The 72,089-nt window shown below is 36.4% G+C and overlaps 1 long non-coding RNA gene across 1 annotated transcript; it reads right to left on the bottom strand.

Annotated features, from left to right (window-relative positions):
• Nucleotides 1–62,586: 62,586 nt before the first annotated feature.
• LOC144301806 (uncharacterized) lies at nt 62,587–63,848 on the bottom strand. Its single transcript, XR_013368697.1, has 2 exons — nt 63,215–63,848; nt 62,587–62,814 (listed from the first exon to the last, which is right to left on the bottom strand). It is a non-coding gene; the product is annotated as an uncharacterized LOC144301806 (long non-coding RNA).
• Nucleotides 63,849–72,089: the final 8,241 nt, after the last annotated feature.

The raw sequence follows: 72,089 nt of genomic DNA, 5'->3' as shown, positions 1-72,089 counted from the left end.
TCCTTGTGCGAAGCCTGCTTCTCCCTCTGCCTGTGTCTCTGCCTTGCTCTCTCTCTCTCTCTGTGTGTGTGTCTCTCTCTCTGTCTCTCATGAATGAATAAAGTCTTAAAAAAAACTACATCCATAGAACATTGTCATTTATTTATTCAACCAATCTTTCATTCAGCCAACTTTCATTGAGTATCTACTAAGCACTTGGTTCAGTGCTAGACTTTGGAACTATACTGGAATCATAAATTATAATTTGTAAATTTTTATAAATTATCTAAGAAAAATTGTGATGCTCAAAGGCCTATTGATACAATGCAGTAAATGGATTTCAGTGGTATTAATCTAGAAGACCTAGGAAATACTCTAAACATACACTGACAAACATGTCTCTGGTTCCCTGAATACTTAAGAAGGTACAATGCAAGAATATTAGCAAATGAGACCACACTAATTGAGTCATAGAGAATGTCACATGTAAACTGTTCTAGAAATCAGATTGCAGCATATGACTTAGGCCTAAGAACACAGTATGGGCTCTTTCCCCCTTGTTTATAGTCATAATGCTACCATTTGCAAGCTCCCAAAGATATAGCATGGAGCTTGGAAGTGAGATAAAAGGAGATGGCTTTCTTGGGAAGGAGGTGCTTGCTTTAGACCCCAACCATGTGTCCTGGTGTCTGAACAGGATATCACAATCTCTACCCTGGAGAGGGAGGGCTGAGAAAGCAAAGAGGAGATCAGGAAGGTGTCTTCAGGCTGAGAGTGTTCCTCATAACACCCTATGAGAGCCCATGGGAAGGTTAACCTAATTAGCAGGCTGGAAAGGAAGGTGCAGGTGATGGCTGGTAGAAGTTATAGGAAGAAGTGACATATGAATTGAGTTTTTGATGTAAAAATAAGTAAAAAAGACACTTCTGGGTTGAGAGAAGAAAAATGAAAGGCAAAAGGGGACTTCATTCTCCATGAAAAGGTATGTGTACTTAAAATTAAAGCAGGAGAGGTGAGCTGGGGACAGACAATAAACAACTTTATCCTGCAGGCAATGAACTTTATACATCTGATAGTTTACAGTATAAATTTAAGAATTTAAGAACACGAATAACATGAGTCCAATTACTTTTATTACGTTATACTGTATCTACATATATATTTATTCCAAAAACATTTCTCTACATGAAATTATTTTCTATTTTTTTGAAGTTAGTTTTAAAATATATTCTCAATTATTCTCAATTTATAATAAAGAAATTGCTTTAAAAACTTTATTAGTATCAAAAAAAAGTGCCTCTTCCTACTTTGATTTTTCAACTATCCAGCATGATGAAGAAGTTTACTTACATTTGAAATTCCAATTCCAAATGAGTTTGGCTTTTTCAAAATTCCAATCCACTTAAAAAAAAAAAGAATGTATATCACTATGGAAAATACTTAAACATATTTCTTTCCTTTCCTCCTTTCTACATTCCTTCCACCTGCCCACTTTTATCCATTCATCTTTCAACCAATATTTCTGAACATCTTCATTATAGCAATTTGGAAAGCCCTTGTAACAGACAAGTCCCTGACCTCAGAGTTTACAGAGCTAGGGAAGGTATAGGAAACTAGGAGTTAAACAAATAAACCAGGTCAGTGTGGAATGTGATGAGAAGTATGGAGGTGATAAAAGGAGATAGTAAGCAGGTAACTGGGGAAAGAAGGACGCTGTCCAGGAAGGAAACTGACCAGACAAGCTTCCATAGTAGATGATATTTAAATTGCAACAAGAAGAATGTAATTATGCAGACTGCCAGGGGAAGAGCATCCCAGGTGGAGGGAACAGCAGTTGCAAAAGTCCTGAGGCAGGGATGTTACTGTGTTAGAGCATCATGGGAAACCTGGCATGGCTGGAATTCATGATTGAAAAAGGATGGTGAGAAAGTGATTATGGAAGCAGGAAGTTGCACTGTCATGCTAGTTTTGGAGACCACTTAAAGGAGTGCGAGATTTATTCAAAATGTGATCGGAAGTGACTGCAGTGTTCTGAACTCTAGAGCTAGGTGATATGCAATACATTTTTAAAACAATATTGCACCAGCAGTGCTGACAATATGCTGGCTGAGGGGCAAGAATCAAACCGTGCAAGTCATTTTCGAAGTTGTGGTAATCCAGGTGAAACCTGTTGTTCACTATGACTATGGAGATAACAAGAGATAATAATGGTGAGAACTGCCAAAGTTTGAGATATTTTGAAAGTGGTTCAAATAGGGTATGCTGATGGTGAAGTTAGGGAAAGATAGGATATAATCTTATGGCTTAAATAACAGTGAATAAACAATATAAGTTTTCACTGAAGTGGGAAAGTATGAGAGTCAACAGGTTCGGGAAGGGAAAGAAAGTATTGTCTTTTAAACATGTTAAGCTTAAAATGTGAAACAAAAAAATGTGAAACAAACATAAGTGCATCTCTAAAATACACAGATGTATATGACTTTTGAGATTGTTAGGCTGACAGTAAAAACTTGGTCATCTTTTTTTTAAGATTTATTTATTTTTAGAGAGAGAGAGAGAGAGAGAATGGGGGGAGGGGCAAAAGGACAGGAAAAAAGACAACCTCAGGCAGACTCCCTGCTGTATGGGAAGCCTGTCTTGGGGTTCAATCTCACCACCCTCAGATCATGACCTGAGCTGCAACCAAGATTCAAGCACTTCACCAACGAAGTCACCCAGGTACTCTGAAAGTTGGTCATCTTTATCATGAAACTATAAAATTAGCTAGAGAGAGCTTGTAAATAGGGAATAAAAATGGCCTGGTTCTGTTTCTATGGATTTCCATCTTTTGAGGCTCAGATAAAGGAGAAAAATCTTACAAAAGAACTTGAGAAAGAGAAGCCAATAAGGTAGAAGAAAAGGCAGGAGGCTGAGAACTTTTGAAAGCCAAATACAAGAAGTTTTCAAGAAGGCTTACAAATAGTACTGAGAAGCTGAATGAAATGGGGATTGAGAGTATTGTATTTGGTGGAATGGGAGTTTTTAACAATCTCATTTCAAGTGGCAGAGTAGGAATGGAATCTCTCCCGGAACCTCAGAGAAGATGGAAGTGGGAGCAGTCAAATATTGCTAATTTCTTTTGAAGATCTTTGTTGTGTAAATTGGTCTAAAAATAAGGGAGTAGATGGAGAGAGGTATTGAAAAGAGAATGTTTATTTTGCTTGTTTATTCTTGTTGGGTTTTGTTTTTTGCCTTTATTTATTTATTTTTGGCGGGTTCTTGTTGCTTTTCTTGGTTTATTATTTTTTTTTTTGAGACTAGAGGTAAATTTATTCTTTTGTAAATGAATCACCTCTAATATTTAGAAATTAAATATAACCAGTAGCACATGAAAATGTGAATATCATAGTTTTCAAAGTAAAATAAAACTATAATATCAAACACAAAACCAACAACAGTGCCCAAAACCAGGATTAGATACAGACGCAGAAGCAGAGTTGGGGCACCTAGATTGCTGAGTTGGTTAAGCAACAGACTCTCAGTTTTGGTTCAGGTCAGACCTCAGGGTTGTGTGACTAGGCCCCTGTATCAGGCTCCACACTCAGCTCCAAGTCTGCTTATGATTCTCTTTTCTCTAAAAAGTAACTTCCCTCATTTGCACATCTGCATGCTCTCTCTCTCTCTCTCTCTCTCACACACACACACACACACACGAAACTATAAAACACACACACAGTAAGTAAATAAAAACTTTAACAAAAGAAAGATGATGACAATGACGACACCAAAGCTAAGCTTTGTGGTCAGTCTTTCAGCCCAGCTAAGTATATCCAAATGTTCATAGCCTCAGAAGAACATATGCTAACAGCAGTTAGGGTTGTCTGTTAAAACCTATGACATATCCAAATTCTTTATAATATGTATTCCCTAAATAAATTTAAAAGATATTCCATTGTCAGGTCCTAGACAGGTTTAAATATGGATCTAGTGGATTTAGATAGTGTATCTAGAATTGAGACCCTATTCACAAATTTATTTAAAGAGATAGAAATTTGTATTCAGAGCCCAAAGTCTTGTTTTTAGTATCAGTAAGCTACTGAGAACTCTGTGGCAGTATTTTATTTATTTATTTATTTATTTATTTATTTATTTATTTATTTATTTATTTTTATTGGTGTTCAATTTACCAACATACAGAATAACCCCCAGTGCCCGTCACCCATTCACTCCCACCCCCCACCCTCCTCCCCTTCTACCACCCCTAGTTCGTTTCCCAGAGTTAGGAGTCTTTACGTTCTGTCTCCCTTTCTGATATTTCCCACACATTTCTTCTCCCTTCCCTTATATTCCCTTTCACTATTATTTATATTCCCCAAATGAATGAGAACATATAATGTTTGTCCTTCTCCGACTGGCTTACTTCACTCAGCATAATACCCTCCAGTTCCATCCACGTTGAAGCAAATGGTGGGTATTTGTCGTTTCTAATAGCTGAGTAATATTCCATTGTATACATAGACCACATCTTCTTTATCCATTCATCTTTCGTTGGACACCGAGGCTCCTTCCACAGTTTGGCTATTGTGGCCATTGCTGCTATAAACATCGGGGTGCAGGAAGTGGACCCTGAACTTTATGGTCAACTAATATTCGATAAAGGAGGAAAGACTATCCATTGGAAGAAAGTCTCTTCAATAAATGGTGCTGGGAAAATTGGACATCCACATGCAGAAGAACGAAACTAGACCACTCTCTTGCACTATACACAAAGATAAACTCAAAATGGATGAAAGATCTAAATGTGAGACAAGAGTCCATCAAAATCCTAGAGGAGAACACAGGCAACAACACCCTTTTTGAACTCGGCCACAGTAACTTCTTGCAAGATACATCCACGAAGGCAAAAGAAACAAAAGCAAAAATGAACTATTGGGACTTCATCAAGATAAGAAGCTTTTGCACAGCAAAGGATACAGTCAACAAAACTCAAAGACAACCTACAGAATGGGAGAAGATATTTGCAAATGACCTATCAGATAAAGGGCTAGTTTCCAAGATCTATAAAGAACTTCTTAAACTCAACACCAAAGAAACAAACAATCCAATCATGAAATGGGCAAAAGACATCAAGAGAAATCTCACAGAGGAAGACATAGACATGGCCAACATGCACATGAGAAAATGCTCTGCATCACTGGCCATCAGGGAAATACAAATCAAAACCACAATGAGATACCACCTCACACCAGTGAGAATGGGGAAAATTAACAAGGCAGGAAACAACAAATGTTGGAGAGGATGCGGAGAAAAGGGAACCCTCATGCACTGTTGGTGGGAATGTGAACTGGTGCAGCCACTCTGGAAAACTGTGTGGAGGTTCCTCAAAGAGTTAAAAATAGACCTGCCTTATGACCCAGCAATTGCACTGCTGGGGATTTACCCCAAAGATTCAGATGCAATGAAACGCAGGGACACCTGCACCCCGATGTTTATTTTTATTTTCAAAATGGACATAAGTGAGAACTGGCCGTATGCTGCTTGCAATCATCCAATGGAAGGAAGAACTTGACAATGGAAAGGAGAGGAGACATCATTGAGGGAGTAAAGTTCTTGAGTAGATTGAACGGAAGGAGGGGAGCAGAAAGTTGACTCTGAGATTGGAATAGGAGAGTCCTGTATTTTAAAAAGAGGAAAGGCAATGAATACAGGAACAGAAATGTGTGGATAATGAAAGATGACAACCTAGTTTTCAAAGTTGTGAACAGATAAACAAAGACTGCTCCACAGAGGAAAGAATTAAGCAGAGGTATAGACAGAAAGAGGAATCTGGAGAATCACTGCTGCCGGGTTCCCAGTTCTACTCCATTCCTGAGACCCAGCTATCTCCCAAACCCTGTGTGGCACCATGGTGTTTTATGGCATGTTCCCTTCTGTGGTTGAGCAAGCTATAGGGAATGTCTGTTGGTTGCAACCAAAAAAATCATAGCTAGTACAAATGGAAACTGATGTTTTTATTCTGTGAATCTGATTCTTGAGAATCCAAGTTCTTAACTTCTCTACAAGACCCACAGACTGGGCCCCCACATTATCCCTTCAAGGGAGGCACACATAATTGTGTGTCTAGATTTCCTTCTTTAGAGTGGCTACTTGATATTATTTCCTATTACTTGTCCAATACTGATTTACTTTGTAGTATGAACACTAAAATCATGTGAGTTGGTGTTGCACACAAGCCAATTTGCTTTAAGTCCTTCTTTTATTTCGTTTAACTTGCCTCTTCTTTTTAGAAGTGCATACTGACCTAATTATAGAAATATGACTAGCGGGGGCAATGGCAATCCAGCAGGCCTATAGTTCTTAGACTATTCAGTGATCCTAAGAATTTCCTTTCATTTCTAATCACACCAGGGAGACTTTCTTGGCCTTGAATCTGTGAGAACTGGGTAAAATTTTGGCCACTGTATTGTCAGCACAATACATTTTTGTAAATCATTAAGGTCCTTGAAATTCTTCCACATGACAGCAAAGAGGCTCTGTTTGCATGAACAATGCAAAGTGAATAAATATGGAGCAGGCTTGTGGCACACACTAAATTAAATGGATTTTTTCTGGCCACATTCTTAGGGAAAAGAACAGTGAAATCAGGTAATGTGACTTCTAGCTAATTTACTGGTGGAAACCTGCTTTTGAGTCAGTTTGTTCTGGTATATCAGCCCTTGTTTTGTGTTCCTGGCCAGTTTTCACTGAGAAAGGGACACTGTTTACTTTTTCCACATGTTTGCATCCCCCAAAGAACAGTCTCCAGTTCAACTATCTGGCATGCCTTAAAACACACTGCTTTGGGGCTAGAATGCTGATGACAAAGGAAATCTCAGCTCCTATCTGGACCCTAACTATGCAGCCATTAGGTTAGCACTGGTGACTATTTTTGGCAAGTAATTTGTTATATCTGCCTGGAAAAATGATGGATGTGGAAAGTAAGGGGAAATGAGAGGTCATGTGTAACAAGTTTAAAAAATATGTTTTTTTTCCTCTTCTCCCAAGGGTTCTGGGGGAGGATGAAAGGTCTTCTTTTGGAGCTAGGCTATAGGATGGGAACCTAGGGTCTAGGGAGTGCACCTGACCTTACCTTTGACAGAGTGCTTTGTATTCAAGTCCAAATCAACAACCCATAATCTTGACCCATATTGGTCCTTTCTAATTCTAAGGGCTTCTTCAATTTACAATCTGTTCATTGAAACGTTCTATCAGAAGAATGGCATTGAGTAAGGAATTGATTTAAAGATAGTAAATGTCAGCTTGAATTAATAGGTTTTATTAAAATAGTTTATTGTTGTGTCTAATAAATGTGTTTTGTCATCTGTATTTTCTGTCTGTGGATAGAAATTAACCCAAGCCATGTTGTTCATTCACCATATTTGGGCAAATAATCTGAAACATCAGCAATCAGAGAGAGATAGGAGCTTTTTTTCTCCTTCACCATCATAATGTCAATTACAGGTGATAGATTACAGTGAACAACTTGTGCTCCATCACAGGCATTTATTAGCAAGTTGGTGCAATACGGATCCTGCATCCTTTCCATCCTGCATTCTGACCTTAATTCTCCAATGACAGTTTTCTGTGAAAGACTCCTTCTGTGGTAGATTTAATGCTACTGTAAATGATGGGATGTAGACATCTTGCAATAGTTTAAAGAAAATTATAACAGAGACAACATAATATTGACACCTTGTAGGCTCTGAATAGAGAGTTGTTGAATGAATAATGGAAAGAAACATACAAATTGGTAGAAGATGTAAAGCATTTCGTACAGAATTCCCTAATGATTCTTAAGACAATAAACTTATGGGCAAATGGAATCTGCCTTCATTCATAGGATTTGGTACAAATAACTCAATTCCCCGGTGTACCATAAATATTGTTTGTGGTTTCCTCTATTAAGTTAGTATGAAGTACAAAATAGTGAGTGGAAGAAGATAGGATGAATAAAGATGGCTCTATGACTAGAAATTTAAATGTAAATATATTATATATGATATGCTTATGTGTCATAAGTATACATATTAATACTTAGTGTCATAATATAATGAACTATAACCTAATAATATATATTATGAGAACATATATAACATAATAATATATAATAAACTGCAATATGATAGGCTATAATAAGTATATATATATACTTTTTTGGGTTGGGTTTAGTATTAACCTCATATTTAATAACCAAAGAAAAATTGTGATTGGTTCCCTGATTACAAATAAATAACTGAATACAGGAAATAAATTGAAAGAACAAACATTTTGAAAATCCCAGTGAGTGGTTCAGAAGGTTAAATTTCAGGTATACCTCACAACACAAAGTCACAATACAAAAACAAAGAAATAGCTATCCTAAGTAAAAGATAAGAATGGAAAATTTCTAAAAGATTTCATGTGGAAATGATAAAGATTCAGGAAAAACAAAATGAACAAAGGAATAAAAATTAATAGTCAAATTTATAACTTATGAAGAATTTCCTAAACTGAAGACAGACTTGAGATTTTAGAACAAATGAGCTCATGGGGCCAAGAATAATTAATGAAAAAGACGTGCATTTTTATGTAGCCTAGCAACATTTTTTTACCTCTATGGATTAAGAATACATTTTCAGGTTTTTACTGAAACTTACTTAACAGCTTATTTAATAAAGAAAGAAAATTAGGTTTACAAAAGTTTCCTGTTCTACCAAAGTAGAAATTAAATTCAGTGGCACAACATCTATAGTATTTTGACAGATCAAGGCAGCAAGCCCCAAATTTTTCATATATAAAGACAACAGAAACAAATCATTTCTGAGTATATTATTTGCAGAAGTAACCAAAAGAAACTTAGAGTATCTTGAAGATTTTAAATTAGAGAAAAGTGATTTATAGAAGAAGCAGTCATTGGTAGAATGTACAAATAAGTATACATGAATAATAACAAGGTGATTATAAATTATAAAACAAAGAAGATAACATTCTTAGTACTTAAATACAAGAAGGGGAGGAAGGAATATTTATAGCTTAATCATTGCCTAGAAATAAAATTCTGAATTAATTTTGCAATTATTGAGAATGATGGTAAGAAAAGACAAAGGGAATAGAAAATTACAGTCTATCATATAATACTGGTGAAGAAATATTACATATGACTTAAGTTGTAAAAACCGGTAGAGATGCAAGTTACAGAAAGAGAGGATAGAATTTATTTATTTATTTATTTACTTACTTATTTATTTATTTATTTAATTCATTTATTTATGAGAGTCAGAGAGAGAGGCAGAGACATAGGCAGAGGGAGAAGCAGGCTCCTTTCAAGGAAGCCCAATACGGGACTGGATCCCAGGACTCCAGGATCATGACCTGAGCCAAGGCAGACAGTCAACCACTAAGCCACCCAGGTGTCCCAAGGGGATAATATTTAAATGTTTTATCATCAATGACAAAGAACAGAAGAGTATCTAAAAATATATGTGGACATAATATGAAAGGAATAATTCAGGAAATATTTTCAGCATTAACATGAATGTGTTGGATTCTGTTCTAAGAAATCTGAAATCAGGTTTAAAAAAATCTCATAGAAAGACAATTAGAAGAATACTAAAACAATTGAAAATTGAAAAAAAAATCAGAGCTTTAAAAAGCAAATATAAATGCAAATATAAGAGGTAGAGCAACATTACGTAGCTAAGAAAATTGAAATCAGGATAAAAACTTTACATTAAATACACTGATGGGTAGAAACCATATGGAAGAAATAATGTGCATAAAAAGCAATGATTCAATAGCACAGCTTAGAAATATTTCAAGCCAGAGTAAAATTTAAAAAGTTATATCTCACAAATTCATGATAATAATAGAAGAATTGCCAAAGACCTCTTGGATATCAATAATTGAATTTGATATTATCTAAGTAGAATATAGTTAAACTAGAAGTTGACAACAAATAATGGGAGACAAATGATAGAGATAAATTGGACTGATGGGAATTGATTGATGGATACATGGGTGGATGGACGGCTAAATAGTTAAGAAGATAGTTACCATCTCAATTAGTTTTGAAAAAAACAAGCTCTTCCAAATAACACGAGTTAAAGATAAAATTGCTACTAAAACACTGAAAAAATATTTAGAAATGAATATATTACATCTCAAAGTCTATATAATGTGTCCAAGACAGTTATTAAAATAAAATCAGTTTTCACTGTATTTATACACAACAAACAAAATGGAAAGTAACTTAACGTCAGCATTCTACGCAAAAAAATGTATGGAAGTAAAAAGCCAACATTTTATAAAGCTATAGATAGAAATGGTGATAAACATTTATGTTCAGTCTACCATGTTTCAACAGAAGTCATTTTATTAGATTAAATAAATGATCTTTGCCAAAATTTGCTTAGAAGTATTTTAAAAAGTAACCTGAGGGAACCCTGGGTGGTGCCCGGTTTAGCGCCTGCCTTTGGCCCAGGGCGCGATCCTGGAGACCCGGGATCGAATTTCACGTTGGGCTCCCAGTGTATGGAGCCTGCTTCTCCCTCTGCCTGTGTCTCTGCCTCTCTCTCTCTCTCTGTGTGACTATCATAAATTAAAAAAAAAAAAAAAAAATTAAAAAAAAGTAACCTGAATATCCTGTAATCATGCTAAATACACATAATCTGCTAAACATGCACACATGCAGTTTTCCAAGGACTTATGAAATAAGGATAACATATTTACATTCTGCTGCATTTTTGTTATGTATTTTAAATTTTCTGTAATCTGATATAATACTTTATTTAGAGAGAAATAAATCTTCATTAGAATATTATATTTTTACTGTGGCCAAGATTTTTAAAGGCAAGATGAATTTTCCTAATTAAATGAATATCTATCTCTGATATTGATTGAGGAAAGATGAGATGAACTCAAAAACCATATGGAGTTCACTGCCCACGAGATGCCCTACCAGAGCTGTGTCCACATGTCAGTCTAGTTCTTTTATAACAATAGAAACCGCGTTCTAGACAGAGGGTGGGATATATTCAATTGGGTAAGCTTTTAGAGTGATAGCCCAAGAAGAAGGTGAGCAACTGGCTTTCAGAGAATTTCCACACATTGTATTGGATTCATAGGAATGTTTTATAATGACCCAAATAGTTTTCTCTTTCACCTATAAGTAATATTGGAAAAGAAGACAGCTCTTTTCCCTTCTTTTTAGGTTATTGCATTATTATTTTTTTTATTATTTTTGCTTTTCCCCAGGGGTCACCTAACACTTCCAAGCATCTCTTAGTAAGAATATGAGAGTGAAATGGCTTTTAGCAGAGAGAGTAATCTGGGCAATAATCAATGCCATGCTTTAACTCAAAGCACTCTCCTAATGTTTTTCACCATAACTTTGTGAAAGTTCCATTTGGGAATCCTTTCTGTGTAAACTGGATGTGCTTTTTCAGTGCCAGGGATGACAACGTTTAAATTAATGCACCCAGCTGTTTCCCACATGCTGGGCTTCCAGAGGGCAGGGTCCAGCTTCCTTCCCCAGGCTGAGCAGTCCCAGCATTCTTATCTCCAGCCTCGCCTCCCCCCACTCCCATAAGGACAGGCCCTGGCTTGGTCTCTGTGACCTGGGGCAACTGCCACAAAGCAGGTTTTGATAAGAGACAGGATGTGCGATGGTTCCTATCAAACAAAATTGAATTCCAAATGCCCCATGCTCTCCCACACACCAGGCATAACACTCAGCAATTTCATAATTACATGTTTAGGGAAATACACCAACAAGCAATGAACAAAACTTGGAAAAGATGAAGAGAATCCTCACAATCAGATTATCAGATGGGGTCACATTACTAAACAGCTGGCAGAGGAAGGAATTTTGAAGACAATTTTTTGGGTTTTTTTTTTTTTTGAACCAATGTCTTATCTTCTTTCTACTTCTTAACCCCATGTCTCAGATAGATGATAGATGATAGATAGATGATAGATAGATAGATGATAGATAGATAGATAGATAGATAGATAGATAGATAGATAGATAATAAAGATTTGGATAGTGTGTTAGGTTGAAGAATTGTCTGCCTCTCTCCCCAAATTCATGGCTGAATTTTTAAAACCTGTGAGTAGCTTATGGTACATGGCACAGAGGGGTTTTATGGGTATAATTTAAGGATACAGATGTTAAGATAAGGAAATTATCCTGGATTGTTTTAATAGCCCCAACCTCAGTATATGAACCCTTAAAAACAGAGAATTTTTTCTGCCTGGTGTCAGAGAAATGTGGTAAAAAAGGAAGACAGCAGGGGAGGTCAGAGAGCTTCCAAGTGGAAAAAAAGGATGAACTTCAACATGTCTTCTCTGGTTCTGATATGTAGGTGCTCACAAATAGGAATTGGAAAGAGGACTCTAGGAGATATGGTCAGTCTCCAGCTGACCAAGAACAAGGAAAGGTGAACCTCAGACCTAAATTCAGCCAACAATCTAAATGAACTTGGAAGTGGATTCTTTCCCACTGCCTCGGATAAGGAACCCACGTATCTTGACTCCTTGGTGTTAGCCTGGAGACTGCACCTCCACCAATGGGATAATGATGCAGAACAGTAGTAGTAGCTAATTGACCTTTGTTCCCTTCTCCAAACAGAAACCCTTAAAATCTAAACCTAAATCTTAAAATGAACAAATGTTTTAAGTACATCACTTAATGTTCTGTGTGCTTCCCATTTTCTCTGCATTCACAGAATCCACATTATAATAATCCTTTGGCTGGAAGGGTGGATACTCAGTTAAAGAAGAAATTCAAAAAATTTCTCCTTACTTTTTTTTTTTTTTTTAAGTGGAAGCAAAAAAAATGCAAATAAATAACTTGATAGTGACTTTGAAAATCCTGACACAGGGCATCATTCCTCCTGAAAGCATCAACTAGAGTTATCATGATGTGAAATCGTCTACATGCATTTGGACCTCTTCTGCCTGAATAGATACTGTCCCTTAATCTAGGTAAATCTGGGAACATAGCACATGCAAGGAGAATTTCATCAGGGAAATCAAAGTTCTGAAAATGTACAATGGAAAATAAAATATCTTTGAATTGTTTTATTTAGAGGCTCTGATAACAAAATGTTTCCAGCCACCACATTGATGTTGAGATGAGTGAACTAAGTTGAGACATTCTAGTCAGAGAGTGAGCCCAGCCAGTGTTGTTGGGCCGTGTCTGAGAGTTCACTGTCCCAACATTACATGACCTGAATCAGACTCAAAACATGTTCCAAGCTGTCCCTGCAGTTCAGAGCTCATCAGCTGACCACAGCTGGAATTCGTAGGCTGGTGGAAAGCAGGAAAGACAGAGCACACGCTGGACTGTTTTGCAACTTGGAGGAGGCATGCAGTTGGCATGGCACGTGCTTTGCTACTGGCAATCCCGATCCAGCTTTCTTGCTGTAATTCTGCCAAACTGGGCAAGAGAATTATAAAAAGCACTCACTACTAAGGATAATTAAGACCATGGAGAACAGATTTTTATACGGAGAGATTAAAGGAATTTTACATGTATGACTTGGCAATGTGAACATGAAATGAGAACATGAAAACCATCAATAAATATTTGAAGGGTCTAACTATTGGGAGGGGAATGGGAAGTTTAAGTAATAAACAAAACATGATAATATGGCACCATACACCCAACAGAAGTTAAGACAAATAAATATAAAAAGCTAAGTCATTCCAAAGTTAAAATTACCACAAAAAGTTATGCAGAGCATTAGTACTTTATTCTTGTATGAAGAGAAGGGTATAATCAGACTGTTCTAACTCTTTGTGTCTCTGAGACTCCAAAGGATGTAAATACAATGCCACTTTTGAGAGTGACAGACTCTCTGTGTATGTGCATATGTACCATGGGTAAGCCAGATTGCATTTTGAGGTAACACTGATTCATTGGGTCCACAGACACAAAAAGAACACTCTCTTGGTATTTCCAGGCAAGCTGAAAGCTGACCCTGTTGATTGGCGTCAACATCTTTAGCAAGCTACTGCTGAGAAAAGGATCATGTATCCCTCAAAAGCCTGTGCTTCAATTCTCCCGAAACTGGATGACAGAGCAGATTGTTTTCCTCCTTCTCATCTTGCTCCAGTGCAAAGGTCCTCATCCTTAAGACAGTGTAGAGAATTTGCTGAGGTTAAAAAAAAAAAAAAAAAAAAAAAAGCCCAAATTTCTAAAATCTCCTCAGTGTTTAAGAGAATAGACATAGTAAGGCAGGATAACCAAACCCAAGAGTGGGTCCCCACAACAAACAAACAAGTTTTAGCCTCTTTGCCCTCCTCCCAAGAGTACAATTCCATGGGTTATGTCATAAACCACTAAGGAACATGGTTGTTGTTTTCTTAGGTAATCTGTTCTCAAGAACTTGCAAAATGGTTCTCAAATTAGCATGCCACACATGATTTAAAATCCAAGAAAAATTTATTTGGCTTCCAAGTAAAAATAGGAGATGTAAAAGAAATTGACTTTATGTGAATGTTTACCTGAGTGTCCATAAAAATGTTTGACACTTGGCACTTTGGTGTTCCTGATGGCTTTGAGTTCCTTAAAATGGACACTTTACACTTTGTAGTAAATATCCTACTTATGTAACAGTCATCTGCCAAGGGGACTCTGGGCTGCATGGCCAGTACCTAAGAATGTTATGTTAAGTTTAGAGTGGTATTAACCCAGTGGCTGCACATCCTTCTTCAGTGCATCACTGTTCTGTCCAAAAGAAGACTATTAGATCAATAAAACATGGGCAACCCCAAGCAGTGAAAACATGAGTGAGCCATCTAATATAGCACTGACCTTAATTTAACACTTAAAAATGGTAAGTGAATTGTTTTAACCAAGAAAGAAAATTTTGATAAATGGAAAATTGACCTAATAATCTTCCCAGTTCAATTTTCCTTGTTTGATAAAGTTGCTGCAAATCCATAACCTTTTTTTGAAGATTTTTACTTCTGACTCTTCATTCAGAGAGAAAGAGAGAATATTTCAGTGCTTCAGTGAGGGGAACCTAAAACATATCCCTCTTCAGAGAGGTAAAAGACATTTCCTTTGAAAAGGATTTCCAGGGGCACCTGGTTCAGTGGCTCAATCAGGTAAGTAGTTAAGCCTCTGCCTTCTACTCAGGTCATGAACTCAGTGTCATGGGAGAGCTCAGCATCAGGCTCCCTGCTCAGTGGGGAGTTTACTTTTCCCTTTCCCTCTACCCACCGCCTTCCCCTCCCTACTTGTGCCCTGTCTCAAATAAATAAATAAAATCTTTGGGAATTAAAAAAGGATCTCCAACATAGCATGGATTATTATGTTCCCAGGTTATTTGTATGTGAAAGAGATGACCTCACACTTCACAAATTAATATCCATATTATTTATAACAACCTTCCCTAAAAATTGTCTTTTATCATTAAACTGCCACTGGAAAATCAATATACTGGGCTTTGTTTATTTAAAGGTGTGACTGCACAAGTCCTCATGACCTGCAATCTCGTGCAATCTTTCCAAAGCCAGTTAAATTTTTTTTTTTGATACCAGAAATACATGCCATGATATGGTCAGATTTTTATTATTATGTCAAAATATTCTTATTCTGAAAGAGAAAAGAATGGGACACATTTCAAAATCTCCAGTTGCTCTGAACTATGAACCTTACTCTATGATTGCTCCACAAAGTTATTAATCTCCTTGAAGGCAGCAACTCTTTTTTTATCCCTTCACATTGTACCTGGCTGGGAATTGGTCAATGGCTACACTTTAAAAGATTTGGAAGTTATCACATAATTAAAATTCCTGTAATAAAATTTTTTTGGACTTTTCGGTTATGTTTTCAGTTCTATTCCAAAAATATTAAACTGGAAAAAAAGTGCAGTGCTCTACTAAAATATGTCTCAAGGCTTGTTTAGCAGGCTTTCCTTCCTGTTACTTGATATTAATTTTGTCATTGTGGCTCATTTCACCTGCATGTGTTTTGTCTTTCACAGCATAAATATGCTACTGCCCAACTTAATGCTTCTTCTCTACTGCCTTTGGAGAATTCTGAATATGTTATATATTTAGACATGTTAGTTGCCACGATTACCCAAGAAACACATAGATTAATAGATTTATACCCAAGAAACACATAACCAAGCTATAGTTCTTCAAATAAAAATTAAAGTTCTAATATTAGAACTCATTTTCTTCATATAGTAAAATTTCAGAAAAAAAGAAAAATTTGAGTACATCATTATTCCAAATGTTTACTATTTTCCAAAGCTGCTTCTTAGAAGACATGCCAAAGATGTTTGGCATCAAAGTTTGATAAATTATGTTTGAGGGTTGGGTCAGTTTAGAAAAACTTGAATAATACCAAACAATACCATGTTTGCTGAACCCAGGCAAGTCACTTAACCAATTTAGATATCCATTTTCTCTTTGGTAAAATAAGGGATGGGACTCTTGACCTGATTTTGAAATCTTTTACTAAAAAATAAAATAGATTCGCAGAGTTATCAGAGTAAGGCTATAGTCTTTTAAAAAAATATTTATTTTGAGAGAGAGAGAGAGAGAAAGGAAGACAGCTAGAGAGGAGTGAGAGGAAGAAAGGAAGGGGGGAGAGAGAAAGAGAGAGAATGAGAGAGAGAACCTCAAGCAGGCTCCCCTCTGAGCAGGGAGCCCAATGCAGGGCTGGCTCCTACAACCCATGAGATCACCACCTAAGCTAAAAACAAGAGTCAGATGCTCAATAGACTGAGCCACTAGGTGCCCCAGGCCATAATCGTAAAAGTATTTTCTCTTTGGAAGTTATCTTAAATTAATTTCAATAGGAAATATAATAAATAATATCATTACTTTTTATATTAATCATAATAATGGACAATTATTTAATTATAAAATTTCATGTGTAGAGATTGAATAAAGCTTAACACATTCTTAAAGCAGGTACCTTGATAATTCAAGGGGAAGTCTAATAAAAAATCCTACCTAGGTAAAGAAAGCCTCAAATATAGTTTGAGTTTACATATAGTTACAACTATAGTTTACATAGTTCATCCAGAAATCCTACAATTATGATATCTTCATCATAATAAAGGTTCAATATATTTTAACTTTCCCTACAATCCTTTTGAAGTGTTTAGAATCACCATACACTTACCCAAAGATCAATTTTACCAAAAAATCTATATTAGTGTCTTGGGCCAGTTTCATAAGAAGTAGTTTGTAAGATGAAGACTCTTATGCAAGAAAGTTATTAGGGAAGTGATACCAAGTGAAACTGGAAGGGAATAGAGGAAACAGTACAAGAGAACAAAAGAAGTCCCAGCCAGTGTATGTTTTCAGGTAATATCTTATCTCCACCTGATCCTACAGCGGAGCTCTGGAGGATAGAGTATGCCTCAGGTTTGTCCTGATGCAAGAAAGTGGACTTTGGCTTCCTCGGAGACTAGGTCTTGATTGCCTAAGAATCATCCCAGAGGGAAGTAAATTCCCAGGCTCCTCTAAATCCCTCTGCCTGGGGTAGATGGCTCCAGTAACCCAAGAAGTATGAGGATAGTCTGGAGCAAAAGCCATTAGGAGCAAAATATATGAAAGAGCCATGGGGCAAACATAAGAGGATTCAGAGAATAAGTGTGGAGCATCAGCCATGTTTGTTACAAATAGTAACTAGCAATTACTATTAGATTTATTACTGTTATCAGACATGATAAATAACCAAAAACTGATTAACTAAATTAAATAAAAAGGTACATTCTTCAAGTAAGTACAATTCAAGTATTGAAATGATAATGGGAAATTATTTGTATTGACATGGAAATATCTTCATGATATAGTATGTGTGAAAATGCAGGTTATAAAACAATATGCATAATAAGTACAATCACATGAAATCTTAAGGGCTTGACAGGAGAAATAGAAAAATATCATCAATGGTGGGATGACTTGTGCTTCTCATGATTTTATTATTTTATGTTGGGAATTTTGTAGATAAGATGTATTAGTGTTGCAATATTTTTTATAATTTGATTTTGAAATCCATTGTGATTCATAAAGAGAGATGAACAAAATTTCCACAGGAGATTAAATCTTTAAAGGCAGACAACACAGAAGGAAGTCATCCAAGCATGGCAAATTCTAAGAAATTGTGACAAAAAATAGGTTTCCATTGCATTATTAGTAAATACATTGGCATGAAGCAGATACAATAAATGTCATTGGCTTGATCGATCAGTTAAAAGCCTACAGGCTGAATATGAATCCTTTCTCTATAGTAAAGGTATCTGTTCCAGGGATGGAGTCTATCAAGTCCCTAGTGGGACTTCTGTTCAAGAATTTATGACACTGTTTTCAGTCTTAAAGAGGGTTAAACATTTTTAGAAAATACCAGCTGATAGTTTGGAGAAGGGTCTGATTATAGACCCAGGCTACAAAATAAGTGAATACGCGGTGGAGAAAACTGTCACTCTGGAGGAACCAGGGTCATATCTAAGGGCATCAGACCTTTTGGCATGAATTAGACTTGGGCTAATACTGCCATGTTTTCTACTCTCATCAGGACAAACGATTCCAAATTTATTCAAGTTGAATTAACGTGATATGTTAGGCCTGCTTCCATTACTAGTAATAGAGAATTCAATGCAAATCACCTTTAAGAAGAAATAAAAACAAAAGGTAGAGTTTATCAGGATAACTGGAGGAAGGTGGGTAAGGAAGGTTTTCAAGGTTCAGTTTCAATCTTCTACCCTGGGCACATTTTCTGTTTGCTCTGTGTTCAAGTACTTCTTTTTTACTTCTGGTGACAAGACACATGCGAAAGGATCCAGAAATATGCCCTATCTTTTTAGCAGAAAGGATAATTTCCTTCTGCAACAGTTCTCTAAAGTCTAGCATTTGAGTCTCATTGCATTGTGTTGTGTAACATGTCATTCCCAGAACAATCATTGGTCTCAAAGGGGTGCAAAGTTCTGATGTCAGTGTTAGGGTCACATAATCTCAAATGAATGCTCTTTGGAATCTGCTGTGTCCAAACCCTGTGGACGAAGGACATGCAGGGCTGGTGAGTGCTGGAGGAAAATCAGAGCTCTGGATTCTTAGGGAGAATTAAACCAGATGAGCATTCATTTTACAAATATGCTTCCTCTCTCAGAGAAAACTGGAATAGCAACTGGAAGGATGCTAAACTTCCTAGTGAGGAACTTCAGAGTCAAGTTGATGAGGGAAAAAAAAGGGCAATAAACCATTGTTGACAATAGCTTATGCTATTTATAAATTTCAGAAACTATATTAGCTATTTTGGGATTAGGTAGACAAATATATCTTTTATTTTTTATTTGTTTTCAGTTTCCTATAGTATGAGTCACCTAGGATGCTTTTATTAGTAAATGTAAAGCAAGTTTCTTTTATCAAACCTAACAATGTTTACTTCAAAGATCTGCACTTAATTTAGGAAGTACTATTTTTGAGCTCCTAGATACTAATTGTAAGGAATAGATGAAGCCTACTTAGCACAGGCCCATTTTTCTTTTCTTTTTTCTTTTTTAAAAAGATTTTATTTATTTATTCATGAGAAACCAGAGAGAGAGAGAGGCAGAGACATAGGCAGAGGGAGAAGCAGGCTCCCTCCAGGGAGCCTGATGTGAGATGGATCCGGGGACTTTAGGATCATGCCCTGAGCAGAAGGCAGACTCTCAACCGCTGAGCCATCCAGGTGTCCCAAGACCATTTTTAAAGAAATTGGGATTTCTAACTGCTATTTTTATCAACATAATATTTAAAAATACATATATACACCTTGCTCCCATAATTTTTTTTTCATGATTATAATTGTACTCTTCAATCTTCATCACCTGGTTCACCCATCCCCCCATACATGTCCATCTGGTTAAGAGTCTGTTCCTTAATTTAGATTCTCTTTTTATTTCTGTCTTTCCTTTGATCATTTATTTTTATTCTTAAATTCCATCTATGAATGATATCATAGGGTATTTGCCTTTCTCTGACTGAATTATTTCATTTAGCATTATACTCTCTAGCTCCATTTGTTGTCCCCAAGATTGAGAATCCGAGAAACCACCAAGGAGCTGAGGCCAATGCAAACACACAAGGGTTTATTAGCAAGCTCAAGCTTGGGTCCAAGTATACTCCACATAGCAGTGCAGGGGCTAGGACCCCAAGGTTAAGAGATGTAGCAGTTTTATAGGGGCCAGTGGCCAACGAGATTGTAACACACAAAGTTGCATAGTCATGTCAGTCCGCATGCAGGTGGCCAATTGAATTACAATTTACCCTATAGTGACTGTTTGAACTAGCCTATCACTCTGGTCAGAATTGGCACGCAGGTTTGGTGGGCAAAAGGCAGGGTTTACATTCTTTGGCGGTTAGGGGTTCCGCATTCCTATATGAGCGGGTTTCTGATAAGGGTGTGCTCAGTGGCTTGACTAAGATGGGGCAGCGCCTTAAGCAATAAGCAGGTCATGTGGGGGTGATACATGAGATGGCAGGTGTAGCACAAAATGGAGTTAGTCCTGCTCTGTTTGTCCAGGGGTAGGGGATTTTTGTTAAATTCCTTGGGTCCCACACCATTAATATTGTTGCAAACCACAAAAGATCTCAAATAGCCAAAGCAATCCTGAAAGGCAAAAAAACAAAACTGGGTATTACAATTCCAGGCTTTAAGTTATGTTACAAAGCTGTAGAAATCAAAACAATATGGTACTGACACAAAAATTGACACATAGATCAATGGAATAGTATAAAAAGCCCAGAAATGACCCACAATAACTATATGGTCAATTAATCAACAAAGCAGGAAAGAATATCCAATGGGGAAAAAAAAAGTCTCTTCAACAAATGGTGTGGAAAACTGGACAGCTACATGCCAGAGAATGTAACTGGACAATTTCTTTACACCATACACACACACACACACACACACACACACACAAAAAAAAAACCTCAAAATGGATTGAAATTCTTAATGTGAGTCAGGAAACTATAAAAATCCAGAAGAGAACACAGGCTATAATTTCTCTGGTATCAGCTGTAGCAAGATTTTTCTAGATCTGTATCCTGAGGCAAGTGAAATAAAAGAAAAAATAAACTATCGGGACTACATCAAAATAAAGTGCTCCCCACAGTGAAGGAAACAATCAACAAAACTAAAAAAAAAAAAGTACTGAAGGGAAGAAGATATTTGCAAATGACATATTTCATAAAGAGTTAATATTCAAAATATCTAAAGAACTAATACAACTCAATAGCCAGAAACAAATATTCCAATTAAAATATGGGCAGAAGATGTGAACAGACATTTCTCAGAAGAAGACATACATTTGGCCAACAGTCACGTGCAGAGGTGCTCAATATCACTCAATGTCACTCATCATCAGGGAAATATAAATCAAAACTACAATGAGATTTCACCTTATTCCTGTTAGAATGGCTAAAGTCAACAACACAAGAAATCAGCATAATGTTTTTTAATTTTTTATTTCTTATACTTAGTTATACTAATACATTGTTAGAGACTTAATGTTTAGATTTTAAAATAAATTATTGTAATCTATAATAATTTAGCATATGTATTGATTATAAATGTGAACTCCTTTCAATATCATGCTTATTGTCATAACCCAAACAGGTCATGATTAATGATTCCTACCTTCTTCAGACCCAGGTAGGGTTCATATTAATAGAAAAGTAGAGTCAGATGAGTTGCTATTTTGCAGTATTGAATGCAGATGTATATAAGATTATATAACTACCTTTTGCCTTCATCCCTAATCAATTTCTTAGTGGGTTAACTGTCAATATCAAACTAAGGAAAGGGAATAGTTTCTCACTGACTAAAGAAAGATAACTGATACCTAATAAGAATATAACATATTTTACTGTATGCAGTGATAAAATATGTATATATTTATACATTTAATTAACTGGTTTAAATAGACCATCCTATTAACCCAGACACTATTTCAATTACATGATCAACCAATCTATTTAGAGCTAGGTGTAGATCCAGTACTTGGGTTTGTTTGTTTGTTTAATATTTATTTATTTATTCATGAGAGAGACACAGAGAGGGGTAGAGACATAGAGGAGAAGCAGGCTCCCTACCAGGAGCCAGATGTGGGACATGATCCTGGAACTCTGGGATCATGACCTGAGCCAAAGGCAGATGCTCAAACGCTGAACCCACCCAGGCATCTCCAGTACTTGGGTTTGATAAGGAAGTTATATAATGTAATTCCAGTGTGTTCTTCCATGAAAACTGGTGGGGTTTTTTAGGTGTTGAAAATTCAATGTAAGGTGAAATGTCTAATAAATCATAAATGAATAGAAATGTTATATCCAGAAATTCAGAGTGATAAAAATGGATGCTTAGGCGGTGGGGGTGGGGTGGCATTGAGTCATTTACCTGATTGTGTCCAACAGGGTAAGACTGCACAGTTAAAATGTGTAGGAAATGTATCAACTGAACAATGGTTAAAGAAACTGAGAAAACATAGCCTGAAATTTAACATTTATTTGACCATCTTCAAATAATCTCTACCGACCTACAGGTATAGGCAGGCACTACTTCTGGGAAGCTCAAGCCACAACTGAAAAGTACAGATGAGAAAAAAGAGAAAAGCAGATTATATTGTAAGAACTTTCTAATAATTATACCAATTCAACAATGGAACAGGCTGCTCTGGAAGTTGATGGGCTTTCCAAAAGAGGAAGGAATGGACAAAGAAATGTGTATTTATTAAACAAGCATTGTGCTAGTCTCTAAAATCACAATATTGTGTATATTACCTCATCAAATTCCCACACACCCATGAAGTGGCTAATATTACCCTCATTTAGATGAGGAAAACAGACTCAGGGTAATGTTCCAGACCCCAAAGCTGGAGAGAAGTACAGCCAAGATGTAATCCCAAGTCTATTTGACTCCAAAAACTGTAACAAGAAGGGATGGGATGAGCACCTGTTAAAAACATCATAAAGGAGATTATTTCCACAGTTGATGACAAGTAGACTAGATGATTATTTAAAGTCTTTCAGGGATGGGATGATTAGGTGATGGGTATTAAGGAGGGCACTTGATGTAATGAGCACTGGGTGTTATATGCAACTTATGGATCACTACCTCTGAAACTAATAATACATTAACATTAACAAAACTGAATTTAAATTAAAAAAAAAAGTCTTTTCAAAGTCTAAAATAGTATGACTTCATTAGGGGCAGATGTTTAACTACAGGCTAAGCCTCAAACTTTTCCAAGGCTACCATTAACCAATCCCCAGGACTGGTTAATCATATCACTGGTGTTATATATAGAATATATACCGAACATATTACCAGTATATATCAAATATAGTACCACCTGTATTGTAGAATACCAGTAAGAAAGATACATCTATATAAATAGATACAGAGATAAATCTATAGATGTATAAGTATATACACCCAGGCCTACCCTGTCTAACGTGGACAGGAGAGCTAAGATAGAGATTGTCATTTTTTGAAGGAAATTTTCCAAAACTGGAAAAGTCAGCTGAGCTTTACTTTCCTGGCATCATTGTTTATAGCTTTGACATCTTCCTGTGTAATGACCCCTCTGCTGAAAAAAAAAAAAAAAAAAAAAGGTCACAATCAATAGGCTGTTCTTTGCCTAGACATTGACAAAAGGGCATAATATTCACCCATGCTAATTACGGATACATCACTCAGCCATCCAATGGTTCCTGGCAAGTCTCCATGCAAACTGCCCATTGCATAGATAAAAAATTGTTGTTCTGGCCTTTTTGCTTTCATTTAAAGATGGAAACTTCCCATATTTAAGCATAAAGTTACATCATAGACAGTGTTTAGAATAATGGACTGTTGCATATGCATATGTAAAATTATTTTTTCTTACTAGCCGCTGAAATCAAACTATTTTTGGTGTTAAGGTTTTGAAATTCAATGAAGTATTTCTGTAAAAGGCCTAATTGAAATTTAAATGTACTTCCCATAATGTCTTGAGCAGGGTTAACTTCCTGACCAGGAATTTGGCTCTAAGCCTGAATAATGTGCATATATGGGCAGCTGAAGGGGCCATGAAGAGACTTAACTAGAAAGCATGGTAAACGTTTTAATAATAGTTATTCAAAACTGTTAAATAGAAACTGATTTTTATTTTTCTTCCTGTACTATTTTCTCAACTTAAGCAACATGTAGTTGGAAGTATGGAGAAACAAAGAAAAGAAAGAGATAAAGAATCAACAGGGCTATTTTCTCTTTGTATCTCATTTGGTGGGAAGGCAGGAAAAAATCAGAAATAGGAAGAGAGAGCCTCAGGAACATAAAAATGAACAAAGAAGGGAGGCCAGGATGACTCATTGAAAGGGGAATGGTACTTACAACCCTTCTCTGTACTATTCTGATTTGAACCCTCCTTAATGCATAAAATATGATAATTTATTTTCTAAATGACCCTGCTACATTTATTTCAATTTATGATGTAATCTTTGTTTATTTTTCAGCTGCATTTGCAGTGGGGAGAGTCAAAAGACATCTCAGAATTCTAATATTTTTCGTATTTTCTTTCTCAACGAAGATATTAGAAATGGCCGTGCCCATAGGTCTACGTGTATCTTTCAGATATGGACCTCTCATCCCCACTTTCTCTCTTAAAGGCCAAAGTCTCAGCTTTCCTTTGCCAGGGAATAACCCTGCCCTTGGCTAAGTCAGAACATCTGGAGCCTGAGCTCATGGTCCTTGGAAGATAAGCAAAAAATATAGTTGTGCTGAATTCCCATTGTCTTCTCTAATAAGCATTTTATAAGAGAATAATAAGCTCCTTGGGAATTGGAAAAATGATTGAAATAATCACTTTCAGTTCTGGACCAAGTCTGTAATTAGATAGTACCTGAGAAAGCAGAGCAAGGTTACAAACTGTGCCTGGACCCTCACATTCTTGCCTGAATGGCAGGAGTGACAAGAGGAATCAGCCCCAGAGACACTGAAACTTCTGGCATTCAGAGAAATATTTCTTCTGGCAAATTTGCAAAGTTTAGTCAAATCACTGAAACAAGTCTATTTGGAGAACATGAAATGCTGGATTATAAAATTTTAACAGACCCATTTTACATGCAAACAAGAAAACATCTGCTTAACAGAAATAAGTCACAATGTATCCTGAAGTCTTGAAAACATGGCCACATAAAGTTGGTATTTTTCCATTTAGAAGAAAAGTAGCAAAGTCTTATAGTAACTAGGTAATGTAAATGTCTAAGTTAACCTAGCTGACCCAAACCAAGTATATCCCACCCAGCCCTCTTCTCACAGTAGCAAACCAGGGAAATTCTGAAAGAGTAGCTACCTGATGCAAAATGTTGAAGGATGTGTGCTTGCTGCTGGGCTTTTCCCTCATTTCTACATTTCCTTTCAGATAATCTATTTAGATGACACCGCAATGAAAAGTGGAGTAGTCTTTATACATATGGGTAGATGTCTGCTTCCACATGCTACTTCCATTGTTTCATATTATTTTCATATATTGAGAACTAAGTAGCACAGTTGAAAGAGCAATATAAAAAAAAATCTCCTTTATTTTTTGACACAGACTTTCCAATTAAGATTTTTACCATCTTTCCTAAACCACCAAACCATTCTCTCTCTCTCCAAATCTCTCTCTCTCTCTCTCTCTCTCTCTCACTCTACTTCATTCTCCCATTCCCTCTACTTCATTTTCTTTCTCCCCTGATTGGAACAGAAGATGGCAACAGAATATTTCTAGAAAAACAGAATCTTAAGAATGGCTTTCCTTAATGGGTTCTAGATTTTCTGGATTTGGTTCTCTTATCTGATTAAATGTAGAGCATTAATGACTTTTGACTATAGGAAAAACTGAGGGTTGCTGGAGGGGAGATGGGAGGGGGATGGGGTAACTGGGTGATGGGCATTTGATGTCATGAGTATGGGGTGTTATATGTAATAGATGGATAACTGAATACCTCTAAAACTAATAATACATTATATGCTAATTAATTGATTTTTATTTAAAGCATTAATGACTTTGTTTTCAATGATGAAAAGGGGACTGGTAGTCCATGACATATAGTGATAAAAGTTTACTCAAAATATCATTTGTACATACCTGTAACCAAGTACCTATTGAAATCATGGCTCTGGGTAATAAAATAGTGCTACACTAGAAAGTTTAGTCAAAATTGGTAGTGTAATAGAGTTAGTGGGGATATTAGTTTTCTAGGGCTGTGATAACAAAGTATAAAAATCTAGTGTGAAAAGAATGACATCTGACCTATGTGCCTCCCAGGAGGTAGAAACTCCCCAGGACATTAGAATCAGTGGGTATGAGTTACAAGGACAAAATTTGAGCCAAAATAATAAGAAATATTTTTAACACACAGAGCAACCCAAGGATATATAAGCTATCTTGAAACAAAATGAGTTTTCTTATTGAAGGTCCCCACATGCTGGCTCAACCATTTGGGGGTGGAGGAGCACACTGCAATGGAGCATATACAAGTATCAGATTGTTAATAAAACTCTGTAACTTTTAACATCGGCTATCACTGACTGTAACTGCTAGTTAGTAGGACAGAGATTTTATACTTTGCATCGAAATCACCTACAACACCTAGAAAACAATCTTTTCAATATATTATAACAGAGTTCATATGTATGATAAGCCGGAGCTTATAATATATCAGGAGATGTTGTATAGATATTGTTTTATCCTTTGTGCATGTCTATAGTCAAAATATACCATACTTGCAAAAATGAAAAAGACTCAAATGTTTCAATTATGATATTTGCTTTACCATAAACATTGTTATATGTATTAATTATCTATTATCAGTATGTTATTGAGTAACAAGCTGGCCCAAACTTAGTGGCTTAAATCAACAACAATTTATTGTTTCATACTTATATATGGGTTTGCTAAACAGTTCCTCTGATGTGAGCCAGGCTCAGCAGCTATTAAGTGAGGTTGCTCAAGTATCTGTGCCAGGTGATGAGTTAGCTGAAAACGAGCTGTCTAGGATAATGGGGACCAGAAAGTTCTGTCTATGTCTCATCCTACAGCAAAGTAACTGGGATTTTTCTCAGGTCTTAGTAGAGTTTCAAGAGACCAACCAGAGATATGCAAGGCTTACTGTGGCCTAGGCTTAGAACTGGCATGACAACACTCCCATCCTATTCTATGGTGACTTGCTAGGGACCAAAGCAATTCACAAGGCCAGAACAGTAAACAGTCTTTACCCATGGGAAAAGAAACAACATTGCCAAGGACACATATACAAAGAGAGTGGATAAAGGAAAACTTTAGCAATGGACCTATCACATAGTAAAAGTTTATGTTTTGGCAGTCCCTATTATGTTTATGGCAAGAGCTAGACCAATATTAACTATTATTAAGAAGTAAAAAGGGTTAATTTTGAATGATTTCTGTTTGTATTATTTTACTGTTAAAAGGTTATGCTTTGGCTATATTTGCAAACTCAGTAAAAGAACTGTATTCATTTTCAATTGCTGTGTGAAAGATTACACAAATTTAGTAGATTAAACAACATATATTTATTTCATAATTGCTATGGGCCACTAAACTAGACTTAGCTGGGTCCTCTGCCCAGGGTCTCATGAGACTAAAATCAAGGTGTCACCTGGAGCTAGCGTCTTATCTGAAGTCTGGGATACCCTTCCCAACTCATGCAGTGTTGGCATAGTTTATTTCCTTGAGGCTACAGAACTTATTTTCTTTAAGACCAGAGAGAGAGAGAGTCTCTGGCCTCTAGACCCACTCTTATTTTATATCTATCTATCTATTATCTATCTATCTATCTATCTATCTATCTATCTATCTATCTATCTATCATCTATCTATGATTTTTAATTTATTTGTTCATGAGAGACACAGAGAGAGATGCAGGGACATAGGCAGAGGAAGAAGCAGGATCCCTGTGGGGAGCCTGAGGTGGGACTTGATCCCAGGACCCCAGAACCATGACCTGAGCCAAAGGCAGATGCTCAACCACTGAGCCACTCAGGTGCCCCTAGACTCACTTTTAAAGTTTTATCTTGATTAGATCACACCTACCCAAGGAGGATGATCTTTTGATTACCTCAAACCTGATTTGGGATCTTAGTAGTTGTGCAAAACCCCTCCATTTTGGTCATATAACCTAAACATGGTGGTGATATCCATCCTACTCATAGGTCATAATTAAATGGGGAAGATTATTGTGTACACTACGCTTACTCTTATACTGGTATCTTAGAATTCTACATACTACACAAACCATTCTAAAACACCTTAAAATGTTCATCACAATTTTACTGATAGGATTTTTCTTGTCTATACAGTGCAGAACAAAGTCAATGAGGTCTTCCATAAAATTAACCTCTTCACAAAGTTTTCTAACATCAATGCACTAATGGGCTCTATAATCTGATGGCTACTAAAATTCGTTTCTTTGCCTAGTAAAAATTACTAAAACTCTGAATCTAAACCTAAACCCTATTCTTAGCATTTAGATGTCTTGGATGTTTGCTAAAGCTATATAACTTTCATAACTAATTGAATAACAGGGGAAATTAATGTATCTAATCTCTATATTTGGGCCACCACTGCCAAGGATCAGAAAGGAAACCTGTGTCTTCCTTCTTTTGAAGGAGACTTCTACATAAAAAAAAGATGCATGCCACTAAAAGTGGACAGGGAAATAAGAACTAAAGATGAAATCTATCCAACTGAGCTCTAATAATCAGGAAGATGTGGGACCATTCATTTCTCATGAATTCTAGTTTAAAGACAGTTCCAAAAGTGGAAGCTTTTGTTTTTTGAGTTGCAGGTAAAGTCAAAATGAGGTACAGAGAATTCAGGACACATTACCAGGACTAGTAACATGGAATGAAATTTGGTTGACTCTAATCCATGATAGAACAAACTCTGACCCACCTGCTGGAGAGTCCAAGATACTCTTTCACAGGAGTCTACACACCTTTAAGAAGGCCTGACAGATGACTCAAAGGTGTTTCAGTATTTTGTTGTGTGTATATGTATCTGTATATTAATGTGTGTATGTGTACCTGTATGTTTATATACTTATATGCGTTTGCATGTGGGTGTATTTGAATGTGCATGTACATTTGTATGTTTATGGGTTTGCTTTTTTTTTTTTTTTTTTTAAAGATTTTATTATTTAAGTAATCTCCAAACCCAACATGAGGCTGAAACTCACAACCCTGTGATCAAGAGTTGTATCTTCTGGGCACCTGGGTGGCTCAGTGCATTAAACATCTGCATTCAGCTCAGGTCAAGATCTCAGCCAATGTCAGGCCCCTTGTTTGGTGGGTGGTGGGGAGAGGGAATGTCTGCTTCTCCTTCTGCTCCTCCCCACCCCGTGTCTCTCTTATGCATGTTCTCTCTGTCTCTCTCTCAAATAACTAAATAAAATCTTAAAAAAAAAAAAAAGTTTCATGTTCCACCAACTGAGCCAGGTAGATGCTCCTGTATGTGTATGTTTACTTGTATGTTTGCTTTTATTTGTATATCTGTATGTGCATGTGTGTGTATGTTTGCGGGTTTGTGTGTGAGTTTTGCGTATTCATGTGTGTTTGTGTTTGTGTGTTTAACCTACAAGTATAGTACTCCAGTCCTCAGTACTTATTTTGATAAAGCCACAGGAAAGTGGCTATCATTGTTATGAGTTTCCTCTCCAAGTAGTGACAGATCAAATGCAGCAGAAAATCAGCACAAAGTATTTAAAAACAGAAAAAAAAAAAAAAAAAACATTAGAAATTGAAGTTTGAAATCCCTAAGTATAGGAAAATACATATTTCCTTAAATCCAAGCATTGGTTAGTTGGGTATTTTTATTTTAATGTGGTTTTCCCCACTCTCTAGGGTCCCAAGGGCCCCTAGGTTAGGACATGTTGCTGCCCAGGGATTTAAGACCTTTGAGGCTGATGCTGGAAGACTGAGTGAGCTCTTTGTGGTCCACAGATCTACTTCTTTGGTTTATAAAGTAACTTAAGAAAATGGAATTCATTTTTTTTTTAAAGCTGGGCATGTACTCTAAAGCTTATCAGACTCTCCATCTCTCTATCATATTACAACTAAGGGTGAGAGCCACCCTTTACTCCGTTTCTCTGGCGGTGGCAGGAGGCGTGGGGTTTGTGATCCCTGTCCTTGGGGACTGAGAGCCCTGTGCGGGAGGCAGGTTTCAGGTCAACCTCTTTAGGGAAGGTTTGTTTTTAAATTTTTATTTCTCATGAAAACAAAATTATACAGACTACATAGTAAATGCAAAGAATATAAATATTATTTTATGCATCGTACATAGGCAATAATATCCTATGATTAACTTAAATTCACCGTTTTTCCTTCTGTGGTTAAAAGGAGATGTTTGTGGGGGAACCTGGCTGACTCAGTGGTTGAGTGTCTGCCTTTGGTTCAGGTCATGATCCTGGGGTCCTGAGATCGAGTCCTACATCGGGCTCCCTGCATGGAGCTTGCTTCTCCCTCTGCCTGTGTCTCTGCCTCTCTCTATGTGTCTCTCATGAATAAATAAATAGAATCTTAAAAAATAATCAGGAGATGCTTGTGAATGCTGCTCTGCTCTAGACAGTGTGCATGAAAAGCTAAGGAGCACTTCTTTCCAAATATTTAGTGTCTTTCTGATTACAACTTAGGCTTTTGGTTCTATAAGAGACGTAATGCCATTTGAAGACTGAAGATGGAAAAACAAGTTTTCCGTAACCATATTTAATCCTTTCAGTCTGTCACAGGGAAGGAGGTATTTGTCAACCCTTCTTGACTAATAGCAGGGATCCATGGTCTTAGCTTTCCATTCTAAGGTACCTTGTGTGTGACCTGGTACCATGCATCCCTTTTACTGCCTGCCTGGGAGAGGACTCTGAGCACAGGGCTTCCTTTATCTCACTGTAGCTACTTTGGCAAAAGCCTTCCTCCTGCTGTTTTGACTCCCTTTCCCCTCCCCACCTCCTGCTTCCATCTTTTTCTAATTATCCTCAACTGGAATGACTCAAAATCCACATACACTCAAAATGAAATTCTTGTGGTTGGGGACAAGAATTCAGAAGTAAATGTGCATGTACTAAAATGTCATGTAAGGGGAACTTAAGGGTGGGGAAGTGTTGCTGAACTAAAACATGCCTGATAACACAGCCAGCCCAGCAAACATGGAATGAAGGCATTTTAATTCACTTGACACCTCCAAACTTGCCTGTGAACTAATGCGTCACTTTGTCCTGTGATTGTTTATCCTTTATAATATTTCTCACGCCCGTTGGCAAACACACGAATTGCCCACCCCTCAGCTCTTCCCTCATTCCCCAAGGTTCCCTCCCCACACTTCTCTATGGTTTTGAATCTATTAAAGTGTGTATTCACCAAAGTGCCCTCCAAGTGTGAAACTCACACTTCTTCCTGTCTCTTGTTTCTTCTCCATTAAGTGTTACGCTTAACTGTTCAGGGTTTCTTTTTTTCTTTTTAGTAAAATTGGTAAACAAATCCCTGTGGCATTGCTAATTCTGAATACTGTTCACTTCCACATAACTTCTTTCTTTGAGTTTGCTGTACATGCATAGATGTGTGTGTTGGGGGGGTGTCCCTGTGTGTGTAAAATCCATTTATTAAAAGAATGCAATTGACTGGTGGCATTTTCAAGTAAAAGAACATATTGTTGGAGAAGCTCCTTAAGGACTTTTTGACCTTCCTCAAATATAAATAATAAAAACAAAGCTTTTCTTTGCTTCCTATGCAGAAGTTTAGGAGCAGTAATTATATCTCTTAGGTGAAAAATAGAAGATGTATATTTGCCCCTATGCTTCTGAATTCTCTGTTCCTACAACATTATTGTTTTTCTAGCATATAGCTATACAATATAAGTTTCAGCTTGAACATTAACCTCCACGTCAACTTTTACCCAGGCTACTCTTCTTCCCATAGTGTGAATACCATTGGTATTTGTGTTGGAAATAAACCAGACAGGGTGTGTGTATGTTTGTAGAGGCCAACCACATGTGGGTGGGATAATAAAAACAAAACCTTAGCATAGCATACCTTGAGAAAAAGGTGGATCAAGAGAGATAATGTGTGGTATAAATTAAAAATGACCTCATATGGAAATTTTGTGGATATTATAAAAACACAAAAATAATCTGTCAGCAGAGAGTTTACTATAATGGTGAACCTCTCATTCTTCACATCTTAAACTGGTATCTTCCTATCATTCTGGAGCACAACTCACACTTGTGATATTCCTTATTTTCTGTGGGGCCGTGGGCATCATCAAGAGAAGGGATATTAATCATGTTTATCTTTGCCAATTTTATAACATGGAAAAAAAATTTTAAAGATTTTATTTATTTATTCATGAGAGACACAGAGAGAGAGAGAGAGAGAGAAAGAAAGAGAGAGAGAGTAGAGAGAGAGAGAGGCAGAGACACGGGCAGAGGGAGAAGCAGGCTCCATGCAAGGAGCCCGACATGGGACTTGATCCTGGGACCCCAGGATCACACCCTGGGCAGAAGGCAAACACTAAACCGCCAAGTCACCCAGGGATCCCCTGGACAACTTTTTATAACATGGACAACCATCAAAGTGCTTAATATTTAAGATCAGTTCTCCAACATTTTAGGCTAATTAAAAAAAAAAAAAACAGTTAAAAGGGAATTATACACAATCCTTTATTAGTGTAAATCATGTATCTTTTATTTCTATGTTTAGGAGCAGAGAGGTGGATAACGAAATCCTGCAGAAGGCAGTGTGGAACAGCGGGAAAGAGGAATGCTACGGGACTACGCAGCTCTGGTCTGCAAGCCTGTTTCTGGCACTACAGCTGGGTGAACTGGGCCAATTATTTCAACAGTCCAGATCTCAATTTTTTAACTATAAAATCATGTAATAAGATCTATCTTAAAGGATTGTTATAAGCATCAGGGCTAATATAATCCTTTGGTTATTGTAAGTCTCAATGCATGATAGATGATTATTATTCTTAGTATTATTTATTTTATGGAAAAATCCATATAATCAATTTATCGATTCTATGAAAAGCACCATAGAACATTTATGAATAGAATTACATGTGTAATTGTATTCATAAATCATCTGTAATCTCTTAAACAGTCTTAGTAATACCATGTCCATTTCAGTAGAAAGTCATCATTTTTCCACATGAGTTCTTTGGGCTTTTTGGCTCTTGCCCTAATTGAACAGCAGAGAAGCTTTCAAGCTGCCTTTCTTGAAGTAATGCTCCTCCATAGCAGGCTTTCCAGCTTGCTGTACCCAGCTCAGCCAGACCTTAGGAATTTTCTTAACCCATATCTTGTCTTAGTAGATTTGACCATAACCTTCATGAAAATCTGTTCTCTCTCCATAACTAAGATAGCTGCTTTTACACTTTACTGGATACTACCAAATTTATGTCTTTGTCTCTAGGATGCTGTTATGAGCATTGATTGTAAAACTCTTACCACAGCTCCTGGCTCAGAATAACTGCTCAATAACTGACATGTATTATAGTTATTAAATCATCATCATCATCATCATCATCATCATCATCATCATCCTAGAATTCTTTGTTAGTTTTTCTCCTTCCTGAGCTCTGGTAGTAATGGCCTCCCAATTATCAGTTCTTGGTCTATTCACTTGGTCTTTGTTCACTAGGTTTTTCTTAAGAAAATCACCCACTCACTTAGCTGTCTTACATAATGATATTCAGATGTAACTCTCTAGCCCAACTACTTGCTAAGGCTTCGGTTTTATATTTCCATCTGCTCCTATGATCTTTACTCGAGTAGAATACCCTGCCATCATTGCCAGCTGGACATGCACACTGACCTAGATTCTCCTCCAAACTATGCTGTTTACTTTCTTTACCACCCCTCCCTAACCTGGCTATCTTCACCTCACCCCTATTCTTTCTCTAGCAAGAGACAGGAGTCCTTGTTTTTCTTAAATTCATCCCTTCATCTTTGCTATGGTCATTCTTCTTGTTCAAATATTCATTGCTTTACCATTAAATCAATTCAATTGCCTTTTAGTGGAACATTGGCTTTCTGTTACATCCAACCTGAATTCGACAGGTTACATTGCTATAGGAATTATTTTGAATGTCTTTTTTTTTTTTTTGCTTGCTTATTCCAGAGCCTACAGATACCTTAATGCCATCTATATTACATTGAAGTTTATCTATAGTTTTTATGTCACTAATGTCTGAAACGTTTATCTATCCCAACTTTTTTTTTTTAATTACTCTGTATAAACATTTAGTTTCAGTAAGTCTTGGCCCTCCTGGATCACTCCAAAATCATGCTGGTTGACTATTAATTCTAGACTGGTTCATGATTCAACTTGTTATTTGAAAATTCTCCCACATATTCTCTTAATCTATCTATTTTTTGTGTTCATTCAAGACTCATCTTAATTTCCATTGTTTTGCATAGCTTTTCCTTGATAGTCTGGCTATTTTTACCTCTGTTTTTTTTATTATCATATCTTTTTCTGTACTACATATGTTCTTTTATATGTTCTCTATTATAGTATCCTCTAGGCCAAGTTCCTTTTTTATTCTAGGCCAAGTCCTTATATGACCTTTATAAGGTATATTTTTTATTACCTGAAAACATTATCAATTATCATTCCTTCTCTGTAATTCCCACTGCCAATACCAGAATTTATGTCCTTCTCATGATTTATCTTTGGACAATAATGTCCAGGATGGATCAGAGGGGAAATAGATACTATGTCATTGTTAAAAACTGTCCATAGCAACAGTGTCCTTCACAGTGGCCTTTAATTGGTTTAGTAAAGATCTCTTGTGGTTGTGAACCCTAGATCTTTATTTATTGTCCTCCAAGAACTTAAAATAACCTTCCCAACATACTCAAGTCTGAAGATTCTGTTCTTCAAAATTATCTGTCAGCAGGATTTTCTAGGTATTTTTGTTTAATCCTTAGTCTCTACTTATGGGATATTGGTCTTTCATGATTTTCTTAGTTACACTTGCTTAGGGTCTCAAGCTCTTGACTCAGGATTAATATAATTGCCTCATAATTAATACATTGCCTGATTTCCTGTAATATCCCACCCCAGGTCTTCTTGAGTGGAACTGTAGTGTAGTAAAGCACATTTTTGGGTTGTCTTGAAGCATTTCCAATTCTTCCTGGTTTCATAACTGTTTGATTATCTGCCTTTGGCTTCCTATTATATCATGAACAACTCGGAGGCTGTGCATGCATCATCCCTGTATCTCCACAGAAGATAGTGATGTATTGTTCAAATGACAAACACTGAATATTTTCTACAAATTAATTAGATAAGCTTTTATTTAGATGCAGTATTCAGCTAAAATTGTATTGTTCCATCATTGGAAAGCATATAATAGCTCAACCTACCATTCACAGTTGCAATAATACCATCTCTTTACAGATGGCCAGGCACTGTATTCAGAACACAATGATAAACATGACAAATTTCCTACTGTTGGAGAGCTCAACATAGTGAAGGAGACAAAGAGGACCACAAGATGATGTTGGAATACATACAAAGATAGATACAAAAAAAAGGGCAGAGAAAAGAGAGACAAGAGAGGAGAGAGGGGGGACAGGTACAATATTATTTTATGATGAATGAGGTCTTAAAAGGAACTCTCCTGCACTATTATGACATATTAGGACATATTAGGAAGGATGATCTAATAATTATTTTTAAAAATCTTCCAAATATCAATTTCATGTTCTCTTTTTTTCTAGCATTAATTTCTCTATGCTTCTATGCCTGTCTCCCCAGGTACATTTTGAAGAAAGAATACTAACTTCTCTCATTTCAATTAGATTTGCTTTTTTTGAACATACAAGAAGCTTTAATTTCATAGTTCACTTGTAATTTCCTTCGTCAACTTCTGAAATTGAAAACATACATGATTACAAGCTTACTTTGTGGCTGCAATTGCAAGGGTGCACATTTTTCAAAAAAAAAAATCATCTGCCTGGATATGTGTCAAACTTAGAATTAAATCTCTAAATTATAGGCTGCCTATAAATTCCTGTGCTTGTTCATCTCTCTAACTAACACCTTTTGTGTATGGCATTTTTTTTTTTTCTCTGAATAGAAAGAAAACAGAGTAGATGTGTGAACCTGCTGAATGGAACTGAAGTTCTAAAACTTGCATTTTAAGTTTTATGGATCAGGACCACCAAAATATTTTAGATGTTCATATGAGATCCTTGTTTCCTTCTAGAATGGGTAAGTACATAACAAAGTGAAGTTTTGAGAGATGTGTCTAAGAAGCCAGGTGGCCTGGATTTGTATACCAACTCTGCCTCTTGACAATTATGTGATTCTGTGCAAAACACTTGACCTCTCTGTTTCACCATATAGCTTGCCTGTTTAATAGATTTTTGGAATTAAATAGACAAACAACACTACACCCTCACTCATAGTAATCATTTAATACATTTAAACTATTGTTACTGTGTTCCTATTTCAAGTTCCTCTTTACTAGACTTATTATCCATATTTTTGTTATTCAATATATAAATAAGGTAAGCTATAAATAGTTCTATGGGACTTTGTTCTTTCTTCTTGAGAATTAGCTGACTCATTTATAGCAATGACTAAATATTCCACATTTCTCTGAGTAAAATTAGTTTGTTCTTATCTTCCAGAAACTATATTTTGGCCTATTTCCTTTCATTCAATTGGTTAAATAGAATGTGCTTAAAATCTATTAGCTTATATATATTGGAAATTATTATTTATACATTTACACACATTTATTTATTTATTTTTCCTTGTTTGTCCTTCTTGCTGAATTTAAATGAATCACTTGAATAGTTGTAGATGGTCTTCTCTGCATGGTTCATGTAGATCATAATAACCTTTGAATAAATTTAGAAGCGGAAACTAAGTCATACTTAGTCTTGCATAGCAAAGGACAAGCCATGGTTTTGCAAGGCAGAAGCCCTTTGGCACAGACCTGTTAATTCACCAAAGGAAAAAAATTAATGTTCACATTTTCCTTGGTTAGCTCAAAAGTATTTTTTTGAAGTATTGAATTTCTGCCATCACATAAACCTAGACATACATGAAAAAATTTACATTTAATTTAGAATATAATTTGTGAACATGTAAAAAGAATATTTAACTTTTCCCTTTCTGTTATTGCTATCCATTAAGGAAAAAAACACCTATCCTATTTCTCCAAAAAAAATATTTTCATCAAGAAAGGTTTAACAAAAATGCTGTAGGATTACAGAATTTTCATGTAATGTGCCAACTCTATGTGTTTTGTAGGCTCAGATGTTTACAGTGTGGTGAGGATGTTAAACCACAACTCATAAAATGAAAGAACTAACGGAAAATCTCACTTGTATATTTTAAACAAGCCAACTGTTTAGACTTACATATTTTAATTCATAAGTCATATCCAGCATCACAGAACTCTGAGCATTGAACATAATTTCAATGAAGAAAATGCAAACTACCTTCCCTTATAGACCTTATTCAGAATTAAAAACAAATCATTATATGCAATTTTCTGTTAGAATTCTAACATAATCATGCCATCCTTGAACTTTATTTCAATAATAATGATATGCGTACTACCCCTAGAACAGATAACAAAGGCCATCCAGCATATCTATCCCTAATATGATATTAAGAGAAAGATGATTGCATGCAAAGAATAAACCTGAAAGATTATATACCAATGTGTTAGTAATATTTTCTCTAAAGAATAAGATAATGATGTTTTTACCTTATGGCTTATATAGTCCAGCATTTCTTAAATGTTTTTAACTTGAACATATGTTACTTTAGAAATTTGGGTGGTGGAGGAAGCAATGCTATTTCTTTTTTTTTCTAAATTTTTATTTATTTTTGATAGTCACACACACAGAGAGAGAGAAGCAGAGACACAGGCAGGCTCCATGCACCAGGAGCCTGACATGGGATTCGATCCTGGGGTCTCTAGGATTGCACCCTGGGCCAAAAGCAAGAGCCAAACCGCTGTGCCACCCAGGGATCCCAATGCTATTCCTTTTTTTTTTGTTGTTTATTTATGATAGTCACAGAGAGAGAGGCAGAGACACAGGCAGAGGAAGAAGCAGGCTCCATGCACCGAGAGCCCGATGTGGGATTTGATCCCGGGTCTCCAGGATCGCACCCTGGGCCAAAGGCAGGCGCCACCCAGGGATCCCCCAATGCTATTCCTTTTTAAGTGTATTTTATTCTTTCATATCATTGTGGGCTGTGTGTACTTACCAATATAAGTAACATCTGAGAGTACTTAATATCCATTTAAGCCATGAAAGAATCAATTCATCAACAAATAACTTTCAATTAAGCTAGATATGCTCAAAGACAAAAAATCTCAGACTAAATTTAAGCAGATTTTCATCAGTCTTTAAGAACAAATAACATATACACTATTTAATAGTCTCTCAATGAAACTGTAATTTATTTTCTTTTTTTTTTAACTACATCTTTTTTTTTTAATTTTTATTTATTTATGATAGTCACACAGAGAGAGAGAGAGAGGCAGAGATACAGGTAGAGGGAGAAGCAGGCTCCATGCACCGGGAGCCCGACGTGGGATTCGATCCCGAGTCTCCAGGATCGCGCCCTGGGCCAAAGGCAGGCACTAAACCACTGCGCCACCCAGGGATCCCCTGTAATTTATTTTCAATCAAACTTTCCTAGGTTTTGATTTGATGCCTCTTTATTAGGCTCTTATAATTCTATTTAAACTCTTAATACTAGTTGTTAGCTCATCAAATATTAATCCAGCTATTGTCTCAGCTCTTGCTATAATGTTGTGAAGCAAAAATACTTGATAGTAATTACTTGTTCCTGTGTTAGCAAGTAAGCTTGAGCAGCTCTTCTACTCTTTGCTTTCTTTGTTTTGGGATGAGAGGACCACTTTTTTTTTTTTTTTTTTTTTTTAATGAACTTAACAAGTGTGGTTGGAAGTTCCCAAAAGTCTGTGGAAGCAGGATGTTTTTTAAAACCTAGGTCAGAATTGGCCCACGGTACTGACTACAGTGAGGACTTGTATCCCTCTTATGGAGGTGGGTTTGGAGGTAGGGGACAAATTTTGGCAAATAATGATTGCATCTACTCCAGCTGTGTCTACCACCATGCTAGGTGTGAGAGCTATAAATGACACTGTGCCTTGTGATAAGTGTCATAGATTAGAGATATATAAAAAATGGAAAAAGAGTTGAAGAAGTCATTCTTTTGGAGGAGTTGGAAAAATCTTTATAAAGGCCATAATATCAGAACAAGATCTGTAGAAAAATTATGAGCTTGCAAGAAGAAATAAGTGAGAGCATTACAGTCAGAGGGCACAACATATACAAAAAAAAAAAAAAAAAAAGAACCAAAACATTGGCAATACAGAGTCACAGAAAACATTACTTGATTAACAAAACATGTGCAACATATGGATTGAAAATAGATTGCCAGGGGAAAAGTAGTAGGATTGAGGCTTAGAGATAATTGTAAAAGGTCGTACTATAATGCTAAAACATTTGGAATTTATTTTGTGGGTTATGAGAGGTGTATGAATTACTTTATACTGCATGCCAATCTATCACAAAACACAGTGGCTTAAAACAACAGTTGGCAGCATAGCAAACTAATAAAAATTTTAGTGGCTTGAAACAACACCATTTCTTAGTTAATGATTCTTTGGGTCAGAAATAGGGACTGGGTTCAGGGAGGTGGTTCTTCTAATCTCAGTTGGGCTCAGTCATGTGATGTGGCTATAGTATTATTGGGTAAATAAGAGGCTGCTGTGATTATGGGCCAATTGCAATCTTGTCCTTTGATGGATTAGCCCAGGTTTGTTGATGTGGGAAAGATAGAAAGATCACAGGAAAGTAGGTGGGATTATGTAAGGCCTCAAGAGACCTAGATTTGGAAGCTATATTCAATAACTTTGCTTCATTCTATTGGACAAATTGAATCACAAGACCAACACAGGGAAAATAGATTCCAATTGTTGATAGTGAGTGCTTCAAAGTCACATTGTGCATGGAGTGGAAACTGATAAGAATGAAAGATTGTATTCATTTTTGTAATTTACCAAAAGGGAGTTTTGAGTAATTTTATTTGTATAGTGGTTACAAACTGAGTGCTAGATTTATTTCAAATATCTTCACCTAGGTTGTAGGTAAAGAAAATCCTGAAACAAGAGAAAACACAGGATTATAGGAACTGAAAATATTAGAGGATTTCTAAGGAAAGTTATGGGAGATAATAAAATTTTCTTTCCAAGGGACTTTGAAACCCTGGAACACCAAGACAGTCTATTTTTGCTTCTCCCACTGGCCAAGCAGAACACACTCTTGGTTAAAACCAAACAAAAGAAAACCACAAACAAACATCACATGTCACATGCCAACAATATATCAAAGAATAAGTTCAACTAAAAAGTTTTATCTTGAAAATTAAAAAAAAGAATCCCTGTGAATGTCAAAAGGGAATCCAGTATTTATATATGAACCATATTTGGTGTATAATGAGATAGCAGCATAACTTGGAGGCAATATATTAGACTACAGCTAGTAGAAGAATGAACCTGGTTTTGAGACACTAGTAGGAGTGTGAATCCAGTTTTGAGCTTCTTCCTGTTTACTGTTATTTTCTAGAAAAGGAGGGAATCTCAGAGGAAGATCACCAACTGAGACAGAGTGGGTTACAGCACTGCTAAAATCATCCATCCTCAGCAGGCCAGAACTGAGTGTTAAGGGATTGTTTATAAGCGATAAAAGAGGAGAGGCTGGAGATAAAAGGGCATGGAGACTTTGGCCCTTGACATGGCTAGCTTCTCTTCTGAGATTTTTTTTTTTTTTCTAATGTCAGTGGTGTTACTTCTTTTTATGAAGCTTTTAAGAGATGTATGCTATTTCCAGGTGTCACCTTTGTTTGTTTTGAGTTTTCTCTTAAGTGTACCTGTTTCTTTTCGAAGGGGTCTATGCATCCTGGTGTTTATAGCAGCCTTGGTAAACAGTAGCCAAAAAATGGGAAAAGCACAAATTTCCACTGGCTTATGAACAGATATAGAATATGTGGTGTGTATATGTGCAATGGGATGTTACCCAGGCATCAAAAGAATGAAATCTTGCAGGTGAGTGGCTCAGTTGGTTAAGCATCCAATTCCTGATTTTGGCTCAGGTCAGGATTTCAGGATTCTGGGATTGAGCCCTGAGTCTGGCACTGCACACTCATCAGGGAATCTTCTTGAGGATGTTCTCTCTCCCTCTCCGTCTGCCCCTTCCCGGGCTCACACTCTCTAAAATAAATAAATAAATCTTGAATAAAAAGAAAGAAATCTTGCCATTTGCACTGATGTGGATGGAGCTAGATTGTTTTATGTTGAGTGAAATAAGTCAGTCAGAGAAAGACAAATATAACATATGATTTCATTCATGTGGAACTTAACAAACAAAATGAATTAACATATGAGAAGAGAGAGAGAGAGAAACCGTAAGAGACTCTTATCAATAGAGAACAAACAGGGTTGATGACGGGAGGTGGGTGGGGATGGCTAGATGGGTGATGGGCATTAAAGAGGGCACTTGTGATGAGCCCTGGGTATTGTATGTAAGCGATAAATCTCTGAATTCTACTCCTGAAACCAATATTGCACTGTCTTTTAACTAACTGGAATTTAAATAATTTTTAAAGTATATTTGTTTCTATAGTTTTATATAAACTGACCATGTATTAGGCAAGAACATATGTTGATAGTAGCATCCCTCTTTTCAACATAACACTGTATATTGAAAAACAAAGACTTGTAAGTCAAGCTCAGCAGCTATCCTCCACCCTCATGTATCTATTAACACAAATACATAGAAAGAGGGGGGTGCCTGGGTGGCTTACTCAGTTAAGCATCTGCCTTTGGCTCAGATCATGATCCCAGTGTCTTGAGGATTGAGCCCCACGTTGGGTTCCCTGCTCAGTGGGAGCCTGCTTCTCTCTCTGCCCCTCCCTCCTGCTCTGTTTTCTCTCACTATGTTTCTCTCTCTCTCTCAAATGAATAAAATCTTATATATATATTATAAAAGAATAAAGGAGAAAGAGTATCCTGAGTGAAAAGAGAACAGTGTAACAAAGATATTTTTGTCTGTATGGAGATTTCAATATATAAAAACACACTTTAAGAAAAGAAGTGTCCTTACTGAAGCCAGGTTACAGAAAAAGATTATAACAGAGGGGCTTCTAAGACCAATCTTTTGAGAGGAACCCTGGTTCTGGAATAGGATAGAACACACATCTGTAATTCATTTTGAGAAGAAAGTATTCCATGTTATAACCAGTGTGTCTTATCTATGGGCCCTTTGAAAAATATAGAAATAATTTGAGAAAAAAAAAATTTAAAGGCCTACATGCAACGTGTACTAGAGGAATTGTCAGTGGACCAGAGATTTAAAGTTTTTTTTTTTTAATTTTTTTATTTATGATAGTCAGAGAGAGAGAGAGAGAGAGAGAGAGAGGCAGAGACACAGGCAGAGGGAGAAGCAGGCTCCATGTACCAGGAGCCCAATGTGGGATTTGATCCCCGGTCTCCAGGATCAGCCCTGGGCCAAAGGCAGGCGCCAAACCGCTGCGCCACCCAGGGATCCCGAAGTAGGTATGAATTAAAGAAAGATGGAATCCCCAATAAGCACAAGTAACTGTGTGTGTGTCTGTTCAGGATGATATTTGGAGAAAGAACCGTGTTGGAAAGTGAATTACTACCGAAGAAATACGAGGAGGATAAAAGTTGTTGATTTTGGGGTATCAGTAAAAATATCACTTCATTTTTCCTTATAAACTAGTAAGAGCTGGACATTTCCACTACCATTCATTAAGAGTTCTTGCATTGGGTTTCTAGGGACTGGGTAGGTGATAGTGTAGCAAGTCCAGAAAGGCAATCTCCCTTGGCAGGCTTGTAGAAAAAGAGGAAAAGAGATACCTCTTTCAAACACTATGTTTCTAAAAATAGTGTCCTGAATTTTGAGGTTCTATATTAAATAATGTAAGTCTCCATTGATATAATCACATTTGATTATTTTACAAATATCCAAGAGGGATCAACCAGATCAAAGAAATAACTGTTATTGGTGGTGGAGTGGATAGGTGGTGGAGTGGATAGGAGCAAGATAGGATGTTGAATTTGAGGCATGTAGTCCCTGCCAGAAGAAAGACCTATAGCAGAGACTGGGTAAGAGCCTTCAGTAAGATGCTGGCACTGTCACAGGATGTATACACTAAGAAGGTGTAAGAAAAGCAACATATTGTATACAATAGGTTTGCCTAGGTCAAGCCTTGTCCCCTCGCTGTCCTTGAAGTTCCATGGGGTTTGGGGTAACTGGGAGGACTGATCATTTTCACAAGAACTTTAGGCCCTAGTCCTTCATTAACAAAAATAGAGTATGAGAAAGACCCCCAACAACCTGCTTGCTACTTCTTCCTGCTTTTAGGATGTGTGAGAAGCTGAATAGGACAGGAAGGTTAATGCAGACAAGCAAGCTTGTGTTTATGGTTGTGATCACATCCTGGTGCCAGCGAATCTTCCTCTGCTTCACTTGGCTCCTCCATTACCCCTGACTGTGTAGCCCTATCTTCAGAAGTCTTTTACTTTCCTTTCCCTTCCTACCTCTCCTTTCCCCTCACTAGATGTATATTGACTATGCACAGTAAGGCATGTACTCTTATCTTTGATACTAATGAACAGAATAATGGAAAAATAAATTTCAATTATCACAACAAGTAAGTTGAGTGTTCACTTAGTTCACATGCCTGAGCTACTTGATTTCTATTCATGTGGTGCCCAAAATTAGAAAAATATTAATCCAGAATACCGTGGGAATGAGCAAGAGAAATCTGCCAAGACACATTTTCTCACACATAAGTCACTGAACACACCTGCAACTTCCCATCTTGCATTCAGACCTTGCCATCCCCTTCCCAAGAGCTGTGTTAGCTTTTCCTCTTCCAGTTTTTATTGTTTCAAGATCTCCTTCTCACCTTTAAGCAAACATTTCCACATCCTGCTTAATGAAGACACGCCTTTGGAGATAATAACTGGAAATCATGGTTATTTTGTGTCATCAGTTTTGGTGTTTGATATATCAGCTTATTAAAGTTTGGAACACAATAACAAGGAATAAATGCAATGGGCATTGGTAGTTATATATGAATTTTTAAAGAAAATATTAGATTGATTTGTTCTTTGAGTGTTTTTATAGTCACATGCATAATTGGTGAATTAGACTACACAATTTTTAACTTACAAAGTCATCTTAGTAAAGGACAGTTTGGTCAAATAAGGCAGAGAACAAATAGTTACTGAGTGTGCCAAACAGCACTAGATTCCAAGCTAATTTTTTCTTTTGAAACAAGTTTAATTTACCCCATTTTTTTAAGTTCATAAAAAGAGCATCATAGTTGCTAAGAGACAGAAAACTGGTTTGAATTCAGAAGTCTGCAGTAAGCTCTCAATTTATTGACATCAATATTCTTCAGAGTCAAGCACATACTTTACCATTAATTTACTCTTTCTGAATAATCCAAGAATCTTAGAAATCATCAGAAAAGGTGAAATAATAAAAAAGCAAGACCAAAGCCCTCTTAACCATAAGTCAGTGAAAATATTAATTTCAAACTAAAATTACTTTTATATGATGTTTCCCCATGAGGACAAAATTTATAAAAATGCAATTCTCATGTAAGATTGAATAAATAATGTCTTTTTCAGTTAGATATTTTCCAGAGAGCTACAGAGATGCCGAACTCTATATTGCCCCCATCTCCTGAAGACAAAAAAGGGTTAGCACATGTTCATTAGACAATTCTCAGAGTCTGTTGCTTTTCCCAAGTATGTTTCATTCCCCACTGGAGAATAAACAAGGGGAAAACACCACTTATTTTAATTAAGAAATAAGTCAAAAGAAAAGGTTTTGTAGAAAAGGACGCAAATTAGGCCTAGATTCCTGAGAACATTGACTGAGGGGTTTTAGACTCAGTGTTGCCTTCACCTTTCAAGTATAATGAGGAGTATAATTGAGCTATTCAAGTATAATTGAGCTATTGAAGCCAATAAAGCCGGTACCCTAAGAATTCATGGAGTGAATTCCACTCCACTCAGCAGGTTTGAAATGTCATCAATATCCCTGGAGACAGTGTCTTCCATTTCATTTTCTTGAAATATATCCAATAATTCTGTTAGTCTTGTGCAGTTCTGGAAGTCTTCTTTACTTACAAGAAGTGTCTTTTCAAACCAAGTTTATCCACAATAAAAAACACTACAAAGGAAAAGACTATTGATGGTGATAGTATCTTGGTTTGTCTGAGAGAAGAAAGGTAAATGCACTCTAATGCAATAAAACCAAAAACCAAGTATATTGTCGAATCTCTGTGTATTTGTCCTGCCATCAGGATCTCCTTACTTATTATCTCTGTCAACACACACACACACACACACACACACACACACACCCCTCTGAATTTAGAATTGGCAAATCTTCCAAAAGTCAACCCTCTTAAATCCTGGAAAAATTTACTCCTATCCATTTACATTAAATCTCAGAGGTCACTTAGGTTTGGGCTGAAGCCAGAAAGGAACTAATTTCCTTTAAGAGAGACCAGTTTAGGGATCTGGGGGAGTTGGCGCCTGGCTGGCTCAGTTGGTTAGGCATCTGCCTTAGGTTCAGGTCATGATCTCTGGGTCCTAGGATCAACTTCTGCTACAGGCTTCATGCTCAGTGGGGAGTCTGCTTCTCTCTCTTTCTCTCTCATGATCTCCATCACTCATTCTCTCTCTCTCATAAATAAATAAATAAAATCTTTACAAAATAGAAAAAACAGGATAGAGACAAAGAATGATTGGAAATCAAAAAAGTTTAACTATTTCTCTGAGTTTTAAATTCCTTATCTCCCAGGTGTCATGGTATCGATGTAAATATTAAATAATATATGTAATAAGCCCTTTAGATGATTGTGCAGGATTGTTTTCCAATAGATCTTGCTATATAATTGCTGTCTCTCAAAGCGGGTCTATGAATTTCACATAACCCAACAGAGTATATGGTCTCATTGAAGCCTTCCAGATTGTGAATATTGTACCAATCCTCTTCTGTCCCTTACTTTTCCTTTTATTTCTTTTTATTTTTTTTATTTTTTATTTTTTATTTTTTTTTGTCCCTTACTTTTCAATAGACTACAGGAGTGAATTCAGATCACTGCTATATTTACTTTTTTTTTTTTGTTTTTCTCTGCCTTTGCATTAAAATTGCATCACCTTTTAGTGGTGTCTGTGTCCCTAACTGTAGTGAGTAATCAAGTCAGAGATGTAGATAAAAGCTCCCTATTCATTTTCCTCTTTATATACAAAGCAATATGCAAAATGGAAGTTTTAACTGAAGTACCAGTTATGGAAGATACTGAGAAACATGTCAGTTATGATTTACTAAGTTTTCAATGATAATACCTGAAAACCAGTTCTGTAATACTTGGGCTCCTCACTCAGAAACCTCTTTCCCAGATTACAGATAATAAAGGATCAAAAGAGTATAGGCAATTTAAGGGTTGGGAGAATGGGGATTTTTGTAAGAAAGATTGCTGTGCTGGGGCTCTCACTGGTCCTTCCTACAAAGGCAAAGGGGGAGGTAGCATGATTGAGACATCACCTCAAGCCTAGTAAGAGGGGCTCCAGCTTGCTGCAGGAAGCTTCACACACATTCTCATCAGTGGGAGACACAAGTTGAATCATGCCTAAAAAAGACCAAGTATTCTTTGCATCAGAGTAGGGAGCTGCCGCTGGGAAGTAACAGTACTTCCAATTGAACAGGCAGGTCAAAGTACATGAATCTTAGGGACTGAGGGTAATACATGCAGAAGGAAAATTAGTATGGGGTTAATGATGCTTATCCAAAAAATAAAAAAAAAAAATGATGCTTATCCAAGAAGATAGTCTTGTATAGCCAGAAGATTATAACAGTAAGAGGCTCCCACAGGCAAAAGCTAAAGACAATCATAGTGGCCAGGCAACAGAATGGTATCACTCACATCATGGAAGTTATATTCCAAGGAAACCAACAGGACCCATAGGGACCCTGCAAGAGAAACCACAGCTTTAAATATTTTCTGGGCACAGGATACATGAAGCATGCATGTAATAGTACTAGTCCAGGAGGAACTTTCTTAGCTTCCTTGTTCATCTTCTTCCCTTCAAACCAACCTGAGGGATTAGAAACAGCACCTAGAAGTAGGGTTAAAATTGAGTAACAAAGAAAGAGAAGGGGCCATGATTCATTTTTCCGATAACCAGTAGCTCCCCCAAGGCTGGCCTTAGCTGGCAGGAGAATGGGAAGGCAAATTATCTCGAATAGAGATGAAAATACCAGTTAATATATGTGACTTTACACCTTAATTCACTGGACAAATGAGACTATGTTTACAACTTAAAGTGACCAAAGAATTTTTTTACTATCTAAAAATATCTAGAAATTCACGGGCTCTTCATCAAACATCCATCTAGTAGTAGAGGATAATTTTCCTCTAATGTAGAAGTTTAAAAGGATAGTGGGAGACAAAAATAAATAAGCTCTCTATTACATCTAATGAGTCCTAATGTAGATTATGTATGCACATTTACTCTTCACAGGGTATTAAAAAAATCAGTGATTGGGGAAAAAAAAAACCTTTCATGTTAACCAAATAGTAAGGTAGATATAGATAGATAGATGATAGATAGATGATAGATAGATAGATAGATAGATAGATAGATAGAGGATAGATGATAGAGTATGAATATATGCATATACACATATGACTAGCAGAGGGTCTACCTAAACATTCAAGGCAGCGTATATGTAATGCACAAAGCCTGTTTGTATTTCTCTATTAGCAGGTTCTCTTCATCCCATGGGTAATACATACACCCAATCCTTTGCATAGCTACATGGATTTTTTTTAGAGTTCCACTTGTCCCATCTTGTTACATAAAGTATTTTTTTAAGAGTTTATCAAAACCTCCAATCTATTAATATTGTTACTTTCTTCCATGATTTTCCCATCCCCACTGATTCTTGTCTTGATACCTGAGCCTGGACCTAATCATCGATCATTTTATGTACGCTCTAACCACAGATCTAATTTCTGTCCATCTTACTCCGGAGCCACACCTGCCCTGTTAAACCCTCAAACCCTGATCAATTTCACCATTTGTTTCCGATTTATCAATTCCCTGGAGGCTGAACAATGCTTGGGAATATTTCATCAGCTTGCTGATTGGCATCGTTTCAGGCTATTATTCAACCTCAGCTGCTCCCTCAATATTTCTTGGCAAGTAGTTTCTGCAAAACCTTAATCATATTCTTTGTCAAACCGTGAAAAGTCTACTAGCATCAAACTACCTTCTCATTTTAATAGCTATTCTACTTTTACTTTTCTGGGAAATAGAAAATAGAGGCCTTCATTTATGAATATACCCTTACTAATCTCATATCTTCACCCATTTTTTTTAAATTCTTCTCTTTATTGCCTTCTAAAATCAACTTTCTTTGTTAGATACATCATTCTTGAAGTTTTTTCCCCTAATTCATTACTTTCCTTCCTTAAATCAGTGCTTTTCACTTAGGGCAGGGGAAGCAATTTTGCCTCCCAGGAGACAAAGTATACAGACATTTTTGATTGTCATGACATTTTGATTGGCATCTGGTATGGAGAGGCTGGGGATGTTGCTGAACATTAAAAAATGTACAGGCCTGGAAAAAATAATGTACAGGACAGCCAGTCCTATGACAAGGAATTAACAGGTCCAAGAGGTCGACAGTGCTGATGTCGAGGAATCTTGCCTTAAGCATATGAAGTCCTTAAGACTTATTCCAACAAACAAACACAAAAATAAGAGAGATAGCTGGCTGTCCCTGATAATATTTTCTATACAATGCTACCCCAACTCTTTTTTATATTTCCAAATTTGTTAAAAATCATAGTATGCACTTTTATCTTTTCATTTTGTATATATAGGAATATTAAATACTAATTAAAACCTTTTAAAATTTACTAAATATAGCCCCAAGTCCATGTTGTGTAACTACTCATTGATGATACTTGACGTTAGCCAATAGCTCTTTCTGCTTGAAACTCTCTGCTTACTTCCTCATAATACAGTGATAAAAGGCATGGGCTTTAGAACTGAGGCATACTTTTAAAATCCTGGGTCTAAATTTCACTGCCTGGATAACCTGGTCAAGCCATTTAATCTCACTAAACTTCATGTTCCACATCCTACTTCCTTTGGATTCAGATCATATGCTATTTATTTTTATATCTTTTCTCTTCCCAGTCCCTAACACTTCACTTGGCTGATATTGAAGGGTCAGGAAGTTGAAGAAATTAGTGAATATACCACTAGGTATAAATTCTATATTCCTATTCCTGTACTTTCTTTTGACCTCCTTGATCTGTAGTTTCAAACCATGTCCAAGTAGCTCTGAAAGATCACTTTGTTCCACTCTCCCTCCATTTATCCACTTCCTCTGTCAATTTCATAGTATGACACCTTATTGCTCCCAACATGACTTTTATCAGCCATTACAAAATAACTGAACAGATGGCATGTGGCAAAATGGTCTAGATTTATTTTGAGCAACTCCAGAGGACAGAACTAAAACCAGCATTTCAATGTAAGAAAGAAATTACTTCTAAAAGAAAGAAAAGAAAGAAAGAAAGAAAGGAAAGAAAGAAAGAAAGAAAGAAAGAAAGAAAGAAAGAAAGAAAGAAAGAAAGAAAGAGAAAGAAGAAAGAAGAAAGAAAAAAGAAAGAAAAAAGAAAGAAAGAAAGGAAAGAAAGAAAGAAAGAAAGAAAGAAAGAAAGAAAGAAAGAAAGAAAGAAAGAAAGGGAAAAAATACTCCTAATTAAGCTGTTCAAAATGAAAATGGGAAGTATGAGTTGGTGATCATTCTGTTACAGGAAATAATGAATAAAGGCTAAATGTGAATTTGTTAGCTTAGTAGGCTAGATTGAATAACTGGAAGAAATCAGGATATAATGTCAAGAGCAGTGGACTCAAAGGAATGCAACATTGGTTTAAGATCCATTTACCTTATTAGCTACATTTACCTTGATCAAGTGACTTGATTTCTCTAAATCTCCATTTCCCATCTGTTAAATCTTATGCAATTTATGCTAGATTTTGAATCATTGTACGGGGAAATATTTTGTAATATATAAAGCACTATGTTTTCAAGTTATTGTGACTTTAAGGATTTATTTCCATTCTTGAATTCACTGTTTCAGTGATAAGAGTTATAAATTTTGTAAATAATAACAGATGAAAATAGATACTTATCTATATACATATATATCTACATATTCATTTCCATTCTCATGTCTTAATGAAAAAGATGTGGAACACAGAAAATTAGTTGCTTTCTATCAAAAATATAATACAATTAATGAAAATGGCAAATGCTTATTTTTATTACTATGGCACAGTGTATAAATATCAAATTGAAGCATGAAAAAGTCTCTCCTCAAAAAAAGTCTCTCCTCAATTTAGATACTCATTCTCATAATCTGAAATTAACATCATTATTGTTCTAAAGAAACCACTTTGAATTTCAGTCTCTTTTAGATATTTGTAACTTCTTACTCTCTAATATCTTAAATAATTCATTAAAATTCTTACATTTATTTGATGTATTTATAAACATACAATAAGTTTTAAATATTTTTCTAGAAAAAAAATAAGTGTTAAAAAAGCAGACAAGAATCTTAGCCAAGAAAGCACCTTAACAAAAATTCCTTTCTTGCCATTCTAACTATATGCTAAATTACCAAAAAAAAATTTCTTTAGAAATGAAGATTTTTCTCCTGTTTGCTGTTCTTTCCTACTCTGCCCTCCTAGTCTTCCTTACCACATTGCAGGATCCTTTGGCACTGTTCTAGCATAATCTGTTGAGAAAAACAAGAACACGGTTTCTATCTCAAGCTTGAGTTTTCCAGGATCTGCTGTTGCCACATCCCTTCTTGTTTCAGTTAATCACAAGGGTGGGGACACAGGCTATTCTCAACTTCAACAATTATTTCTTTTGCCTCACACCCATGGGACAAGTGTTTATAGATAAAGTGATGATCTGCAGCTCCTTGGATGTGGTTCTCTGACCAGCATTGAGGGAAGAAAATGACAGGGCACAGAGCACTTGGAATCACTTTTTCCTCTATAATGCTTTCAAAAACTAAATATGCATTGGATTTTCATAAGCAGTTTAAAAATGCATCATGGTTTAGCTTTCATTTTGAAAACTAAGCAGGAAACGAGTTTTCCTCAAACTAAAGATATTATTTATTGTTGTTATTGTTCTGGCAGTCCAAGAAAAATCAAAATAGTTTATGCATCATGCTCTTTATGAGAAGGATTTTTTTTCAAGTGTTTTAGCCCCCCCCAATTTGTCATCACTATTGTTGTTATTGTCCATTTAAAAGCACAGATTATTAAATCAATTACCCACAGATTTGATGATACTTGAGTGCATCTCTCTCTCTTGCAGTTTCTATGTGTTGTCTTGAAAATGACTTTTCTAAACATCTGAATTTGTAAAAGCAGTGTGGATTTAGCCAGTTTGTAAACTTGAACAGATTTTCAAAATCAATTTGAGATGTGTCTTCCTCTTGGGAATTGAAATCAGATTGCTAAATCTGTCCTTTTTCTTTGGTTGTCCTTCTCATTTAATACTTTTTTGCATCGCCTTCCTTTAGAAATCGTTCTGCTTATAGAAGGTATTCTTAAACCCGTGCTCACTTCTTTTGGCATTCCATATTCACGTAGGGTTGATCTTTCCAAATATATATTTTAGCAATTTTCTGCTTTAGGCTCCCATGAAAGCTTCCAGTGATTGAAAACAATGCGTGAATAAAAACACAGTTGTGGGTTATTTTGCATATAGGTTAGACAAAACAAAATTTTTGCCAATAAATCGTTCTCTCAATTTTCATTCTGTTTCGAGGGTAAAAAACATCTAATGTTTAGCCGTCCTTCATAAACACAGCTTATGTTTGTATCATTAAAGCAAACTAACCCCGCTGTGATTAAAATTTTGATTAAATGGATCTTGTAAGCTCTCATCATAAGACAAAACATTTTTGGAAAAAAAATTATATTCACAGTAAAAGTTGTTTTAAAACAAGAAGTAGAAGACCATGTATTGAAATGGACATGAAACCTAAGTATATTAAGAGAAAATGACTCAGATTGACAAAAATTAATAATGTCAGAAGTTAAATGCTTTATTTAGGGGTACCTGGATGGCTCAGAGGGTTAAGCATCTGCTTTGGGCTCAGGTCATGATCTCAGTTCCTGGCATCAAGCCCACTTAGGACTCCCAGCTCAGTGGGGAGCCTGCTTCTTTCTCTCCTTCTATCTCTCCACCCTGCTCATGAGAGATCACATGAGTTCTCTCTCTCAAATAAATAAAATCTTTAAACAAAAAAGTTAAATGATTTATTTATAATATGAAAGAAAATGATAATGCTTCCCTTTAGGGAACAACCAGAAGTCTTTGCCTCTTTACCTTCATTTACCTTGCACCAGTACCTGATGCACTTCCATGCTGCCATTCCAGTCTTGCTGTTTTGGCGATTTTGGAATAAAGTGAGAAATCTTGGGAATATAAATTAACCTTGGCCAATGATTACATCTTTAGATTTTAGGGAACTTATTTTCTACTTGTAAACCTACAATCTGTACAATTAAGAATAAATTAGTATGTTGGATTTAAGAGATAATCTTTCAAACTAAGAAAATTTTAAACATATGAAAAGAAACCCACCTTATTTGACAAATAGTTATACCATCTACATAGGGAATGCAAGCTTTAAGTATCCTTTGCATTTACCTTTAATTGCACAGTAAATCCATTCACAGAGCCTTCTAAATCAGAAGGTATATTTCCCCCTCCAAAAAAATGCTGAAACAACTTCCTATCCATAACTCACACCTTTTAATGGACTCCTGGAAAATTCTATTGAAAAATGGTATTCAATGAAGTCATGTAACTCTCCTCAAATAATGTGTCCAATCTTTGTATCTAATGCCTACAACTAATCTTCTATTGAACTTAGTTTTAAATATGGTTGAAATTAACTCCCTTTACTCTTTTTCTTTTATCATTTATAATGGTTTTCAGATCTTGAAATGTGCATCTTTTCCAAGCAAGTTACACAGTCTTCTCAGAAATTGCTCTTGTCTGAGCTAAGTGTCCCTCACGTGGCTTGCCATAGAAATTCCTGGTAATCTCTAATCTAACACTTCCCTTCTGTTTCCAATTTTTTTTAAACTTTCAGTCTCCACAACTATACCTTAAGATCCTAGAAGAAAGAGTCTCTATCAGTCAAGTTTCAGCCAGAAGACCAGAACCCGTAGAAGTTATGTTAATGTACTTATTGCAGACAATTGGCTTAGCTGATTTTGGAGTCTGGCTAGGCAAGTCCAAAGTTGGAGGGCAGGCCTTTAGGAAGAATAGTCCAGAACTCAAGGGTGGGAGCTGAAGGTTCAGTAACAAGCAGAATGTCTTCTTTGGGGAAAGCTCAGTTCTGCTATTAAAAATTTCAACGGATTGGGGCCCCTGGGTGGCACAGTCAATTAAGCATCTGCCTTTGGCTCAGGTCATGATCCTGGAGTTCCAGGATGGAGCCCCGCATCAGGCTCCATATTCAGTGGAGTCTGCTTCTCTCTCTCCTTCTTCCTCTGTCCCTCCCACTGTGCATGCACTCATGAGCTCTCAATCTCTCAAATAAATAATTTTAAAAATCGTTAAAAAATTTCAACTGATTAAATCAGGCCAATCAGATTACTTAGGATAACTTTCTTTACTTAAAGTAAATTGATTATAGACATTAATCACATCTACAAAACATCTTCATAGCAACTCCTAGATTAGTGTTTGATTTAGAAATTGGGTACTACAGCCCAGCCACACTGATAAAAAAAAAAAAAAAGAAAAAAAAGAAAAGAAAAAATCCCTTAACTCCCATTAAAAAAAAAAAAAAAAGTTAACATCCAGAAGAATAAAAACTTATACCAGCCACCCACGTACTCCTCACCTAGATTTGAAATGTGCTAAAATTTGACTAATTTGCTGTATCTGGTGTGTGTGTTTGTGTACATTTTTGAAGTTATTTGAAAATATATTGCAAACATCATTACACTATATCTCTAAAACCTTTAGCATGCACCTCCTGAGAATGACATTCATCTACGTAACCACATTTGCATTACCCCCTCGCAAATAAATGAGCAATGATCTTATAAAGTTATCTAGTAATCAGTTCATATCCAAAATTTAGAATTATTCTATCACAATAAAGGAAAGAAGAAATTAAGAAATGAAGCAATAAAGAAAGCAAGACACAAAGAGAGAATTTTGAAGTTTCCTCCCAAAATTGAAGGTCAGCTAAGGGGTGTGTATACCTAAAACATCTCCTATGTTATACTCCTTTGGGGCTCTACATTCAGTGTTGGGTTAACTCCTTTCCCTATCAATGCCAATTTGAAAGAGTGTGAATATTTGCATTACTGTTATTATTGATAATGTTATTGTAACACTGGGATTTATATTCAATTCATAATTATATTTTGTACTTAATATTAAAAACACTGAATGACTGTTGAATTGTTTAATAGGATTCAAAATTAGTATTAAACTGTCCTTATGATGAAAGAGGCCAGGCCAGTTTTGGGAAAAGAGAAATGGAAAAATGGAATAGATCAGAACAAACAGCACATGTGTGTTTCCTCTGGGCTGTTTCAGCTCTCTTCCTCATTTAAACATACTGTTCACAGATCCTCACCATCTTTCCTGCCATGAGTTAGGAATCACTTGGTTTAAAAATCCTTCATCTGGATGTACCAGTATTTTGTGGAGGTATTTCTCTTAGGCATTCCTTTAAAGATAACAGCCTTATGCGTGACAACATTCCATTTTTCTTTCATCCATTTAATTCCTCAAAATGTTTGCCCATTTCCCCAGGATATAAATCCAGTTTCAAACAGGATTTGAGGAAGGATTACCTCAAAGAATGTTTTCTGAGACATTTAAAAATGGTAATTGATGATTTGAGTATTTTGCTTAGCTAGGTCGGTTCTTCAGCTGCAGAGAACATTCTGTTCCTAGGAAGTAGTTTTACTATATAGCAAGTGCTTAAGAAAATAGGAAAAGAAATAAACATTCTGAAAGTTAACCTTGTCTGACTTCAAATCAACCTTGGAGTTTTGTGCCAGGATCCTAGGAGAAACAAATAAACTGGATTGTGTTTGTGTCCTTCACAATTTGAGGAGTTCATAGAATTTGTTAGAAGTTCACATTGAAGCAAAAAGAGGCTCCACCCTGAGCTCCTGTCTAGCCTTTCCATAATAAATTGAAGACCTGAAACATGGCCATTAGTGACATAACTATAGTGCAAAGGCCTGTCCAAGGGCAATAAATGCCATTGTATCCCCACTCCCAAATTACATTGCCTCACAGCCTGCATTGGGCTAGATTTAGTGAGTTGTTTGGTCAAAATACATGGAAAGAAAGCCTAAGAACTAGCTGTGTAGGCAAGAAAAGGAAAGACTTTCTGGATGGAACAGATCTATAAAACAGTTAAATCAACTTGAAATATGTTATCTACCATTTTAATAACAGGTTCTTAAGGAGCTTAATATGGATCCCAATGTTTCTGAATTCAGATACTAAGCTAATATTAAAGAAATTGCATGGGCTTTGATAATTTTTTTTAATTTTTAATTTATTTATGATAGTCACAGAGAGAGAGAGAGAGAGAGGCAGAGACACAGGCAGAGGGAGGAGCAGGCTCCATGCACCGGGAGCCCGATGTGGGATTCGATCCCGGGTGTCCAGGATCGCGCCCTGGGCCAAAGACAGGCGCTAAACCGCTGCGCCACCCAGGGATCCCGGGCTTTGATAATTTTTGACATATATTTCCCCATTCTTTTGCCATCTTATATGTCCCTTGATCTTCAAAGGGAACTCCGATTAAATCATTTCAATATAAATATGCCCTATGTTTCATTTGGAATTCTTTTTAGTTTGGAAATAATGACTTTATGTGTCCACAAAAGAGCTACATTTCCCAATTTTAGGTCTAGCGTAATCCACTGACTAGTTGTCTTCACACACCAATTAACAAGAATAATTTCAGGCACGTGCAGTAGTTAACTCATGAACTAAAGTGGGTTTAGGTCCCCACTCCTTTTTCATTTTTATGAGGAGGTTGTGCTGTGTCCACATGCAGTTGTTCTTATTGTTGTTCTTTACATATAAGAATTTGTTTTGTTTTATTTCGAGAGTATTCTGAGCCTGAAAAAAAATGTCTTATTTACTATACACAGTGGAACAATTTGAAATAAGATCTATTTTAAACCTATGCATTCTGGTAATAATAATTGTCTTTATGCTTCATATGAAAGTTATTCCACCTTATCTAACACTTGTGTCTCACTGGGCCACCAGAAAAAGAATATGTTATCATATTATGAAACCATATCTCAGTGTGTTGTGCTTTTCTTTTTCTATTGAGAAAAAATGTAGAGTGAGTGAATATTGTCATGAAAAGAATTAAAACTTTGGTGCCAAACACCATCTTACAAATCCCACCACTTATGCCATCCATGGCCAAGAAGAGATTCTTTTGCAATGAAAAACTATATACATAAAAGGCAAAAGCTGAAAATAAGAATAAATATCTAATAAAAATATTAAAAAGCTCATAATTTGGATTGTACACATATGGATTAGGTGAAGTAACTATACCATAAATCACTAGGGTTACAGGCATTAGTAAAAGGTAAAACATTGCAGCAATAATAATTTTGTCTCTAAAAGTATATCTGCTAAAACTCTTAAGTGCTGATGGGATCCAGGGCCTGGTCCCTCTGGTCTGTTTTACTCTCTGTCTCTGGATCTAGTCTCATGCCTTTAAATACTGTCTACTAGTGTGACCCACATTAGTAACAACCTGCTCCTCTTATCTGAACTCCAGAAGGATACATCACCAGAGATCCTGGGTGGCTCAGTGGTTGAGTGTCTGCCATCAGCTCAGGTCATGACCCCAGGGTCCCAGGATTGAGTCCCGCATCAGGCTTCTTGCAGAGAGCCTTCTTCCTCTGCCTATGTCTCTACCTCTCTCTCTACATCTCTCATGAATAAATAAATACAATCTTTTTAAAAAGGATACATTGCCTATTTAAGTGACATTTGGACAATTCTAACAAGAAGATAAACTTTGCCATATCAAGTCCTCATCAATTTACCTCTGATATGATCAATTGTATCATCGTCTGCCCAGTAATTTACCTAAATTCTTTGGAGTCATTTTCCATTTCCATTTTCCTTCATTCTTCCTATTCATCTACAGGCAAATCTTCAGGCACTTTTACTAAATATATGCTCTCTGCTACTCATTGCTGTCATTGCAATACCATGTCTAAGCCTCCAAACTGCATTCATGGACAACCACCACAGACCCTGACCCTTACTGGACTCCTGCCCTCAGATCCATTTACCCAGAAGCAAACAGTATGATCTTCCAAAAATTGCATTCAAATTTATGGTATTCTCTTTCCTAAAACATTCCCATAATTTTCTATTTCACTTACAATAGAATTTATTTCTTTTATAATGTCTACACAGGATCTGGCTCCTGTCTTATGCTCTGATTACATGCTATACCAATTATGACTTGCTCACTACAACTACATTGGCTTTCCAGTTTTGCAAGTTTACCAAGTTGGTTTACCAAAAATCCTATCTAAGGATTTTTGCATAGTTGTGTTCTCTCCTGATCCCCAGATCATTGGTTCCATCTTGACATTAAAGTCTTAGTTTAATTTTTCTTTTAGTTTATTTTTTTTAAAAGATTTTATTAATTAATTTGACAGAAAGGGAGAGAGATACAGAGCACAAGCAGGGGGAGCAGCAGGCAGAGGGAGAAGCAGGCTCCCCACAGAACAGGGAGCCCAATGCAGGGCTTGATCCCAACATCCAGGGATCATAACCTGAGCCAAAGGCAGACACTTAACTGAGTGACCCAGGTTCCCCTAAAGTTTTAGTTTAAATGGAACTCCCTCAGTATAACCTGCTTTATTTACAGTTTGAAGAAGCCCCCAGTGACTGCTTTTAAATTATGTTGCTCTATCAAAGTGCATGCCACTACTTAAAAATGTCTATTTTTTGATTTTTGGAATATTTTATGGTAAACTCTGAACTGCACAAAGCTATGTACTTAATAAGCTATCATCACTTAATATTATTCAAACTGCTACATATATGAAATGGTTTTTGTTATTCCCATAATCAATTGACCCCAAGTCAGTGTTTAGTATCACCACTCAAATGATACTGGATTGCTTAACAATATTTCATAATGTATGATAACCCTAAAAAATAAGATATATTCAAGAACTGGCTCCCTTGTGCTTTCTTCCTCAAACATGTCTTCACAGTCACCCATCACACTGATAAGAAATACCCAGTTCCAACAGAAAGCACATGAGACATTGAAGTCTTTAAACTTCATCATCCATATCTACATAAATGCACAACAACAAATATTAACAATAGTAAAGCTTTTGCATCAGCAGTAGAAAACTCGTGGGTACTGTTTTCTAAAATGAAATCTGGACCATTAAACTGTCACCTTTTTTCAGATGTCTCCTATTCTAGTATAGATTGAAAATTTTAGGACAATTGGGATTTGTTTAAACACTGATTTTCATAAATTGGAATTCCAAGAGTGTTAAACAGCTGCCAGTCAACAGATAAATCTACAGACTATAAAGATGCCAATGTCAAAAAAAAGATCTGCTATTAATATAAGAGTACTGAAATGTATTAAATACATTGAAGAATAATACTCAAATAGTTGCTGATCACCATATTCAGCCTTCTGGAAAGAAATGACCTCAGAGATATTCTACTTAATGACATCTGTTTTACAAGGAAGATATATTAATTTATACACCCCCTCACATACAGACACACACATTACTTTGCAAGCACATTGGGTATCTTTTTTTTTTTAACATTTTATTTATTTATTCATGAGAGACAGACAGAGGCAGAGACATAGGCAGAGGGAGAAGCAGGCTCCCCATGGGGAACCTGATGTGGGACTCGATCCCAGGACCCTAGGATCACGACCTGAGCTGAAGGCAGACGCTCAACCACTGAGCCACCCAGGTGCCCCACACTGGATATCTTTTGGTTTAGAGTACCTTATCTAATGTACCTAGAAGTGAGGAAACCAAATCTTTCCTGCTGCGTTCTTCATTTTAGTTTCCAATATTATACCAGAATTATGCCAAATTTTGAATTCCCACAATTCATTTTTTTCTACATCACATAAATCACTTCATATAAAGCTAATAACAACAATAAAGTTGGCATCACAGTACAGCTGAGTTAAGCCCTTGGTATGTGACAAGTATAAATCAGGACACTAGACAGAGCAGTATGACCAGTGCACAGCACATGCTGACCTTACATCCCCTTGATTCTATTTCTGCTACTTCTAGCTCCATTTTGAAAAAGCTGAAAATCCTACAGTTGTGCCAATATTGATTTTGGTGGTCAGTAATCAAAAGGAATTAGCCAGGGAAATTCAAAAAAAAAGGTTTTTTTTGTTTTCTGTTTTTAAATATACTATTTATTGGCCAGATATTCAGATTTGGAAGGATTAATTATATATTTTTAATGGGATTGAATATTTTAATTGTGTTTGGTTTAGACAAGTGGCAAATAAATTCCAAAACCCAATTAGTAAAGGTTTTATTTGGAAAATTCAAATATTTAGAATATGGAATATATTGGGGGAAAAAAGCCCAGTGGAAAACTTAGCTCTATATTACAATAGGTTAATTATAAAAATATCCACAATTATTCTTATTCTGGTTTTCATATCACTTGCAATGTTTTCAAAATTCCTCCCACTAAGTGGTGGAGTTTATTCATTCAGCTTTTGAAAATTTTCTGTTTTGTGACTTGTTCTGTCTAGGAATACAGCTGATGCAATATTGTGTCCATTTCAAATTGAGGCCTCAAGAGGCCTTGTATAGAATTCTGCTCACTCTTTTTAAATTCCTTTTATGCCATGTGAAAAAGTCTGGACTAGCGTGCTAGAGAATACGAGACCTAGAAGCAGGCAACCTTATTTTCCTAGCCAATGCCATCCTAGACCAGCCTACAGCCAGCCAACCTCTGAGTACGGGACATAATACTGCTAAGACTAGCAGAGCTGCTTCCCTAACTCATAGCTAAATTCAGGTGCATAAGAACAGCTAAGACCAGAAATTCCCAGTTGACCCAAAATTCACGAGCAACAATGCTTTGCATGAGTTTTATTGTGGACCCTATACTATTATATCAACAGATAACTTATTCTTAAGAAAATGCCCCTGAGAGTTGCAAAATATATCTACTATAGTCTTCTGGCTCTTTTGGGATGCAGGCCCAGAACTGTTACAGGATATACTTCTGAGAATCAATGTAAATTGAATATAGCTACTTTATTCCTATAGCTACAAAGATAACTGAGGACCAATACAGTGTCTAATGCAAAGTAAGTACTCAAATATCTGTTATATACATTAACTAATATTTTTCTAAGCAAAGTCCAAATATTCTAAAGTGTATTAAAAAATCTGGAATTAGCCAAATTCCTATCTAATTTAAGGAAAGGGACATGACTAGTCTTTGCATTTGCCAACTGAGAGGCCTGGTAACAACAACAACAACAAAGCCATTTTTTAAAAGCACAGAATGGGATCACAAGGTCATAAGACACTGCAAGCCATAGTCTTGGGGGCACAGATGAACTGTAAACTAAGGAGAGCAAACATCTGGAACCGGTTATATGAAGAACAAGAACTTCTAAAATAGGTGAAGCAAGGAAAGAAGAAAAGGGTGCAGAGCAAGAAGCAAAGAGGCAAGATTTTTGGGTGTTGCTTTTCAAACATCGGCTTATGTTCCCAGCTCTCCTTTAGGGCCCAACAAGTTTGTTCTGTGTGTCAGTGTTCGGTTTTGGCAGGAAGCAAGAGGCACAGCAAACAATGTGGTATTTGATGCTGTGGCATGGCTCACTTATTTCCCCTTTTTAAAAGTGAGATGCTTACTCTCCATATGCCTAGAGCTCTGTGTGCCAGCAACCCAAAATTGAGGCCTTCTCCAGGAATTGTCCTCAGCCAAGCAGAGCTGCCTTGTTCTTCCTTCATCCCTGCATGAACTAGTCAATGTAGGGGTATGAAGGGCTGGTCCTTTGCCTCAACTAAGAGCATCTATGAAGAGTCATCCCAAGGCCTGAAGCTCTACAGGGACTGCTGAGGCTCCTGCTCTATTACTGGTCCACTATTCCTAATCCCATTCTCTCTACTTCCTTCTGGGTATAGTTCCTAAGAGCATGCACAGGGGCACAAGAATCCTTATCTCTGCACTGTGTTCCTGGAATATGAGAAAGACAAGCTTTGGTACCAAAAGTGGGCTGAGAAAACAGATTTCAAGCGGGAATTTTATAGCTATGTCATTGGCCACATGGCTTGTAGGTGGAATATAGGTAGCCCCTGGAAGGCAAAGGTGCGGCAGCTGCTAAAATCCTTGGCAGAAGGGAATGAATGCACTGGTGAGTGCAAGACCTCAGACATTTGAGAGATGATATGAAGTAATAATTGCAGGGATCTGGAATCAGTTGGCTTTTGCTAGGGGTTCGCAACATTTTAGAAAAACTGCTGTGAAAGACTGAAGGTGATTAATTATCAAATTCAGGCTTGGTATGAAAGTCAGAGGGCATCCCAGCAGCACAGAAAAAGTTTCATCTCCTGTTGCCAAAAGACTGAAAAAGCTGAGTATCAGACCCATAACTTGATTATAAAATTATAATGTAAGCAGAGCTCTAGTGAAGGTTGAATTCTCAAGATCAGCAAATCTGTGAAGCCCTGTCAGTGTCCTTATTCAAGAAAAGTAAAATTCTGCAACTTGGTATGGGGATATGAGGGCAAGGCCTTGAAAATCGTGAATCTCCAGATTAGGCAAAATAGAATTCTGCAGAAAGGTCACATTCTTCCCTGTTAAAGTCTAGCTAAACCCCTTGCGATGGGATCATGGCCATAGTCATTTTGTCTATAGCCATTTTTGTGCTACAACAGCAGAGTTGATGAGTAGTTGAGGGTGAGCTCAACTCCCAAGATATTAGCTATCTGGCCTTTTAAGAAAAAGTCTGCCAACCCCTGGTCTAGAGGATTTTTCACAGTTATTCTATTCCATCCCCATAGAAAAGAGGAATAATAAAGTCTAGGTCCAGTTGAACTCACAGTGGATCCATTGGCGAATGGACTCACCCGAGGGTAGTTTCTTTGTTCCCAAACTGTATAATGGAAATGATCATGTTGATAGTTGGCAAAACTACAATACTCCTTTCCCTTAGGATAAAACCTAGCATAGTGAGGACACTCAAGTGGAAACCTGTAAAACTGCCCTACAGTACCTGTCTGGCCAAGAGATTAAAACAAAAACAAAAAAAAAACACAAAAACCACAAAACCTATTACATCATAGGAAGAAAAATATTATTCAAAAAAAATTTGAACATATCTGTATTGTCAAAATGCCCTCTACAAAATCTGGAAACCTCCTTGCAAGTGAGAAGACTATTGGAAATTCAAGGTGGTAACAGTCTCCATTGCAGTTGCTCTGCTGGATATATTTTCTTCGCCAGAGCAGATCCACATGGTCTCAGATATATTGCATCCATGAAGTACAGTATAGTTGAATCCTATAAAGAAATAGAATAAGATACAATTATATTCATATGCGATGGGCTGCAATATATATTTTTCTTCTAGGACTTAGTTTACAATCCCATCATGTATCATAACTGAACCTGAAATACTTATACTGTCAGCATATCCCACAGAACATCACATTGATCCACTATATTGGTGACATCATAGGAGTCAGATTAGATAAGCAAGAAGTGGGAAGTTTATTGAAAGCCTTGATTTTCAAGATGCCCGTACTCCGGAGAGTAGAAGATAGAAGTACAATAATAAAGGATACCACCATGTCAGTGAAGGTTTAAGGGACTAGTGATGTGGGGTGTACTGGGATATGCTCATCAAAATATTGGGTTACTACATTTTTAATCTCCCACAATTAAAAAGAAAACACAGTACCTGGTAAGCCTCTTTTGTATTTGAAAGAAACATATCCTACACATAGGAAGATAATTCCAATCTAGTTGATGAGTGGCATGCAAAACTTCCAGCTTTGAAGAGGGCCCAGAAAAGGAAATGGATCACCATGAAGTCCAGGTTGTGACGAAGCAGTTCTGACACTTAAGTCATATATAGGAGACTTTATACATTAGAGGAATCTTCAGTGGGCAGTTTGGGGAGTGGTAGTCTTAGAATTACAACGAACAACCCTGGATACAGATAAAAACCACGTCATCTGAATCTGCAGACTCAAAAAGCAGCTCCCAATATATAACTGGATTCTGGTAGAGACCAAGCACCTGACTGTGGGCCATCAAGTGTCTATGGGACCACAACTGCCCATCTTGGGCTGAGTATCTGTTATAAAGCCACAAAACCAGGAAGACCTAGAAGCAGTGCATTTTAAAAAGGAAGCAGTATGTTTGGAATCAATCACAGAAAGTAAAAATAAGCTACACAATATGTGGCCCAGACCACCATGTCATTCTTTATCATTGACCCAGCATCTCTCCTTTGGCTCATACTTATGGCCATAGAAGATACCTCTTATGGGCCATCTAACAGAAGTAAAAGGATGAGCTTGCTTTCCAGAGTCCTCAGGTTACTAAGTAAGTTCAAGCTTAAAATAGACTGTTGTTTTACAACAACCCCACTCAGAGATGGCCCAGAAAGACAGTGGTGATTGTAAATTCACCCAATAGTCAGATCTTTTGATGGTGTACCTTGTCAACCATTTTTTATGGAAATAGAAAAAGTTCATGATAAGCATGTATACAGATACATAGGCAATGGCTAATGCCTTGGTTAGTTTGATAGAAGCCTTGAAGGAAAAAGTTGGGAAAATCTGGGACAAAGTGGCTGGGAGCAGAGGCATGTGCATAAATATAGGCCTTTGTATGACATTTTAATCCCCATCAGAGAGTATTTACTAAAAGAGAGGCTTTAAACAATGTAGATTTAGTAGTAGACCATTGACATCAGCCAGTAACTATGCTCAGCCATCCCTTTGGAACAGAATAAACTTAAGAACAGAATAGCTGTAGTGGCAGAGACGGAGTGATTCATGGGTCCAACATCATGGAATCTCACTCAAATAAGGCTTATCTAGCTACCTTCCTAGTCAAATGTCCAATCTTCTAACTACAGGTAACAGCCATTAATCCTTGAGATGGCACTATACTTCAAGGTAACTGGCCAGACATTTCATGGCAAGTTGCTATCTTTAGACTTCTTTGAATATGGAAGGGACATGATTCATCTTGACTATAACTGACATACATTCTAGGTGTTGGCCTCCCCTTCCTGACTGTAGGACCTCAGCCAGATACACTACCAAAAGGCTTACAAAATTTTTGCCCCATCAACACAGGATTCTGCGTGGACTCTCATTGTATAAAGAGATCCATTTTGCACAATTGAGATAAGGGAGTTGAAATACAACCTTGGAATCAATTGATCTTATCACATACTGCATTATATGATATGCCAGAAACAATTAGCCGATAGAACAATGGGATGGTCTTCTTAACGTACAGTGTTTTTGATTTTGATCATTTAATATGTTTGTTGGAAATAGTACTTGAGGTCAAGGTTTTGTTTTGCATTATTTTCTCTCCCTTTCTGCACTTTAAGGACTTTGATTAGTATTCTTGATTTACAAACCACCTGCTAATCTGTGGACTGTTATACATGATAGGAATTAACCTATCTTGTCAGAGTCACTATACTTTAGTGCCTATAAATGCAGAAATACTAAAGACACAAATAAAAATGGGAAATGGAAATTATATCTCTGTGTCTGTCTATCTAAGGGTCTTTTTTTAATAAATTTATTTTTTATTGGTGTCCAATTTACCAACATACAGAATAACACCCAGTGCTCATCCCGTCAAGTGCCCCCCTCAGTGCCCGTCACCCATTCACCCCCACCCCCCTCCCTCCTCCCCTTCCACCACCCCGAGTTCATTTCCCAGAGTTAGGAGTCTTTATGTTCTGTCTCCCTTTCTGATATTTCCCACACATTTTTTCTCCCTTCCCTTATATATATTCTAGGGTCTTAATATGAGTTTGGAAATTAAGGAAGAATTTCCTATACATCTTCAGTGACATGATTTTATAATTTCATCTGTCCAGTTAATTTAGAAGAAGCCAAGTTCTCTTCAGATATGAAAAAGTAGGTTGTGCTAGTACTAAAAATTCTACTATTCCTTGAATATCATCTTACTAAGCAATTTCAATAGATTTGGCTCAAGGAGATAAGAAAAGTGTCGAGTTCTTAAACAGTACATGCAACAATATACACATTTTAATAAAATGGTGACATTACTCTTAAAGCCACTGGTAATAAAATATAAAAACAAGCATAATGACTTGCTGAAAATGTAGTCTAATAATAAAGCATGAGCTAGACAGTAGCAGAATAAACTGAGAGGAAGTTTGATAAAGAAATAAGAAACACATGTACATTTATGTATCATACCTTTATACTAGATTTGATCTTTAAAAATGGACTTCTTGGAATATGTAAAACAAAAGAATGTTTAGCAATATTATTTGGAAAATATCTCCAATTATGAAGATAATAATTTTTTGCCTATTGAAAATAGAAAACACAAATACAAACATATATATCCACACATACCACTTCAAAAATACTTTTCAGTCCCTAAGATGAACATTTGCATAATCTATTTTTCATGATTATTGCCTAGAAATTACCAATGAAAAGCAGAACAATTTTTCTTTTTCTTTCCAAAGTACAAATATAGTAACAAAGATGCTATAGAACCAGTCCTAATTTTATTTTATTATTTTTTTTAATTTTTATTTATTTATGATAGTTACAGAGAGAGAGAGAGGGAGGCAGAGACACAGGCAGAGGGAGAAGCAGGCTCCATGCACCGGGAGCCCGATGTGGGATTCGATCCCGGGTCTCCAGGATCGCGCCCTAGGCCAAAGGCAGGCGCCAAACCGCTGCGCCACCCAGGGATCCCAGTCCTAATTTTAATCATTCTGATGGTTTCTTAAAATGTATTAAGTATAGATTTTTTGAAATATTATTTTGAAATTGACTGTTATCCATTCATCAGTTATTTGTCACATTTTAAGGAAAAAATTTCTCAAGAGCATAGGTGGTTGAAAAAGTTGTGGTTGATTCGCACAGTTAAGTATTTACCTTATATTCAACAGATAGTGAATTAGGAAATAGTTTTATTCTAAAAGCAGTTTTAATAAATCAATTCAATATGGTTTTCATGTTAGTTTTACCTCTGTTTTAACTAAACTGTTGTATTTTAGGAATATAAAATCTAAAATGACATAGAATAAATTAATATAATTTCTTAGATGGTATGGCAAAAATTTTGTATCTCTATGCAAAAATAAATCTTGAACCACACCTTGTGCCATATACAGAAATTATAAAACATCTATGAGGGAACTTCTTAAAACATGTACACACACACAGAGAGACAGACAAATACATATATGCACTCAATCTTGGATTAGGACTAAATTTGGCATTCAGTAACATGAATTATAAAAGAAAAATTATAGGTGTGTGTGGGTAGCTCAGTAAGTTAAATATCTGACTCTTGATCTCAGCTCAACTCTCGATCTCGGGGTTGTGAGTTCATGCTCTGTGTTGGGTTTCTCGCTGGGTGTGGAGTCTACTTTAAAAAAAATTATACATAGTGGCATCTGTCAAAATAAAAATCAAAAAATGTTGCTCTTTGAAAGGAAAATCAAAGTACAAGCCAAAGACTGGGAGAAAATATTTCCAAACATAGGTAATAACAACTGGTATCAAGAATTTATGAAAATATTCATGATTATTACAAAATATTCTACAAATGGACAAAATATTAGAAAAAACAGTTTTATCAACATCACATGTATCTGTACTTAATATCATTGTTTATTAGGGAAACATGCTTAAAAACACAAATGAAATTTCATTAAACATCCTTTTGAATGGCTTTAACGTCAAACTATGAGTATCAAGTTGTGGCGAGGATATGGACCAGTTACAACTCTCATACAATGCTGGCAGTAACATTAAATGATACAGCTACTTTGGGAAGTAGTTTGGTACTTTCCTACAAAGTTAAACATCCATTTACCACATAGCCCAGAAGTCCCCTTCTAGGTAGATCTGAAAAAGAAATGAAAACATATGTTTGCATAAATACTTATACACAGATGTTTAACTATTTTGTTTCATAACCACCCAGAACTAAATCCAAATGTTTGTCAGCTGGGAAAGGGTATACAAATAGTGGTTTACAATGGAATACTAAAAACTGCAGCAGGACTGATGAATTGCAAATGTATCATGCTAATTGATAGAATCTATGAATGGCCACAAAAAATATGATTCTGTTCATATGAAATTTTGGAAAAGGCAAAACCATGTGGACAGAAAATGGTTGCTAAACGTTGGAAAAGGAGAAAAGATTGACCTCAAAGTAGCATGATAGAATTTTATGGGGTGATGGAATTATTTTGACCATGGTGATGATTTCCTGACTGAATGTGTTTGTCAGAATTCATAGAATTATATAACTTAAGGGGGTGACTTTGACTGTAAATTACATTTCAATAAACCTCACTTAAGAAAAATAGTTCAGTAACACAAGTAAACTTAGGACAATTTCTGGCACACAGTTAGCACATAAAATACTAGTTGCTATTGTTACTGTTATCATCATTATTATTGAAATGATAAAAACTTTTTTCACAAATTAATAACCATAATTTTCATAGCATAGGATAAGAGCATGATGCAATCTCATCAAATATTTATATGGTCAAATACTTCTATAAGAGCACAAATATACTAAATAGCAAATTTCCATTTAGGAATAAAAGGTCAAGCATTCTATTTTTGCTTTTTCAGCAGTCTATCTAAATTTCTAAAATAGATTAAAAAGTGTTTGTGTATGCATTTTTACTTATGCAATGTTTACTAACCACTTATTATACATCAATCCTTTGCTATGCATTGGGGATCTACTGGTAAAAAAAAAAATCACTAATAACTCTTACCCTCATGTAATCCAGTGCTTTGCATAATCAAATCATGCAATAATGGTAAAGTCAAAAATATTTTGACAAAATATGAAAGTCATGCTAAATACCGGATAGGAATATGTGTGTATAATCTTCAAAGAAGAATGTTTCTCTGCTACCTGGGCAGTGGAAGTCAAGTCAAATAGAGCACTTGGGATGAAGCATGCAAGCAAGATATTACATACATTAAAGTTGGGGGAAAAATAAAAAAGCTTAATGAGGAATTGTGATGTAAATTTACATTGGAATGAAGGATGTTACGGTCACTATTGCTGCATAACAAATCATTTAAAACCTAACTGTGTCAAACACACTATTTTACTGGTATCATAGACTCTGGGGTTCAGAGCTGTTTGTCTAAGCTCCACAATATCTAGGGCTCCACCTGGGAACTTTCTAGCTGGAGGCTGGAATCATTTTGAGGTGCCTTTACTCACATCTGGTGGCTGATGCTGCTTGTTGCATAAAGTCTCTGGCTGGGCTATTGGCTGGATACCCCTAAGTGTCCTCTTCATGTCTAATAAGTGTTAAGTCTCATTTATATTTCTTCTCTGCATGGTGACTGAGAGCATATATCCCAAGAGAATAAGGTGAAAGGCAGAGTATATTAAAATCAAACCTTGGGAATGTCAAGCCATCATTTCAGCCATATTTTCTTGGTTGGAGAAATCACAGAGGTCCATACAATTTCAAAGGGAAGAGTGAACAAGGCACATATCCGCCACATCAGCACATACAATGAAGGGAATATCAAGGCTTCGTTGAGAAGGGAAATTTTGGAAAATGATATGTGCTACAAATGGCGCAAGTGTTTGCCATAAAGTTCTATGAATATGGATATAAATTGCAACTGGTGATTGCCCATTTGAAATTCTAGTAATTGACATCAGGGTTAAGTGAATAACACATATTTGTCTTTGAACATTTAGATCCCTAGTACAAGCAAGAACTTCCTAAGTTATTCCCATTTTAGGGCAGCCCAGGTGGCTCAGTGGTTTAGCGTCGCCTTCAGCCCAGGGCATGATCCTGGGGACCCAGGATCGAGTCCCACATCAGGCTCCCTGCATGGAGCCTGCTTCTCTCTCTGCCTGTGTCTCTGCCTCTCTCTCTCTCTGTGTGTCTCTCATGAATAAATAAATAAAACCTTTAAAAACAATTATCCCCATTCTATAGAAAAGTGTTCTATTAACATTCAGATCATAGAAGCAAAACTCACTTTCAGCTAGCTAGAAGTGTACTGTTTAGCATATACTGATTCACAACATTTATTGAATGTTTATCATGTGCTAAGTGCTAACTATAAATAGTGAAGCATCATGTTTTCCATAAAATACTTTTATTAAATATTCTGTCAGTTTTTAGTATTTTTTAAAATTTTCTTTTATAGATAAAATATTTTCTCAGCTTCCGAACTGTTGGTTGGATGTTTGCCAGTTTGATTACCATTAAGGAAACCCAACTAGACTAATATGCCTTTTGGGGAATGGGCTGAGATGAGGAACTTAATGCATTCCTTACTGTTATCATTTCTCTGACAACGTAGTTCTATGGGTTGAATTTAGAGTCACAGAATATCAGTTATTTGTAACTAACAAATACAACCCTCCCCAAACTGAAGAAGTTAAAGCCTTGCACCAGAGTATTACATATGTCCAGGTACAATACAACCCACAGAGAGGATACTATTGTGGCAGTAACATAGGAACATCAAACATCTTTTTGTTAGTATCTTCTCTTGATGTTATGTACCTGTTACTTCTCTCTTGGAAAACCTAATAGTTTGGCAGAGAATGGTAACTACCCATTAGATCTGTTTTATATTCCAGAGTAGTAGAAGAGGAAGGAGTCTAGTAGTTCTGGCTGATATAATGCAGGTGAAAATAGTGTAAGTCATTTCATTAAAGCACCTTATTTTTTTGACATTTAGGTTCCGGGGATCACCAGAGGCCCTCAAGACTGTAGAGGACTTTGAACACATAACAACAGTGAAAGGTACAAGATAGATGGACCCTTGACCACCCTGAATCATCCTTGGAGGAGTGCTACTGAGTGTTGAATATCTGCATTGAACTTGATGGGGCAAGGATAAATTTTACTCTCTGCTGAGATGTGGGCAATTATATTTTATAATTAGCCTACCTTGATCAATATAACTGGTACTGTGAGACAGAAGGTAATGTTTGAAAAGATTTATTATCTGTAGTCTCAAGGCAAACAGCTGAAGAACAAAATCATTAATTATATGGGAGGAGAGAGAGCAAGATAACACAACAACAACAAAAATGGTAGCGTGGTAGGCTAGTTTTTGAACCATGTAAGATTCTGTCAGTCCAACCAGCTTATCTATTCACCCTTTCTCAGACTCAGGCCCTTGGGCTATTTCCTGTCAGATAGGCATAATAATTCATGATTTCCCTAGTCCAGACTAGTGCCATTGCTTTACTACCCCTAGAAAATGGAACCCTTAAGCTCTGTGTTGGTTGAGATGGACAAACTCTGCTCCCTTCACACTGACCAGGCTGGATCTGAGGACTATCTAGTTCTTCTGTCTGCCTAGAGAAGCCAAATTGCACAGCCTTGAAGTATAGGCAAGTTGATGTTTCACAGGCACTGGTTGACCAATGAAAAACAAGATGCTGGGGAGCCAGGGTGGCTCAGTAGTTCAGCCCCTCCTTCAGCCCAGGGTGTGATCCTGGAGACCTGGGATCGAGTCCCACGTCAGGCTCCCTGCATGGAGCCTGCTTCTCCCTCTGCCTGTGTCTCTGCCTCTCTCTCTCACTCTCTCTCTCTCTCTCTCTCTCTGTCTGTCTCTCATGAATAAATAAATAAGATCTTAAAAAAAAAAACACAAGATGCTAGATTTTCTTCTTAATAAGATCTAAGAAATCAAAATATGAAAAACAGTTTGTTTAGCACTGGTGGATGTTTCACTATAAAACATTCACATTTTCTTACATATAAATTAGCTGTTTTGGATAAATGACACTAACATATGGGACTCCTGGGTGGCTCAGTCGGTTAAGTGTCCAACTCTTGGTTTTAGCATAGGTTGTGATCTCACGGTCCTGAGATCCAGTCCCAGTGGGACTTCCCACTCAGTGCAGAGTCTGCTTGAGATCTTCTCTTTCTCTCTCTCTCTCTCTCTCCTTCTTCTGCCTCCCCACCCCTGCACATGCACTTTCTCTCTCTCCGTCTCTCCCTCTCTCAAATCAATCAATCTTTAAAAAAAAAATTTCTCAGTGAATAACAAAGCCAATTTTCTCATGAAGAAGAACTTTGGCACTAGAAATAATGTAAATAGTTTCAAGATGAAATGGGCAGGTATAGCTTTATACTTTTGGTAAATATTTGGATTCTGCTTTTAAATCATCATTGAACTTTGAATCCACATTTTGACTTAATACTGGAAGGTTTGAAAAACAAATTATGGTCTAGGAAAGTTGTAATGATAGAGAAGCTGTTGTGTGTTAGTCAAGTATTTTTTTTTTTGTGTGTGTGTGTTAGTCAAGTAAATGGAACATTACTTTCGTCCAACACAGAATTTTTTTAAGGCATTCTAGTTAGTCAAATAAAGCACAACTGAATGATGATTGGTGTGGTCATGTATGTATTTGTGTATCTTCAACCTGACCAAACCTTTGGCTGATAAACAGTCATTAAAAAAAATGTACCCTAAGCTTCAAATTAAAATATCTGTTTAGATGTTTCCTTTTACTATAAGACTGATCAAAAGCACTTAAATTTAGAGACTTTTAATGTTTTT

Source organism: Canis aureus, chromosome 30, assembly GCF_053574225.1.
Source record: "Canis aureus isolate CA01 chromosome 30, VMU_Caureus_v.1.0, whole genome shotgun sequence".
Taxonomy (NCBI): Eukaryota; Metazoa; Chordata; class Mammalia; order Carnivora; family Canidae; genus Canis; species Canis aureus.
Note: the sequence above shows the minus strand (reverse complement) of the source record. Positions and strands in the feature narration are given on the sequence as shown.